The sequence below is a fragment of the Schistocerca americana genome, chromosome 3, assembly GCF_021461395.2.
Source record: "Schistocerca americana isolate TAMUIC-IGC-003095 chromosome 3, iqSchAmer2.1, whole genome shotgun sequence".
In the NCBI taxonomy this organism is placed as follows: domain Eukaryota; kingdom Metazoa; phylum Arthropoda; class Insecta; order Orthoptera; family Acrididae; genus Schistocerca; species Schistocerca americana.
This window is the reverse complement of record NC_060121.1, coordinates 761,300,348-761,372,436: the sequence shown is the minus strand read 5'-3', so window position 1 is coordinate 761,372,436 and position 72,089 is coordinate 761,300,348. Positions and strand designations below refer to the sequence as shown.

Genomic DNA, 72,089 nt, shown 5'->3' with positions numbered 1-72,089 from the left:
GTACGGGCAGAAGTAAAGCTGTAAGGACCGGGCGTGAGTCGTTCTTCGGTAGCTCAGATGGTAGAGCACTTGCTCGCGAAAGGCAAAGGTCCCGAGTTCGAGTCTCGGTCGGGCACACAGTTTTAATCTGCCAGGAAGTTTCAGCCTCACAGTACCTTTACTGAAATTTATTCTCAACAACAAGGTCCAGTTTAAAAACAGCAGTGACATTAATAATTCCAGTGCCAGAAGAAATGGCTCTGAGCCCTATGCTACTTAACTTCTGAGGTTATCAGTCGCCTAGAACTTAGAACTAATTAAACGTAACTAACCTAAGGGCATCACACACATCCATGCCCGAGGCAGGATTCGAACCTGCGACCGTAGCGGTCGCTCGGCTCGAGACTGTAGCGCCTAGAACCGCACGGCCACTGCGGCTGGCTGTGCCAGAAGAAAGAAAGACTTACATTATCCTCCACTTAACCTATCTTCGGCACAAAAGGGGTAAGATATGCTGCTGTAAAACTTTTCGATAAATTACAAGGTGATATAAAGTATCTGACAAACAGCAATAATAGTTTCCAAAATAAATTGAAGTCATATCTCCTTGACAACTCCTTCTATACCGTATATGAATTCTTGAATAGGAATAAATAAATCAATAGGTATAATACGTGCATTCTGTGCCATATGGGGGATGGGGTAGGTAATAAGAATTTTAAGCTTTAAAAAAAACTCTTGGTCCATGTATGCATGTCTTATACCCTTGACACACTCCACATCATAACGATTACCTAGAGATTGATCTGTGGAACACTTAACGAACTAATGAACTTTTGACTTTCTCATGACTTTTCTACACGATACACGTCAACGTAATGTATAAACGACCTAAGACGGCTGCTCAGATTTTCTCCTAAATCATTTATGTAGGTAAGTAACGACAGAGGGTCTACAACGCTACCTTATGGAATGTCAGAAATAGCTTCTGCTTTACTCGATGACTTTCCTTCGATTAGTATAAACTGTGATCTTCGTGACAGGGATCTGTGTGACACGTTGCATTGTTCTGCTGATAGATGTCATCTTACTGAGAAAAAACTGTATGAAGGAGTAGACACAGTCCCCAAGGGTAGATGCTGCTTGCGTTGATCAATTGTGTCTTCCAGAATGACAAGATCGCCCAGTGAATGCAATGAAAACATTCCACAGAACATGAAGTTATTTACTCTGGCCTGGACCCTATCGGTGGTTGTTTCAGGGTTTTTTCTTTTAGAAGTTCACGCCGCACACACCAATGGCCATCTGTCTGATGGAGTAGAAAACGTAATTTATCTGATATGGCCACCTGTCGCCACTCATTGGGCATACCATTCTGGTATTCACATGCAAATTCCAGCCTTCCTCGCCAATGAACAGCAGACAGCATGGGTGCATGGATGAGGTACCTGCTGCGGAGGCCCAATCGCAGCAAGTTCCACTGAACACCCATAAACATCTCCGCAGACGTCATCCACCCTATCGTCTATGGCCCCTGGTGCACCACAGTTGCCTTGGTTACGGTTCTGTGTAGCGCCATTTTTCGATGCAAGGCATACTTTAACCATGGAGGCACGCGAACGTCTTACACTATTAGTCGTTGCGCGTGTGTTTCCTCCCTAGGGCCGAAAGCCAATAATCATTCCCTTTTGGACGTCAGATAAATCACTCCGTTTCCACATAAAGACTACGACTGCACTGTATTCCGCGTCCCCCGGATTCTCTTTCTGTACCGTCCACTGCTAATGTTGTCACCGGCCGTCTGTGAGTCGTTACTGCACGTTGACGTCGAATATAGTTGGTCACATGAATGCGACTGGAGCACTTTCAAGCAAAAGCTTCCCAGTAAAGATGGATCCATAAATGAGTCGCTTGTGAAATAAATCTTATTATTAGCCAAGGCTGACTTCGGTATAAAACGGAAATTTTTGTAGAACTTACACATTTCTGTCAGATTCCCATCTAACTGGGCTCAAATTTCACCCCTGTCCAAACGTAACAAGATACACAATACCCATATCAGCTTGATATGTTTACAATGTACTGTACACTTTCAAGTTAAAGAAAGTGTTCAATCTGTCAGCCTCGCATATGAATCGAATACTGACCTCGTCTCTGCTGCGACTTAAGAATTACTTCAGACATCCTCTCCCAACCCATCCCCATCAGATCACTTCGTAAATCTTTACAAGACTTAAAATACGCTGTGCCAGTTCATCGATGGGAATGCTACACAGTTCGGATTTGACGTTCCAAACGCATGTACTCTAGAATTTATTCCACAAATTAAGCCGAGATTTGACACCAATAGATTTCCTTTGGCCACCAATTCCCTCTGTGCTACACTATTTTTTATGCCTTCCTTGCTTTATCATCAAGTGTTGTCCTGACTTGAAAGTCGAGGAATTCGTTCACTTTGTGCACTTCGTGATCTCCAAATCTGTTGTTAACTTTATCGCTAATTTCATTTCTTCTTCTAAGGATTACTTTGTCGTTACTTCAGTTTACTGTTAGTCCATAGTGTGTTCTGATTAGACTGTTCATTTCATTCAACAGCTCCTGCAATTCCTCCTCACTCCTCTCTTCCCTATGGCGTATGTCTGCATATGCATAAACTAGCTCGAATGTCGCTTGGTAGACATTTCATCCAATGGTTTTAGAAATTCAAGAGGTATGTTTGCCTTATTTCATCACAAATCATCGAAAGTTCGCTTAAATTGTAACTGTAACATTGAATCTCCAGTACCTTCCGTGTCAGTACCCATTTCTTCTTCCTCCAAATCGTATAGTATTTCAAACTACTCTCTCCTTCAATCTGCTCTCTCTTATGCGTTTAATATCGAATTTCTCCTACAATCTTAATGTTGAATCTATTTCTGTTAATTTAATCGGATACAGTTTTCACTTTCCTGCGTGCTGTATAAGTCATTCGACAGTCATTTAATTTTACAGTCTTTTCCAAATTCCTGCTGCCATTTTGTCTTGGATCCCTGGGCTTTCTAGTTATTGCATTCCTAAGAAAACTGCTAGATTCCTGTATTTTCCTGACCATTTGTTTACTTAATTCTATGTATTACTTTTGTGGCTGCCCCAATTTAGAGATTTCCATTCCTATTCAGCTGAACTGCCTCTTGTGGTACTCGTTATCGATGTATCTATATCCTCTTAGAACTTCATACCTCAGTACTTTAGTATTCCACTCTTTCCACAATGATTATTCTGAACGACTCTCTTAACTGCAGTTCACTCTTCATCAGTACTAAATTGTGATCTGCGTCTATGTCCTCTCCTGAGCACTTCTTACGATTCAGTACCTAATCTGAGAATCTCTGCCTGACCATGACCATATCAATTTACTTACTGAATTACACGTTCAGCATCCTCACATATTATCTCCATCTCCTCATCTTCTACTTACGACACCGCTTCTGTAACTAAACGATTGTTGTTGTTGGCGCTGATTTTTTGTTGATTCAGGTGATGATAATCCTATCACAGAACTGCACACAATAACTTACTCTCTGCCCTACGTTGTGTTCGTGACGAATCCTGCTCTCCTTACACCGTTTTCTGCTGCTTTTCAAGTTACCCTAAACTCATTTAATTAGAGATCTTTACTTGTTTCCTACTCACTTCAGTTATCCCTGTTGTATGTAGGTAGAGGATTCTGTAGAGGATTTTCTAGTTTCCGTACCACATTCAGACTTCTGACATTTGACTCTCCAACACGAAGAACGTTACTTTTCGTTGATCCATATTGGCGTGTTGAGATGTGTTCTTCTATCGGGGCTCCACTATGCATGTATCACATTCACCAGCCATTTGTCATTGGCGAAATATGAGACCAGCCATAATAGCTACTTAAGCAAGGAGCTTACATTTCATATTAATTTTTACTAACCTAAACAGTACTTTAGAGAGATGTAAATGGCAGCCTCTAACTATATATTCGAAATTATATCGGAAACAACATACACATTCTGTACGTGCCAAATCTTCTAAAATTGCAGTTCATAAAATCTCTGGCTGCAGCGAATTTTAAACTTCGTAAGCTTCGTCTTAAACACAGAGACCAATTGCACGACATAGGACGTAAGATATCAGAAATATGATTATAATGAAGAAACCCATGGCCCAAAAAATTCGAGGAGAGGGCGATAGGTATATTGCGTATTTCTATTGCGATATAGAATTTGAAAAAAATAATCTCTAGAGTCTGCCGCAAGGAAACAAGTTGTGACAGGTGAACGTTTTCAGTAATGAAATGTGCCGGCCGGAGTGGCCGAGCGGTTCTAGGCGCTTCAGTCTGGAACCGCGCCACAGCTACGGTCGCAGGTTCGAATCCTACCTCGGGCATGGATGTGTGTGATGTCCTTAGGTTAGTTAGTTTTAACTAGTTCTACGTTCTAGGGGACTAATGACCTCAGAAGTTGAGTCCCATAGTCCTCAGAGCCATTTGAACCATTTTTTCAACTTTCTGCAAGCGGCCCCAGATTCCATCGTCCAACCTCTCGTTCATTGACTTTTGATAAAATTTCCTCTATGCTGCGACTAAGACTAACACTAGCGCAGCAGCTAAACACCCCGATACAACCTGTAAAGTACAATTGAAACGATTACGGATCTTCCCCGATACAAATATTTATAAATATTGCAACCAGCTCAGCGGTATAGACGAGGTGTAGAAGTGTGAAATCGGAATTTCCCTATAGATGGTGCTAACGATCAGTGTAGGGACCATGCGGCCGCGTCTGCAGCGCCGTCTGCTCCCTGCCTCGGGCATGGATTGTGTGATGTCCTTAGGTTACTTACGTTTAATTAGTTCTAAGTTCTAGGCGACTGATGACATCAGAAGTTAAGTCGCATAGTGCTCAGAGCCATTTGAACCTTCAGTTGGGAAATACTAGGGTATGCGGCTTATTCTTCAGACTTGGCTCCGTCTGATGGAAATGGAAATGTCGTGTGGCTAGGGCCTCCCGTCGGGTAGACCGTTCGCCTGGTGCAGGTGTTTCGATTTGACGCCACTTCGGCGACCTGCGCGTCGATGGGGATGAAATGATGATGATTAGGACAACACAACACCCGTCTGATAATCATCTGTTTGCATTACTGGGATTCGCGCTCGCTGAATAACGCTTCAGTTCTTACGAAAATATACGAAAATGGGTCGCTTCAAAAGATGAGCTGTTTTTTGGCGTGGCATTTATTACCTGCCGGAGAGATGGGAGAAATGTATTAACAGCATTGGAGATTATTTTCTATAAAGTATTGTTTATCCGTTTCAAACAATAGATATGCAATTATTGCAACCAAATTCCGGTTTCATAAATATACACGGGGTATATCAACGTCTAGTCGTGAGGATCAACAGATCTAAAATTACCTTGACACACATTTATGCAAATGCGAAAAATACTGTTTCACTTGAAATTACTGACATTATTGTCACATTCGACGTTGTCTTCATTCCCTAGAGGGGGGCACTGATAGAGGCTCCAGAAAAATTTGAGATACATCAGATGATGTAACGATATACCTTCTAACGCATTTTACAGGTATTCCAAAAATGGATTGAAAACAGTTTTGACCAGAAAAACATTTATTTCCATAATAATAGGTTTCGGTTAGTACTTGACCATCCTCAGACAAACGTTTAATTGAAGGCTGTGGCTGTGAATGGAGCGGGTGCTATAACAACAGCCATTCCAATCACTGCCACCGCCTACCATTACCGTATGAGGGTCTGAGAATGGTCAAATACTGACCGAAACCGGTTACTAGCGACAAAAATGTTTTCACGATTGACACTGTTTGCAATTCATTTTTACTTTCAGACAGACTGCTGTTTCTGCGCGAGAAATATTCTCAAAAAATATATTTTTCACAGGAAAATATTCTATAATGGGAACTCGCACGACAGATGGTATAGAGATGGAAACCACCTTCTTCTCTGTCGTTGCCAACCAACACTTGAAACATTTTAGCAAGACAGCAGACATAAACTTTTTATCATATTAACAGAATCTTCCGTCGGTTCTTGGTAGAACAACATTATAATAATAAATGAAAAGCACCAGTTTGCTTTTTTTCTACAATATTGCAGAACAAAAGCAAACTGGTGCTTTTCATTTATTATAAACTTTTTAAATGTAATTTCGTTGGATTTTCAAAACACTTGACCTCTATGTGCGCCTGTCATGAATCTGGCGATTTGAACACAGGTGGGGCAAGATCGAGCATAATGGCCAGTGCGGGCATAACGGCCATTTGAATTTGTGAGTCAGTACCGTGCTGCAGTCGTACGGTGACTTAATAAAGGTGTCACTGTAAGTCCCTTCAGTTACGCATAGCCATTTGAAGGTGCCAATTTATCGCATTATCACGCGGCCATCGTTGTATCGTTTGAGACTTCTGAAGTTAAGTTCTCAGTTCACGTAAGAATTAGAAATTTGCAGAACAACTTAGGTTTTATTTTTATTTTTTTGTCATTATTGTGCCGAAAGAGTGGTTACTTAGCGGAATCCTCTCGTGTCGACGATTGCTCGGGAGACCACCGCCAATTGCCACCAATAAAACATTTACCTCTCATTGTTACTATATTCTTAGTTTCCTTGTGCCTTTACCGGCTTCGGGACAAGGTAGCCGTGATTATGAACAGATGTGGCATGGTTAGTTTAAAGGGGTGGACAGGTGCCTTTCCTTTCGCCAGCCCTGACCCCCAGAAGGGAATGTGTGTACCCAAACTGTCTGCATTTAGTGCTATTCATACGAAAGTGAGTCAGTTTTCTAATTGTTTGCAAATCGTGTTACTAAATTGGGAGTTCGGTACCAGTGCGTTACTAACGTGTTGTGGTGTTGGATACGCCTAAAAACCACATCCAGTCTTGCTGGCACACTGCTAGCTGTCTGTAGTCGGATGGCCGGATTGTTACCGGGACCGGAGCACCTCCCCGTCTCGGAAGGGTCGCTTTAACGCGCACGGCTCTCTGGGTGGGTACACAAATAGTGAATGTAACTCTTTCAAACCATAAATTATAATAAATAATAATAGTGTTAGTAATTAATACTAATATAACACGTACATGATAATAATAAATAGTGGTTATTAAATAAAAATAATTATTTTTTCCATACAGTGATGGGGTACATTAATAAGATGAAAGGATATAGGTAATTATAAGATTTATGTGACAAAGACAGTGTAATGCAGGCAGTGACGGACACCATCGATTTGGTCTTTAATGTTGTTGCAACCACTTATCGAGCTTCAAAGAATTTACTGAAGAAATTACTGAAAATAATTGTACGTGTTACTGAAAAACAGACGTTATGTGGAGGGCTTCAGTCTGTTTTTACCTCATATCGAAAAAAGGAAATTAACGACCATCTTCTATTACTGGAGCAAGGTTTTTCAGCTTTACGGTTATGGTTCTGCGATGTGCAGCGTTTGAACCGACCGAGAGGAACGATCTTCCTCTCAGTTTTAATAAGGAAACCAGAATGGCTTGAAAATAGTGGAGTGCTGGACTCCAGAAAAGGTTGCTGGCCGGTGTGGCCGCGTGGTTCTAGGCGCTTCAGTCTAGAACCGCGTGACCGCTACGGCCGCAGGTTCGAATCCTGCCTCGGGCATGGATGTGTGTGATGTCCTTATGTTAGTTAGGTTTAAGTAGTTCTAAGTTCTAGGGGACTGATGACCACAGATGTTAAGTCCCATAGTGCTCAGATCAATTTGAACCATTTTTGAACCAGAAAAGGTTTCCTTTATTGAGGATGAGGTCAAGTGCCGGCAATGTGGAACATTGAGCTACTAGTGGTGAGGACTGAAAATGATTCTTAGTGCGAAAACTGCGCACTTTAAATTACTTTCTCTCGGTACTAATACTGAATTCATTCTTGAAAATACGATTATTTTATTAAGTACATTCATTTACAGAAAAAAACGGAACACCTTGAACGACTAGAGGTAGGACGCTCACATTCACATGACATGTATGCTACATCAGTATGTTCTGCAGAAATTATTAGCATTTGACCCATGTTGGCCCGTGGGATCAAGGACAACATCGAAATCGCGACGCAACACCATCTACCTGTAACAAATGCCTGCGGCTGACGTAGTCGCTATAAACCGAAGGTAATGGATTAGTGTCGCTTGAGAAGACGTGCAGGATGCCTCGATGACGTATGAGTGAATAGGATCGCCAACCCATTGAGTTGGAAAGAGGGCTCGTTATTGGCGTGAGAGAGTGTGATGCACCCATCCGAAAAATTGCTGCTCGTGTAGGACGACGTGTTTCGGCAGTGCAACGGGTGGGTGGAGAATGGTTCACGCAAGGCCATAGAACAGGACGAGATAGGTCAGGTCGAACCACGCTGAACACACCCCAAGAAGATCAATACCTAATCCGAATGTCGTTGCAGGAAAGATCAATGTATGGTCGTATTACAAGACTGTACCAGAAGGCTATTTCACCGGTTTTTCGAGTTGAGGTACTGTGGCTAAGCAGTAGTCTTAACATATGTTTAAATCTGTAGCTCTTCGTGTGTAACATATAATGGCGTTGTATCTCCAGCCCTACAGCCCATACATCGTTCGGTTTGTGAGTTTTGTTATGTGCTCTTCAGAAGAAGTGAACAGTGGCTACTTCTCGCGTGTTGTCATAATTTTGTTGTAGGAATAGGATATATTTCAGGTATTTATTGTGGCTTGAGATAAACCTGGAAAAAAATTTTGTGCTAGTTTTCATTCTTCCACTGCCTTTGGTGCGCATCGCAGTTTCATTAGTGTTGATTTATTCCGCTTACAGTGCCACAATTTTTTAGTTTGACCGCTGGTTTTGGTCTGCTGCTTCTTCCTCAAATTGTCGCTTTTGCCTTTGACAGGTATATTTGTTTCGTGATTTTACATAGTAGGAAATGGATGGGAACAGTGCATATTGTGTGGAGACGTAAGGCGAAGTGATCGCTGGCTGGAAACTACAAGAGGCTGCATTGGCCTCTGTCGTCATGCTTCTGGCTCCTGCGTTAAACAGCAATGACGTTCGAGCAATTTAAGGCTAAAGCTATATTGGAACCAGTAGCTTTTCTACTATAAAACTTCTTTGTCACACAATCTACCTTCGGTGACAGCATTGATAACCAGGAATTGTTTTATACTTAACATATATTGGTTATCTTCCAGCCTTCATACCACATTCATCGAGTTTTTTTGTATTTGCGTCATACTGATTTAGGAAACTGATGCGCAGAAACCACCTTCTAATCCTTTTAGTACAGTATTAAAACACTGAAGGGGATCGAGCAGTCCGCATGATCTTTTTTATTATCATGTTCTTACTACGTCACTTTCATGTCTATATATACAGATGAAGATGGTATCTTCTTTCCGACATGTCCGAAAGAACAGAAGCCATCGGTGACCTTGCAGCTCATTAGAAAGAAATTATAAAGATATGAATACCCCTAGCTGCATACAGGCGTTGAAATAAGTCAACGTGGACAGTTGGAAATGTGTGCTCCGACCGGCACTCGAACCCGGGATCTCCTGCTCATAGGGTAAACGCTATATCCTTCTGAGCCACCGAGGACACAGAGGATACTTCGACTGCAGGGGCTTATCTCTGTCCCGCCTCCCGTAAGACCCACATTCGCAACTTACTGTCCCGCACTATATTCATAGTGCCCCCGCCCATTATACTCATTACTCGCGGCTTTAATGCCCATTGACTTTTATCAATGCCTGTATGCAGCTAGGGGTATTAATTTCATTGTAATTTCGTTTCACGAGCTGCGTGGTCACCGATGGATAATATATATATAATATATATATATATATATATGTGTGTGTGTGTTTTTGTGTGTGTGTGCGTGTGTGTGTGTGTGTGTGTGTGTAAGGCTCACCGGCCACTTGACCATCTTCTTCCTCTGTGCGGATGCACAAACAGTGCCCGAACTCTAACGGGAATCGGCAGTTAAGCCGCGAGTAATGAGTATGATGGGCAGGGGCACTATGAATATAGTGCGGGACAATAAGTTGTGAATGTTGGTCTCACTGGAGGCGGGTAAGAGATAAGTCCCTGCAGTCGCAGTATCCTCTGTGTCCTCGGCGGCTGAGATGGATAGCCGGCACGGTAGCTCAGCGTGTTCGGTCAGAGGGCTAGCTGCCCTCTATAATAAAAAAAACTAAGTTAATGGATCAACAACGAACTGAAACGGTGTCTTTCGACGTCCGCCCCGAGCAGATACAACGAACGAAAACGAACAAAAATGGAAAAAAAGAAGATGGATAGAGCGTCTGTCCTGTAAGCAGAAGATCCTGGGTTCGAGCCCCACTCGGGGCACACTTTTTCAACTCTCCCCGTTGAATTATATCAACGCCGTATGCATCTAGGGGTACTCATTTCATTGTACTTTCATGTCTATCTGTATGTCAATTCGGTAGGAAGTTTGCAGTTAATTTAGAACTAACTTCTCTATGAGTTAGAGGCATGAAACTTCAAACTTAGCCCGGAAGTGGACGACAATGCGATAGTAATTCACTTTATTGTCAGGTGTTCGGAAGAGGCTACTTCGCGTACTAGTGTCATTTCTCCCTTTTCCTGTTCCACTCGCGAATGGTTCGCGGGAAGAGCAACTGTTCTAACGGTCATTGGTGAGCTCGAGTCTCTCTGATTATTACCTTCAACATCTTTTCGCAAGATGTACGTAGGAGGAAGCGATATACTGTTTGACTCATATCAAGAGAATCTGAAATAAACGTGAAATTTACCATATGTCTATGTTACAACTTCTCGAAAAAAATTTATATCGGTTAAAAATTTCACGCACACAGGAATAAAAAGCAGAAAACAATTATTCAAATAAAAATCAATTTTGATATACCATGTTTATAAATTGGACTAAGAAGTATAAAGTATTTTTTCCTAGCCGCATGTAGATTTCGATCTTTATAAAGACAGTCCTTAAAACGTGTTATTGTGAATTTTTAAAAGCTATGGGAGTAATAGTAAAATTTACAACGAAATAAGAGGCGCGCATACAGTAGACAGGGCTATTGAGATGAACTATTCGTACATGCTCACGCCGTTTCTCGTTTTAAATCTTAAAAGTACATTCACAGCTACTAAAAATTCGTTGTCAAACATTTTAACGACTATCTATATGGGTTAGGAATCTTTATGGATCTAGGAGAATCATTTTAAAAGTGTGACATATCTGAAGTAGATTTTTATGTAAGTAATTTTAGGTAAATACTGTAAACACGTAAATCTCGAGTGGGCTCAGAAATTCTCAAAAATCGAATTAAGACAGTTGGAGACTTGAGGGAATGCCTCAGTTGCTGGATATACGAAGACATACAACGCGAGAAACCTCTCTACGTAGTAACACTAATCTACGGAAACATGTTACCATACTTACAACCATCTTTTCAGGTATCCTCACGTTGCATAAAGTTGCGAAGTTTGGAATTTATAAATATATTTTTTTCGTTTTTATCTCTTCAGCGATAACAAATAATACTGAAAGTGATTTTTATACACCGGTAAGTCGGACAAAACCGGAGAATCCTTACAAATTACATGAATATGAATGGGGAAAATCATACGAATCCATAAAAAATGGTCCTCAAGGTAAGTTCAAAGCGCTATGTAGTACCTGAAAGGATGTTTCATTTTCTGATATTATGTTAATCAAGGAAATCCAAAGAAAATTAACGAAAGATGACAAAATATATTTCGTGACAGGTGGTACTTGCTTAACAAGCAAGTGATTATATCCTCAAAAATTGGATAAAATGTATCCTATTCGCTTTCTGTTCAGGCCGCAGGGTTGCCGAAAGAGTATCAGTGAAAGGTGTGAACCGGTAGGGCGACAGAGACAGATCTAAAATAATTTTGAACTAAAAAAGGCATTCTTTATTTATTTAACCAAATTTACAATATAGATCCAGCTATAAAATTTTCAAAAGCAACCAGAAATTCATACTGATCGCCAGAAATTTATTTTTAGGTAAATAAATACATACATTTTGAAAACTTTTTAATTTGAGAAATATTCTTTTGTTAATTTCTCCTTGAAATAAGATACGGTAGTTATCTCTAAAAAAGCTGCCGACCCTAGTCTTGTTTCATGGATGACCGAAAACGCTGAACCAGTGTGTAAGTAAAATTACTCCCGTCCAGAGCTTGAGTGAAGGCATGCATGTAGCTGAGGTAACCGTAAGAGACTTGTGTCAGTCGGTTGTCCCACGTGAAACATATCAAACCAGGAGAGAGAGTGGAAATACATTGATGCAGCTTATATGACTGCAGAGACAAGTTTCGAGAAAGAAAACTAATAAACGAAAAACAAATTAATGGTCAATCTTTGATTGTTAAAAGCAGTCGTTTGTCCATCACTAGTCGCAGTGACGTTCTCGTAATCCAGGTACCATACCTATGCGTTCCTCCGATCTCCGAACTTTCTCACCTAGCAAATTATTAGGGGATGCACGCTTTAAGGAGACTGCAAACCACTGCATTATGCACGTCCACCTATCATTATTAAAAGGCGATGATCGACAGAAAAAATCTCAGGATGGCTGGAGAAGGAAACTTTGGGCCTTTATAGAGGAAGACTGCCCAGTTTGTGTTAGCTACCGAGACACACCACATTAACAAACCAAGTCAGTCATGTTCTTATCGTTCTCCTCAAGGCTTGAAAGCGCGTTTGGAGAAAAAAATTAATAACGTTCCCTAAAACTTATTTTAGTTCTTCGTACATGGTTCTCTCTTTTTTTGTCTGGCCAATAAGAGCTCTATCATCTGAAGAAAACTATGAGTTACGCCTCCTGGTTAAACAAAATGATACATGAATTACTCACTTAGAGCAAGAACTATATCGGGCCCTTGAACGTAGTCCGATGCAGAAGGTGACTTATGAAGCTTTAAATTAATGGAATAATCTGCTCGAACTTTGTACTCTCTGGTTCTTAAATACTAACTAATGTGACGAGATTTCGCTTAACCATGTGTTCGATGAAAATTTAATTTTTCTCATTGGTGCTATGCACCAAGAAACTACATCGTTAGGTCGCAGAAGATATCTGTTTGCGATTATTTGTATTATGAAATTTGTATACAGACAAGATACCAAAAGACATCTTCTGTTCGCGTGTAAGAGTCCGTGTATTGGGCGAAGGAAAGATTTAAGTGTTAGATTTTCAATGAGTGAGTTGCGAAAGCAAATGATACAGATATAAATTTCATGCAGCTGTATCTGTGTTACATTTTGCAATTAATACATAAGTTTGCGAATACAGGAAATATTTGTCTTTTAGTTCCCTCCGGAAACATACGTTGAATGGATTTGATGATCTAACATTGTAAACCGTCCATGGGAATGTACAAAAGGTAATAGTTATCTTCAGAATAGTCGGTAGCATTGGACAAGTACTTTGTAAACCGATTGCTTTGTATATATATTCGTTGAGAGCCACGATCGATCTTCAAGCTGCTTATATACTGTAAACGTTCGTCGTCTTGAGCGATCATACGGAAGTTCTTTGGGTCGTGCTCCTTGCTTGTGTTCCAGCAGTAGACAGCCAGGTCGTCTTCTATGGAGAAGAACACCAGCTGGCCAGTTGGGTCCACAGCCACCGGGCCGTTGGGGCCCGAGAGTCGTCCAGGTAATGCCAACTGAAACAGGCCGACCAAAAGTCACCCTAGAGCTATCAGACTAAGTGAAACTAATATAAGCAGCGGAAGTCGATAATGACCACAGCAAGCTGAAAACGAGTACTGAAATAGTGTAATTTTCCGGTTAAGGTTGACATAACAAATGAGATTCCATTACTAATCCCGTTACTGATGAATCTACGGAAGGAGGTGAATGGATACGAACACATTTAGGGTTTACAATCCACACGTTCGGCTGTTTCATTAATGAAGGTATAGAACAGCCGTATGTGCCAGGGTTCATTGTTAGCGATCTTACTGAGAGCAACACTGAACGCAATAATCGTTTTTGCCACCTCGAAACTTTTTCATACGGTGCACCGCACTGTGACGAATGAGCATCGAACAAAGAGGCGTGTGTATCGCGTACCAAGAAAATAGTATTTAATTTTGTATTTTGTGGCTAGTCTATATGCGACAGAGCTACTGTCATCGTCAGAAGAATGTCTTTTTCGTCTGGGACAAGACCCTGTCTTTGATATATCGCAAGCCAAACGACATATTTATTAAAGCATTTTACACAACAGCCATGTGACAATAGTTGCAAGAGTAGCTTTCTGTGTAAGAGTCTGACAGTGCGCCGGATCACTAAGCAATGCATTTATAGTGAATTTTTATGATTAGGCGTACTCTGCTCTAAGTAAGCTTCGAACTAAGTTGCGGTTACGAACAGAGCAATTTGTTCAGAAACGTTACAACATTTATTCACCTTCGTGTAGAAATAATATTCAGTCAATCAGTTCCAAATTGGAAGGTTTATTGAAATCCATTGACATGGTTTCAATGTTTATAAAAACGTTTTCTTCAGAAGGATGTTAGGGGCAACCTAATCAGGTCGGCACGTTACAAATAGCCGAAATGCGTCAGTAAAATATAAACTCTCCCCCCATAGTATTAAGACAATACCCAATACGGTGATCACCATTGAATAGAGCCTCATCATTGCACAGCTCAGACACCAGCGTCGCGAACGTAACGTTTGGGCTGAGAAAAGCTTCAACCGAGAAAAAGCACTTGTAGTTTGTGCGGAGATGGTGCGCGTTAGTGACTGAGTGTTTTTACTCTAAACTTGCTTAAAACGATGAAATTAAAATTATGATAGTAAAAACCAACTCATATTTAGCTATGTGCATACGTAAACTTAATAATAAGGCAATAACTAATGGGTTGCTATCAAGGAAGGCTTACTGCAGTAAAACCAAATTACGTAAACTGTCAACAAGTGATAGTAATTACGCGTATAACTAAAAATACAACCAATCTGAGAAATGGTGAACATCAAAACCTCAAAAAATAAATTATCATAAACAAAGAAGAGACAGAGTATTACCACTTTTAACAAACAAGGAAAATGACATATCCAATAGTCACATGGAAGATCAAGTACTTCTGTTACGTTAACGAAAGAAGGCGTCTGAAATTATATAGAAAATTCCCGTTTTTGAGTTGCACCTGTACATTTACGGTGGCTCCATCTTTGTGAGCAAAATTTTTAGAAATTTGTAAGTCTTCTAAGAGGTCAAGCTTGTAACATTTACTTTCTTCAGGGAAACATTAATCTCCGTGGTGCGTGTTGGAGAAGAAGCAGACGTTCTGCAAATGTGGAATTGTACTAATTTCCCCCAACTTTACTAGGGAGATGCTTTTATATCTTACTTTGAAAGGTCTGCCGGTCTATCTTGTGTAATAGCTAAAAGCGTCCTAGACATGAATATTGTTGCTAATAGATTCATTTAAACTTTAGAAATACATGATATAATTTGTAAACGATGGGGTAATGTTTCGGAAATAAACGTACTACTTGTTCTCTGTATTTTCTTATATGAAATGGCTGATAAATTTGAAGGAATCGGAATATTTGGATTCACTAACACCGTTAAAGACGATGTGAAGTAGAAATTGAAAGCGGTAATCATTAGCATGTTGTGTGAAAATACAGTGTCTTCGAAATAAATTGTATATAGAAAGAAATTCACAGATAGCGGTAAGTGCTGGAGCAACCTGTTTATTATTGTTACCGTATGTGACACTGTACAATTTTGTAGTTTTATATTAGCTGTGCAAATGGGATTGTATTATACTATTTTCCAAGTAACATAAGCGTCTTTAAAGGAAAAAAAACTGCGCAAATGACATCTTCCTTTGGAGAACATTCGTAGCATTGTGATCATGAAATTTTTGCAATCCACTGTGTTGCATTCCTAGGACTGAAATTAAATTACGAGAGATAAAACGCATGTGTCTTGTGATAGCCGTTCTGTGTCGTTAAGTTATTTACATATCTTACTATGATCTCTAGATATCGTTGTAGCATACTATTCAATGAAGTTAACATTAAAAGACGAAGAGCCAAAACTTTTATAAGTATGTCGATGACCTTTTCTAGAATAAGTGTAATGTGATTTACTGCCTGTAATGCAAAGCATATTACCAGCAGAGGAAATAATTACCTGCTTAGTTCCATAAACTACAGTTGTAGTACTTTTTTTATCGTCAATAGTGTCACTTTATCCACTGTTTCGGTATAGTACATGACGTATAAAACCTCGTTGTAGATTTAAAGTGTATGCCAGACCGTGACCAACTTGGAGATTAGGTTTCTCTTCTGATACACATATCCAATAATAACTCAGCGAGTAGGATCTTTGCCCATGGAAGAAAAGGGTCCTGGCTCAATTCCCGTCTAGTACGAAGTTCAAATATGTTAGGAAGCTTCATAATGTATCGCTACACGCAGTAGAATGGAAAACATATGCTGGGTAGTAAGTGAGTCACGTCAAAGCAGTTTTAGTGTTACGTTACCTGTGCTTTGGTGTCCAAGACGTCCCCGTCGCTCGAGTTGTGGATGAGCTCCTTGTCCAAGACGTCCTGGATGTCACTAGCGAAGGCCTGCAGGTAGAGTTTCCCATCGCAGTTGTTATCTGCTGACATGCCGCACAGTCCATACGGGAGGAAAACAGACGGTCCACCCGCCTTAGTGAAGAGGAATCCGGGCTTGGGGTAGAAGTACTGACTCTGGAGGTGTTTGGAGTCTCCGTTGACGAGGTCGGTAACTGTCAGCCGGAAGCCCAGCGAGTCGGCGCTGTAGGCCACCAGACTGCCGGCTGGACACTCCTCCACCTGAATCGGAGATCTCCGTGTTCTTACAGAGGACTTTGCTAGACCTTCATTTAAGCGCAGTGCATAATTTACTGAACAGAGTTACTACTTATTTATCCTCTTGTCTATTTCTTGAAAATAAACATATTTCCAAAATAAATGAAAATTGTAAAGTTAAGTTTAATTTTTATTCGAAAATTTTTGATTTGGAACATGAAAGACAGACATGCTGTAGTAAAAATAAAGAAAACTAACGCTTCAGTACTTCGTAAATCTTACATAAAACTCACTTCTGTTATTCATAAACCAGTTTCGCATTTATCAATAATAATGAGAAACTCTTGGTTTTGATCATGATGAAGAACGTTCTGTTGAGTACAAAAGTAGCTGCTTTGGTTAGATAACATCACGTAAGTTGCGCGATCAACTAAATTTTTATTACTTATAAAAATGAATTTATATTTGTAAGGACATAAAGTACACAATGGAATAACACCGTATGATGTACACTTCTAGTTATGTGCAAGACAAACAAACAACTAAACAATAAAACACCTAAGTCCTCGGCTCCCCGTTTCTGTCCTACACATTCATTTATCTTTCTTTCCCCATCACTGCTGCCAATACTGGAAGTACTACTACCTACTACGTCATTTATGTAATGTAGAGCGCAACTCTGTCGCCTAAGGAAACGCGCTTACACATTACACACTGCACTCTACCGGAGAAGATGTTCATTATTTTGTCACTGTCGAGGAGACGACGAATTACACGGGGCAAATTACGTACTACGGGACGCAAAATTCCTGCACCTAGGAAAACCCCGCTTAACAGCAGCCATTTGCCTACAGCAATGCTTCACTGCACTGCCGTCGGTCCGTTTATCGAAGTCCACCTTCCATCCATCGCCATATGAAGACTTGACCTTGTAATAAGGGATTCTGCTACCTATGAGCGATTCATCCCCATCCAGCATTCTCCACCTGAGCTCACCTGAATCCTCTATACGTTCTGTAAGACACTTCTTCCTCTGCTCGCCATGGATTAGGTTATGTTACCTCTTCCGCCTTCAAAGATATCTGACCTTCGTTTCCTTGGTCTTCCTGGATATTTTCTCCCCTTAGGCCTATAGGACAACACTCTTCTTGGGATCCTCTCCTTCGGTGTTCTGTCAACATGATGACTGGAATGATTTCTATAATCTTGTTTTTATCAGCTTTTGTCAACGTCCATGTATTATATCCATAGACATAACCAGGCATAGATATTATATCATGAACTTTTTTCCTGGTTTTAGTTCCTAGACTTTTATTTATTGTACCGCATGTTTACTGCAACATGAGTTCATTGTTTATAAAATAGTTTTCATATTTTTAACTGACGTATGTTCCCAAGGAATTATAGCCCGCAGTTTGTTCTAATATACTACCACTGACTGCAGTTTTGGTTCTCACTGTATATTAACCTGTGAATGCCACTGTTTTTGCTTTATTTATGGAGATTTTACATTGTAATTTTCATATGACTTCCGTAGCACACATACTGCACTGCTCTTCGCAGCTCGTCTTCAATTTCAATAATCCGATCATCCGCAAATGACGTCGTCTTATGTGTAAAATTTTGTGGAATACATATTCCTCCGTTAATTTTATTCATCCATTCTCTAATCAAAACATCTATACGAATTGCAAGAAAAATAGGAGACAAGCTGCAAACCCTGCCTTACATCTTCGTTTACATTTGGTAATCGTGATAGCGTTACGGAGATATTTAACAAACTCAAAGTGGCAGACTCTGCAAGAGAGGCGCTCTGCATCGCGGTGTAGCTTGCTCGCCAGGTTTCGACAGGGTGCGTTTCTGGATGAGGTATCGAATATATTGCTTCCCCCTACGTATACCTACCGAGGAGATCACGAATGTAAAATTAGAGAGATTAGAGCGCGCACGGAGGCTTTCAGACAGTCGTTCTTCCCGCGAACCATACGCGACTGGAACAGGAAAGGGAGGTAATGACAGTGGCACGTAAAGTGCCCTCCGCCACACACCGTTGGGTGGCTTGCGGAGTATAAATGTAGATGTAGATGTACATGTATCTTTTTCATTGCTGTGTCTGCCCATGAATAGAAGTTGTGCTCTCAAACTTACGTTGAAACTTTGAGTCGATCTGTGAAGCGTTCGTGGATACCTAAGCTCGTAGCGTTTTCTTAATGTAAAGCTCTGAGCTCGACTCGTGAACCCGGCACACAGATTTACCAAAACGATTCATCGGAAAATACATTCTAAATCACTGAAAATTGTCATCTCACAAGGAACCTCTTAAGTGCGAGGTCGCAAAAGACCAAAGAAGTTTACAGCATTCGACGCGCAATATATTATCGTTATAAAACCACAATATCAGCTGCTAATGGCAACAGGGGGCGGGACTGGAGTTATCCAATGGTGGGCATAGCATGAGGCTAAAGAGCGTAGTTGAACTGCTTAGTCGACGAGTAACTCTCAACAGTGTTACAGTGCTAGTGGTGTTGATACAAAGCAGAGCAATGGCAACGATAAACAAAGTCGACATTATTTTCTATATACAACGAGAGTCGCAGAAGATGACATTTCGTGAGATAGGAACCCAAGGAATTTAGCGGAATGAGAAACAAGTCGCAGATGAAGTATTAGCGTTTCTGCAAGGTGAGTTAGTGAAATGTGTGGTGTCGTACACGCTCGACTGTGCAGACAGTATACATGATGAGTACAACGATAACGATACGTGCTTAACAAGCGAAAGTGACACTGAAACAGGTGTCGAACCATATAGTTGATCATCCTTGTCGGATCGGGAGCCACAAATACCGTCTTCAGAGAAACGTAGTACAGAACAACTGTTGTCCAAGGATGTGTGCTAAACATAATTATATAAATAGATCACCCACAGTATAGAAAAAAATCAGTTTTGAACAGATTTCAAAATAAGTCCGCAGCAATACGACCGTGCAGTGCATAAGAAAAGCTAAGGATAATCAAGGGAGCACAAGGCACAATTGCTGCAAAAACTGGTGGTCGAGTGATTCGAGGATGCTCGATACAATCTTCAGGATGTGCATGATAATGACGTTATGAACATCAAATATCACGTGACATAGATTACAGTGATTCCAGTGGAAACAGTCTGCTAGTTGTATAATTTCAAACAGTGCTACAGAATTGGCAAACGTAACATAACGAAATTTCTTACAAAGCGTTGACTTGACGATGCACAGCAAACTGCGGAATCGGCCCAAAAAATTGTAGATAAGATAAACTTATCCCATCGTTTAGTAAGGACTTAGTTTCCAACTCCAATTAAGATTTGAAGAGGAAATGCATACCAAAGAGACAATGGAAATTAGAGGTACCATGAGAGTTGTATCAAGATCAACTACTAACATCAATATCTTAACGCTTTCGTATACAATTATGAAGACTGTTAATCAGGACGGTAAACTAGCTGGAAAGTTATTTATTGTGCTTCAAGAAGTTGAGGTGATTTGTTCCCTACGAGTCTTTCTCTTGTGCATGATCTTGCGAGGGCTGTAGTGAATTTTGAAATAACTGCAAGCGAGCCTGGAAAAACGGGTGTTAGAGAATTGCAATTAATGCATGCCCATAGATTTTGGCCAATACCTGGTCAAAATAGCTTGCCTTTCTTTGATTCGTAACCTACGTGAAAAAATCATACTGCTTTAGATCAAATTATCCTTAAACATATTATCGCACTATTTGCAGCTACACCTTGAAGGATAGCCAGTCTCACAATAAACACCACAATAGGATGTTCCGCCATCAGATATCACCAGTCCTTATCACCCCTTACATCCATATAATTTTATATGTGTTCTTGAAAAGTGGATACCTAGCCGAACTTCCTGCACAGCTTGTAGCTGTCAAGGAGTTCGCGTTGGAGCTTGATGCTGCGAACGCCTATGATCACTGTGGCGCGCAGTTTTTCATTCGGTGTTCATGGTGCAAGTTATTGGTTTCGTTTCGAACATTTCTTGCATGTCGACGATGTCTATTTTGTGAAGTGTAATAAACACATACCATGTCAGGTTGATATCTGCACCTCCCTGACATTCATTTTCTGTCGCCTTCATGATATACATGATGAGTCATTAGTAGTTAATGTTTTTCCTATCGTAATTGCTAACAGAACCCTTTCAAATGAACCTTGATAACAAAACCCATTCAAATGAACGCTACTAAGACGTGAGCTTGCGACCACGCACTGAAGGTTTCCTTGTCACATAACGTATTCTTTAGTAACTAGTTTATACATTTCAATCGTGTCCTGCATCGACAGAAGTGTAGTAAATCGCTGTTTTTAAAAGGCATCCCGAACGTCTATCTCATCAGCCACTATCTTCTCCTCATGTGGAGGATAGATCTGAGGAACCATTACCTAGGATAATGTAGTGGTAGTAACACCACTAAGCTGGACGTCGCGAGTTACCAGTCGTCTGCTTCGTCCAGTTAATTATGTTGTGACTTGGCAACACAGCCAAGTCACAATGAGAGGAAGCCGAAAGGCACGCGCTTAAGCTCACGCAGGCTGGCGCGAGGTCTGGAACAAGGTAAAGTAATTATCCTATAAAGGAAAGAATGTAGTTCTTGGAATACTTAACTTTAATCCACAATTGGTGTACATCTCTCGTTACTGTATAAGCTTCACAATATTAATTATCAAATGCTATGGCGCCTTGCTAGGTCGTAGCAAATGACGTAGCTGAAGGCTAAACTAACTATCGTCTCGGCAAATGAGAGCGTATTTGTCAGTGAACCTTTCCTAGCAAAGTCGGCTGTACAACTGGGGCGAGTGCCAGGACGTCTCTCTAGACCTGCCGTGTGGTGGCGCTCGGTCTGCAATCACTGACAGTGGCGACACGCGGGTCCGACGTATACTAACGGACCGCGGCCGATTTAAAGGCTACCACCTAGCAAGTGTGGTGTCTGGCGGTGACACCACAAATTACTATCGACTGAAGTGCAACAAAAGGGCTTCCAAGAAACAATTTCAGAGTGCACAGTAGTATCCTGTCCTTATTCTTAAAGTCAGTTGTTAACCAAGGACCATTTCAGATAATTTTGTCCGGTGAATACTTGGCACGTTAGTAGCAAAACGTAGCATACTTTTTATTTCAGGAAACGTCCAAGCAGGCTCAGGGAAAATGAAAAGCTGTGTAGGTGAAATATCAGACAAAACAAAGAGGTACAATCGATCATACTGTTTTCACGTATTCCCAATACTTACTGTGACTGTTGTTATGATTAGTACCACAATTATTCTGAGAAACAGTTTTCTTTATTCCCTTTAATACCTTCATTCTTATTTCAGTTTAATGTTGTATGAAGAATACGGACGGTTAGAATCTCATCAACTTGCCGAACGATACGTTAGCCCAAGTCGACCAGGAGACAAGACGGAATCGATCATGAGCATGTAGAAAGAACTTTCTCACCCTGAGTCATTTACAAACACCATACGGAAATTACCTTAAGAGGTCCAAACGAAAATTTGAAGCAAGGTTTTCATCTATGAGTCCACTTCGTTATTCTTCGGTTAACGTGATGTCCTGTTTTCAAAAATCTGGGTTTCAGTTGAAATTGAAGTCAAAATACATTTTTCTTTATGTAACGTCTTGAATCCACAGACAAATGCTTCATGGAAAATTAGTTTCATCACTGATGTCAACTTTTGCGATATGCTGTAGTGTTATCAACATAATAATTGGTTCAAAATTAGGCTCCTAGGCATCAAATAAATTAATTGAAGCCAAATTTACATCACACTGAGCACAAAGGACCTGTTAGCAGACGTATAACCTGTAAAGAAGAGCAGTTACAAGTTTGTATCCTAATTTCAGTTCATATCATCTGTCATCAAGGAACATTTCTTGTAAGTCTAGGATTATATTGTTAATGATTGAAATTTGTTGTGAATGAAGGAAGCCTCATAGGAGATATTTGGTGTTTCAACATCTTTTCAAATTTGTAGTGGAGAACTGAGGGACTGCTCTGGAAAAAAGGCATTTCTTAATTTTTTAACTGAATAACTGAAACTGGTAATATACATGTAGGTCTTCTTATTCTCATTTAATATTTTGCTTAATTACACAAGCTAATGATGAAAACAGTCGAATTGTGTCAACAATTTAATAAATAAATGATCCGGCAAACGACCTAGACAATACTACTTCGCAAAAGCTAACGGTAATAATCAATCGATATCAAATCATGCAGACATATCCTATGTGTATTTACGTTTACAGTTTAAACTTACCACAATTACTGTGTACAGTGAGTTACATGCAGAATTCTCGATAACTGTCGTACTTTTAACCTCATCGGTTAGCAGATTGAAAGCCACAATTTTGGGTGGACAGACATGATTAGGACTTGTAGTGATGTCCAGAACGCCACTGTCAAGGGCGTACAGCGTGTCGTCATCCATCCATGTTTTCTGAAACGAAAACAAGAAATATTTAGCAGTACAGGAAAACCTAGGAGTCCACTATTATGTGTACGCAAACAAAATCTCCCTCTCTAGTGAAATGTTCAGCACAGTGAACCACTGTAATTGACTACACTTATTTTTAGGTGGTGGTGGTCTCGCGGTAGCGTTCTCGCTTCCCGAGCACGGGGTCCCGGGTTCGATTCCCGGCGGGGTCAGGGATTTTTCCTGTCTCGAGATGACTGGGTGTTGTTGTGTCGTCTTCATCATCATCATTCATCCCCATTACGGTCGGAGGAAGGCAACGGCAAACCACCTCCATTAGGACCTTGCCTAGTAAGGCGGTGCGGGTGTCCCGCACCGTTCCCCTACGCTCTGTAAAGAAGCATGGGACTTCATTTCCATGTTTTCCATTTTTAGGTTACGCTATAACCTACATATACGCTATTCGTGATTATATTTCATTTACACTAACAGTAACACACTATTTGACAGGTGGTAGCACTTTCCCCATCTTTGAGCAGCGATGTGCAACAGACTGTTGGCAACACAAAAAATACACGTAGAAGATAAAATGTTTTGTTTCCTGCACTGCCACTCTTTACTTACTCTCTCTCTCTCTCTCTCTCTCTCTCAAAACACAAGTGTCTCCTTCAGTAGCATTACTGATGTGACCTTCAGGTTAAGATATATACTTGGTGACTAAACGGAACGGTGGTTCGATCTTCATACCAATTCCTTTCCAATTAAGTAACACAATATTATATCCACGTCTGAACTATCTGCAATATTTACTAAAATGTGTAAATTTTTTTCTATGCCGAAAGTTGCGTATGGTGCACCACTTATTAGAAAGCACAATAGACCCTCAATTTATCTGCCACAATGTTCCTACAGATCTAACACATGCACAAACAACCATCACTGACAATCAGAAAGAATCATTAATGCGTTATATTAATGAAATGTCATATTTTCGTAAAATTCAAGGATAAATGCGAGAAGTACCAACTAATTATTTTAGCTTCATAAAAATTTACATCAACATAAACGGCTGCTCGGTCTCATTCTGTCAACCAGTAACAGAACTGCATTTGTGACAACATGAAAACATTACTATCTCGTAGTTCAAACAAATATTGCGGGCTCTTCGCCATATTCTAATGGTACACAACTTTAGGCTTACCACTTGAGCAAACGAACGGCCATCAAACGTAGTTATTTCATCAATTTAAACTCTGCAAAAAGCTTTACGGTTGGTAGAAGCACAATGATGAGACCACCATTACATACAGTTAAACCATCCCTTCTGACAAGATCCAAATGGCACTGAATGCTTGTGAACTTATTTTTTGAATCTGCTATAGTGTAGTAAGCGTTATTGGATCCTTCATTTCTTGCGAGTACTGCAACATATGGCCACGTTCCTTGACCAGTAACTGCTATCATCACGCATTCCCCAGTCGTATCCATATTTTTCCATATACTGCGTTTATAGTAATTTGGGACCCTAGTCTGCACAGTTGCAACGGCTTCTTTCTATAACAGCAGATTAAATCCATCTTTCATAGTAACTGTTTTCACCACATTCTCCAGAACTTGCATCAGAGTTAGCGCTTCGTGTTATTTCGTAATCGCTTATGCATGGGAAATGAGACATAGTTGTAAACGTTTTAAAGAGCCTTGATATTATAGTTCCAGTTGGTAAACTTCACAGAGCTTCTCAGTATGGTAATTACTAACCATGTCTTATGAAACATAAAGCTACGTTGGGCAGTCACGAATTACAGCAAATATAAACACAGTCAATAGCGTCAATTGTATTTCACTATAACATAGAACGGTGTCTTGTTCCCCCTGATACAGTGCATGACGATCTGAAACATTAGAGAAAAACTTCTAAAAACGTCAGGCGATAAAAGCTCGTCTCTCTACCAGCTGTATCATAACCTCAAACAGGTGTAACTTGGAAACTGATCAATAGCTGTATTAGCCAGTCAACAATGACAATTATATTTTTCTGGTGTTAATTTGACGTATTTTCTTCTCACCCGGCCCCCTCTACCGCATATAAAACGATGCTTCGTGAGGTGAAGCATTACTGATTTCATGGCAACCCTCGCGTATTGTGAAAATATGCAGTTTAAGTGATAAACCACAAGAAAGAGCTCTCCAGCCGTGAAAATTATGAGTAACGGTATGTTTGTGTTGTTTGTGTGTGTGTGTGTGTGTTTGTGTCTGTGTGTGTGTGTGTGTGTGACAGAAAGAGAGAGAGAGAGAGAGAGAGAGAGAGAGAGACGTGAAAATAGCGTTGTAGGACTTAATTTGAAGGTTTATAACTTCCTTTCACCAAGTGGGTACAAAAATCAGTCAGGTTTTGGAGCCAAGTGGGGCACTGGCAGCAGTGTGTGCTTGTGTGTGTGTGTGTGTGTGTGTGTGTGTGTGTGTGTGCGTGTGTGTGTGTGTGTTTGAGCACGCGCGAATACACGAAATCCTACCCCTCCCACGCCACTCTTTCCGCCGCCCTGCATGTAGGTAACATAGGTGTGTGACGTCATGGGGTCAGCACTAGCGACAGATGGATACTAAGCTTATAAAATGCGGTACACTAACGCTACATAAAGGGTGAAGATTAATAAAACCCACAAACAGCAAGGACATATTCCTGACTGGAAATGATGGAGGAAGAAAGGTGTTTTGAACATGTGTCCGGAAATGCATCGTTGCCACGTTAGATGGTACAGACGAATGGAAGTTCCTCTGACCATGTTCCGTGTGTTCCTTGTGTGTTGCAGGGTGTGTAATGGATTAGCGTACTGTAAGCAGCAGAGTGATTCGGTATTCATGTCGGGAACGATCCGAGATGGTGTCTCTAGATGGCCAAGCAGATTGAAGTCTTCGAGAGGCAGCACAGCAACACCAAAACAAGTACCCTTAGAGAAAACAACTACATAACACAATATTTCAAGCTCTTTGATATTGTTTGTGTGGTCATGGATCCTTTCGGACAGGCGAACGTGCAGGGAGGCTCCGGGCTCTGCGTATACAAGATTCGGAGGACCGGATGCTACAGCATGTTGAGACGAACAGGAGTACTAGCTTCTGGCAAGTGGCCCACCAACATCTGTAAGCCTAAGTACGATTGTGTGTACCCTGCGTGATAACCGCAACTATCCCTATCACCTGCTACGAATGCAAGGATTTTCAGCAGCGGATTTCCCTCTACGGGAAGGGTTTCGTCGATGGTTTTTACACCAGACCATCGCAATTATGGGATTTCTGTCATCAGTCCTCTTTAATAACGAAGCAACCTTTATTAGAACTGGCGTCTTAAATCTGCATAGTTCTTATCAGTGGGCTGCAGACAATCCTTAGGGAATGGTTCAGGCACCTCATGAGCATCGGTTCAAGCATCAATGTGTGGGCAGGGATTTTTGGCGACCACATATTTAGACCTGGTATTATTCCTGCGGAATACTCTGCCTCCGCTGCTTAATAATGTGCCTTTGGCAATACGTCCGGTTATGTGGTTTCTGCATAACGGAACACCAACGTATTTCCGCATTACAGTTCGTCGGCACCTCAACATCATCTTGCCCGGACCTTGGATAGGACGCGGTGCCCTGTAGCAAGACTTTCTAGATCATCGGACTTAAACCCCATGATTGTTTACCTTCGGGGGGATCTGTGGAGTGTTGTGCCTGCTTATCCAGTTCCTGATTTGCAGTCGCTTCAACAGCGTGTTCACGACCCCCTGCGACGCTATTCGGAGAGGGGCCAAAACGTGCGAAAGAGTGCGGCAGTACATGAAGCGACATGTGAACGCGTGTGCGTTGCATCCCGTGAAGGCCAGAACATATATTGTGACGTGGATGCGATGCAGCTCTGTACTGTGTTCTGGGACGATTTGTTGTCATTGCACACATACCGTCTATTTACGGACACATGTTCTAAGGACCTTTTTCCTGCATTACCAGTCTGAAATACGTTTGCTACAGTTTGTCGATTTTATTACTGTTCATAGGGAAGACGGGGAGGGGAGGGGGGAGGGGGAGCAGAGGGAAGGGAAAGAAAGGGAGAGCACCGTTTACACAATGAAAGGGTTGCAAATATTAGGTGATTGTCCTCTTTTGTTTCGTAAACTGTTCGAGATAACGAAACATGATGTTCAACAAATGACAGGTGGCAAAATTGCACGTTATTGTGTTGTATAGTTAATAATTTAACTCTTGTATCACCCGAGATATCGAAACAAACAGGTTTTAGGAACAAACATAAATTAATATGTTATGAGCCCCCAATATACTAGCTATAGTAAAAGAGTGGTAAGTTTGCCGCTGGCCCTAAATTACTGATGGGCACTATTCGGAACGCTTCGTGTTTACTGTTGTTTGTTTCCAGCTTTAATTAATTTAATGCTCCTTGCTAAAAATAAGAAACACGTTTGTAGACTGCCGTCTCTGTAGAGCGTATTTGCGAACCTTTGTTCCTCCCCCTTTAAATATTTATACCATAGCAGCTAATCGCTACTAGCCGCGCGTGCCCGTGAGTTGTCAGTACTGGAAGACAGACGGTAAGACATTTCCCCTCTGACATCCTGTAATTCCGTAATGGCCGCGCTGCTTATCTGTCTGCCCCTGATGTAAGCGGCCAACTTTACTTAGTTCACGGCCGAATTTACAGACGTAAATTAAAATTAAGCACATCTTAAAATATTACTGTGTCTGTAATTAATTTTTGTTTGTTACCTCAGGTGGAAAATTACTCTGTTAAGAAGCTCTTAATGTCAGCTGACGTCTTCAGCTTCGGCTGTTATTTAATAGAGCCAAGCTAGCGTAAAACACGTCTGAGAACAATGGGCCACGCGAACACCTGATCCGTGCCGCATGCGGAGCGAGGGCCGCAGTTCGAAGATCACACACCTGTACGGAGGTGTAGATTAGGGTTCCAGTAATCACTACCTTAAATGAATTGAACATACCGTCACCTACGATTGTTGTAGACTGAACTATATGGTAACTTCCACTGTATCAGAAGGGGCTTAAAAGAAAGGTTTAAAATGTGTGCACGTACTTACGTTTAAGTGAACAACTTTTGTGAAACCAATTAATCAGACAAATGGCTAGACCGAGTCTAGCATGAGGGTCCCACATGGCAGAGTTTACAGCATAATAGTCGAGTCCAGTCGCCTTGCCTTTCAGTGTTAATACGTTTCTCGTATATTTTGAAGAAAGATTTCAATAAATACAGTATCACGTCCCATTTCAGGACATACCTTCGACTGATACCAAAATTTACGTGCCCGTCTGCCTACTACAATGTGATGGAAATCTCGTATCGTTATTACATTTCTCTGGCGTTACTCGTGTGACAGATTCATTCACTAGCCTCTCCGTTCCTCATAATGTAAATTCTTTATTTCACACCGTGACGCCTGCTTTAATTTGTGTTTAGTTGGGTTAAGTGGTAATGTGCAGTGCGCACAAATTTGTGGCGATGTTTTATTTTGATTTCGTTAGATGGAAAAGTTCCTACTACTAAGTATTCTGTTTAAATTCCATGTTATTTTTCACCAACCTCGTAGACGCATTTGACGCGTAACTGGTTCGGGGCATTGTACATTACGAAAACATTTTTCTAACTCGGTATGATTAGCAGCTGAGTAACACACCAGTTTCTAACCAAGGTGAAGTCTATTTATTGCTTGGTAATCTATATTTTATTACTCATAATGGACCATCAATCCAAAATGAACAACAATAAGTTACACACTCTTCGCTGATGGAATATTCACAGATATAAGTCGTCTAATCATGCGGCGCATCGTGTACGACCCACTGAGCGGTATTGTAATTTCCAGTTTCACTGCCGGACACTCACTGAAGTAATACCACTTTGGCTCTATAATTTCTCCGTGGAACGTTATTTTATTTCTCCACCTAAAGCAAATAATTCCTAAGAAAATCGAAAAGCTGTCGTGCTCCCTACTAAGAAGTCGCTTCCTACCTGTTGGGTACTTTACGCTCGTAATACTCATGCAAATTCTGGGAATTACATTTTCAATTAAGCTATTATTACCTGTCGCATGGCGCAGTGTCACACCTTGATTTTTCAGACGTCACACACACCGAGCTTCCAGTTGCATTTGTCGTCTATCTATCATATTGTAATTTTCTGACCGGCACAAAAGCACCGCCACTGTCCTTTTCTCTTTCAAAGTAAACACATTATTCACACATAAAAACGAGTATCTGTTTTTCAGCTGGAATTCTTTTCACACATCTTCTCTTGGTAACGTAAGTTCCCCACCATTAGTTACAGGTTTTAAAATGATGCGATGAATCTGTAACCTCAGGTCACCGTCAGCAACCTTTCCAAAGTCAGTAATACGTAGTGTACTAGAAGCTAAATTTTAAGATATCTGTTATGAGACAATATTTCAAAAATTTACATTTTTGTTTGCATATAGCACACATCAGCACAAGGCGAGTGAAAACGTTCTTCTTCTTCTTCCTCTTCTTCTTCTTATTCTTTGGTCTACAGCCCCTGACAGGCCTTGGCTTCGTCGACAACCATCATTCCTACGTCTCTGTTCTCTGCTTCTCTCTTCCATCCATGGATCTCTGACTTGTAAGGTCGGCCACCATAGTGTCCAGCCATCTAGCTCTTGGGTGGCCCTTCCTTCTGGTGCAATACTGCCAGCTTTTCATTACTCGTTTGGACATCCTGTAGTCTGTCACCCTTTTCGTATGCCCTAACTAGTGTATTCTTTGAGAACTAAAAAAATTACAGTATATCTTTCCCTCGTACTAGCTCTTGAATTTCACGGTTGTAACGAACTCACCGATCCTCTGCCTCTCTCACAGGCCCCTAAAGTTTTCGCATGATTTTCGTTTCAATTGCCCTTAGGTTATTCACATCTGGGTCAGTTGTCGTCCATATCTCTCTGGTCACGTCGCACAAGGTGATAATATACTCTTAACGTCGTTGTTCTTGTAATTACAGAATCATAAAATACATGTAAGTTGCACAATATTCAGCTTGAATCGTTTCTGTAATGTATTGATTCATATTATTTGCGCTGGTCAAGAGGACACTTGAATAATGCAAGCAGCTGATAGCTTTAAACAACGCCTTAAGTCATGTGGTATTCTTCTAAGCTCAGAACTGGACATCAATTTGTAGTTGGTCTGGTTTTATTTTGCAGTACGTCAAATTTTTACTCCTTCTGGTTCTACTATTTCATATTTGATCAAGGGTGTTGACCTCTCAGTCCAGAATTGCATTATCTTCTGCATACGCACATACGTGACTTGATTTTATCCTTGCTGTTCCTCTCTTGTCTATTTCTTTGTATCAAGAATATGCAGTGCTAAGTAAAACAGGACTGCAGAGAGATCACTCTGTTTCACTCCATCTGTAAAGTTAAAGGTCTTGGTCCTTTTGTTGTTCACTTTTACATTTGCCTTTGTGTTCTTCATTGCCTTCATTGTTAATTCAGTTAGCCTTCTTAGCTTGTCGCTGCGATGCCAATTCTTTTAGTGCTAATGCTGATCTGCTTAACACTACTAAAATCTTCTTTAAAATCCACAAACAGGAAGTGTACCCCTGCGTCATATTCATAAGATTTCCCCATTATTTATCTAATTACAAACGAATGGTCAGAATGCCTCTATTTGATCGGAAACAACATTGGTATTCTCCGATGATATTGTCGGCGTAATATTTATCTTTTCACTCAGCAGCCGGAGAATATAGTGTATGCTGTATTTAATAAGGTTATGCAACTGTAATTTGCACAAGCAGTGTTTTCTTCATTCTTATATGGAGGGCATATTATTCCAGTTCTCCCATCCTCAGGCATACTTCCATTTCCTCATGTGTTATTTATTACAGCATGAATTTCACTTATTAGAGGATGACCACCAGACCTTATTAGTTCCGACACTACCCCATCTTCAACAGCGGCATATTTATCTTTCAGGTTACGTATCACCGACTCCATATCTTGCGTTTCTGGTCTTTTTGCTTCTTCTCTTTTATCTTCTCTTGCCTCTACATTGTCCACCGGGCCTGTGTTGCTATTGAGCTATCTTCAAAATATTTTGCCCATCTCCGCAGTATTTTTTCTTCGTCTCGGATTATCTTTCCGTTTCTCTTTTTACAAGCATTTTGTATTGGTTGAAATTTTTCCCCCCATCTTCCCTATAGCATGATATAATTTTCTTATTTCATTCTGTTCCTATAGTTCCTCTGTCCCTTAAAATTTTGCTTACAGAAATTCCTTTTTGTTTATCTTACTTATCCTATGAGCATTACACCTTAATTCTTTATCCACCTCCACATTTCTTCTTGACCCTTTCTGCAGCATGCTCAGTCTTGCATTTTTATGTTGTATTTCAGGTTTACATTCATCAACAAACCACCCATTTCTTTCCTTTCTTCTTATCTCAGTTATTTCTTCTGCTGCTACTTTCACCACTCTCTACATCTTGTTCCAGTTCTCTTGATTCCCCTTTGTTTCCTCGTTGGTATGCTTTTACAGTTTAGGGGTTGTTCAGTTTTTCCTTATTCCAATTTGCATATTTTCCATTCTGTTTTTAAGTATTACAACTAACTTCCCTCTCCATATAACTTTTTGCAGGTAGTGTTCTGAATTATAGCTTGGACCCTGCAGCTCCGTACATCTGTGACTGATGTGTCATATTGTGCTTTTACCAACATGTGATCTGTCTGGTTAGCTATTCCACTTACACTTGCTTTCCATATATCAATATCCTTATGTGTAGCAAACAGGTACCCATGACGAGTAAATTATTTCTAGCAGCTAACTTTCTTAATTTATCTCTATCATTAATTTATCCATGTAATATATATCTCCCTGATTCTTTTCCGAATTCATTTCACCCATCCTTTTTAAAATCTAGCAGTGGCTGTAGTCGTGTTCTTGTCGTAGTTGTATACTCGTTACGTGCCTTACATTTATAGGTTCAATTCCAAAAGAATTTTCCTAATCTCTTTTGTTTTTATGAATACTGTTCCAGATTGCCTTCTTCTTCTTTCTGGTACACTATACAGTTAAGAATACTGAGGCATATATATCTGTCCTTCCACTTGCCAACTCACTTCTTGCAGTGCCACAATGTTGTACTTCCACCTAGGTTCCATAATCTCGTCAGTAATAAAATACAGTAAGTATGTCTGAGATGTAACTAAAATTAATTTCAAAGATTCTTAACAACTCCTTCGCTGACTGTTTCTATAAAGTCCAGCAGAACGCAAATTCATCAGCGACGACACTTTTCGTCACACATGCGGAACAGTTTCATACTTTTTACGGTATTTAATTTTTTTTATCTCGTAATACTTTCACATGTTCTATCTACAGTTAAACACGGTGGAGGTTCTGTTATGGTTTGGGGATGTTTTGCCGGAGATGGAGTTGGTGACATTGTGGAAATAGAAGCATGTATGGATTAGAAGCAGTACCACTGCATACTTCAGTATCACGCAATACGAAGTGGATTGCGCTTAATAGAGAACTGTATCTTTGACGTATGATCGCATTTTATTTACAAGCGATCCCTTGAGCGACAGCACATGAGTGTTTATAAGCCGTCCCCAGGATTTCAGTTCCGAAGGCTCGCCTTAATACGACCGAGAATATTCCATACATCCAGCAAATACTTTATTTGCATCTCTTACTGACACTTCCTCACTGCACCCATCACACAAATCGCCGATATACGCTATGTAACAGTAACTGTAGGTATTCCATGCCAAAATTTCCGTTAAGTCGAGCAAAACAATTAATTTGTTCTCGAAGTTAACTCAGTATTTTTTTTAGCCATTACATTCTCTCCTTTGTCGTAGTATCGATGTACAGTTCTACGCACTAACGTTTCGTCAAGATCGCCGAATCCCATAATTTCCGTTTTAATTTGAATTCCTGCCTTGTTGAGTCAATACAAGTGCCCATATGTATAACCTGGCCAGATGTCACGTTCATTGTGACACATATGGTAGTGTCTGGGTACGCCGTTATCCAGATAAACGGTTGCTTCAAACAAGAATCTCACCCAGGACGCAAGGCGATTAGGCATGTTCTTTGGGCTTCTTGTAACCTAAGGCAACATGACAGCAGTGGTCTGGGTGAACAAAACTGTTGATGTCTTTCTCAGTGGTGATGGCATCCTCTAGCAGGATAACTAGCCGTGTTACAATGCCACACCCGTATTACAATGGCTTGAGATGAGTTATAGTAAACTCACATTGATGTCCAGCACACTAAATGCGCCTGATTTGCACCCAAAGGGGCACATCTGGGATCTGCACCAACCCAAGGCCCATAATTTATGGGAAATGCGTGACCTGTGACACATACCTCAGGAAACCTACCAAGGACCTATAGAAACTTCGACACACAGTCGTTGCTGTATTGCGTTCCACATGTGTACCGGCACCCTATTAAGAAGAACGTCATAATGTTAATTTCAATACACCCTTGTATTTCAGATTTACAACACGAATCAAACGTTAATTCTCACAAAATATAATTATATAAACTTTCACATATATAATACGATCACAATCATTGTATTTTACTTTCACCGAAGTATCCTCCTTTGGATTTAATGACTGGCTTTCAAACTCGAAGCATGCAATCAATTAGTTTTTGTAGGTATCGTGAATCTATATGATTCCACACATCCGTAACTTCCAGAGATGTTCCTTGCTGGATATATTAACTACCCTGATACGTCTGTCCACTTCATCCCAGATCATTTCAATGGGATTACAATCGGGGCTTAGGGACGGCCATGCCATATCATTCAGTATTTTCTGTTTTTGCTTTGATGCAATGTGGGAGACAACTAACTAATCCTACTTAGCTGACTTTATGACTCTTGGTCTGGTAAGAATTCTGAAGTAACTGATCAGATGCAATGTACAAAGTATAAATAACTCGATACAGGTAATGTGTCTCAAGCTTATAAAGATGTTTTAATCAGTATTAATTAATCGAAACATCCGTACAAGATCAACGATAAATGACGTAACACTTTGCCCTGGGCAAAAATCAGCACAGATTTATAGCTATCAAATACTTTGATGTACACAAGGTGAATCATAATTGGTGTAAACGCGTACAGTTGAAAGCACACGCTAAAAGAAACAAAAAGGTCTCAGTAATCGTGGCCTCTAAAATACATACTTTAAGAGCTGTGAGCACTTGTTCACCTTCGTTACTGTGAAACAAATCTCTTCTACTGCAATATGTCTACTTTCCATATTTTAAGAGATGGTAGTACGGACCAAAACCAGAAAAAAGTGTCCAGTAAACGTGGACTCTAAAGAGCATACCTTAAGAGCACTTGCTCAGTAGACGAGATGTGTCGCACAGTAGCGAAAATGAACCAGTGCTCTTAGCTCTTAAAGTACGCTCTTTAGAGCCCATGTTTACCAGACTTTTTTCTCTTTTATCTCAAAATATGGAAAGCAGAGAGCTTACAGCAGATTTGCTTCACAATATCGAACATGAACAAGTGCTCGTATACGTTTCCTCTTGTATAAAAAAACTTGTGTTTACGGTTTATCTGAACTTTCGTAGTTATTTTTGTTTTAGTGTTCTTTTGAACTTACATTCCCACGTCAACCACGACAAATAAATCTTACATAAATATGATTAACATTCGAGCAGAATCGGTCATCTGTTAGTGCTCCTGATTTCTATTTTGAGTCACTGATTAGGCTGAAAACTGGCGTTCGTACCTTTGGAAATTGAGAAAATTGTTTGACTCATAAGACACTTAGTAACTCGTACATTGTGACTGGCGCCATAAGAGTGACGCATCAACCCACAAAAATAAAATATCCTCTTCAGCTGAAGACGGTATTTCTGGAGAGTTCTCAGAGGTACCAGCTACTACACTCCTGGAAATGGAAAAAAGAACACATTGACACCGGTGTGTCAGACCCACCATACTTGCTCCGGACACTGCGAGAGGGCTGTACAAGCAATGATCACACGCACGGCACAGCGGACACACCAGGAACCGCGGTGTTGGCCGTCGAATGGCGCTAGCTGCGCAGCATTTGTGCACCGCCGCCGTCAGTGTCAGCCAGTTTGCCGTGGCATACGGAGCTCCATCGCAGTCTTTAACACTGGTAGCATGCCGCGACAGCGTGGACGTGAACCGTATGTGCAGTTGGCGGACTTTGAGCGAGGGCGTATAGTGGGCATGCGGGAGGCCGGGTGGACGTACCACCGAATTGCTCAACACGTGGGGCGTGAGGTCTCCACAGTACATCGATGTTGTCGCCAGTGGTCAGCGGAAGGTGCACGTGCCCGTCGACCTGGGACCGGACCGCAGCGACGCACGGACGCACGCCAAGACCGTAGGATCCTACGCAGTGCCGTAGGGGACCGCACCGCCACTTCCCAGCAAATTAGGGACACTGTTGCTCCTGGGGTATCGGCGAGGACCATTCGCAACCGTCTCCATGAAGCTGGGCTACGGTCCCGCACACCGTTAGGCCGTCTTCCGCTCACGCCCCAACATCGTGCAGCCCGCCTCCAATGGTGTCGCGACAGGCGTGAATGGAGGGACGAATGGAGACGCGTCGTCTTCAGCGATGAGAGTCGCTTCTGCCTTGGTGCCAATGATGGTCGTATGCGTGTTTGGCACCGTGCAGGTGAGCGCCACAATCAGGACTGCATACGACCGGGGCACACAGGGCCAACACCCGGCATCATGGTGTGGGGAGCGATCTCCTACACTGGCCGTACACCACTGGTGATCGTCGAGGGGACACTGAATAGTGCACGGTACATCCAAACCGTCATCGAACCCATCGTTCTACCATTCCTAGACCGGCAAGGGAACTTGCTGTTCCAACAGGACAATGCACGTCCGCATGTATCCCGTGCCACCCAACGTGCTCTAGAAGGTGTAAGTCAACTACCCTGGCCAGCAAGATCTCCGGATCTGTCCCCCATTGAGCATGTTTGGGACTGGATGAAGCGTCGTCTCACGCGGTCTGCACGTCCAGCACGAACGCTGGTCCAACTGAGGCGCCACGTGGAAATGGCATGGCAAGCCGTTCCACAGGACTACATCCAGCATCTCTACGATCGTCTCCATGGGCGAATAGCAGCCTGCATTGTTGCGAAAGGTGGATATACACTGTACTAGTGCCGACAGTGTGCATGCTCTGTTGCCTGTGTCTATGTGCCTGTGGTTCTGTCAGTGTGATCATGTGATGTATCTGACCCCAGCAATGTGTCAATAAAGTTTCCCCTTCCTGGGACAATGAATTCACGGTGTTCTTATTTCAATTTCCAGGAGTGTAGAAGAGTGTTGCGAGCGGCTATTCCAGATGATTCCATTCTAGTAAATAGTATGATGGCAGCACTGACGAAACCATGGTGAAGCCGAGCAGTATGTTCTCATTTTACGCTAAATAATAATCAACAAAAATCTATATGAATTTTTTTTGTCGTCTATAATTTTAAAATCACGTCAAGCATTGTACGACACTGACGCATCAGTGTTGGACAAAGCGACAAACACATATTAGATATATTATCGGCAGTTACTGGTTTGAGAATCTGCTGATGATGGAACGTCTAATATGCCAAAATAAAACACACTGTTTCAAATACAGCTGGAGAGCCTTTGCAGTGCTGTTCGAGTTTACGGGGTATACTTGGTGGGCCGAGGCGTGGGTGGGAATTTGGTTTGAGGAGGGAGTCACACTATAGTAGTCCGTGCAGCTGAGCAAACTCAATGCGCCAGGGTGGCGTACTGGTCAGCGCATCTGCCTAGCGAGCGGGAGACCCGGTTTAGAATCCAGACCTTGGTACATCGTATACTACTGTTCATTAAAATTGCTACACCAAGAAGAAATGCAGATGATAAACGGATATTCATTGGACAAATATATTACACTAGAACTGACATGTGAATACATTTTTAAGCAATTTGGGTGCATAGATCCTGAGAAATCAGTACCCAAAACAACCACCTCTAGCCGTAATAACAGCCTTGATACGCCTAGGAATTGAGTCAAACAGAGCTTGGATGGCGTGTACAGGTACAGCTGCCCATGCAGCGATACCACAGTTCATCAAGAGTAGTGACTGGCGTATTGTGACGAGCCAGTTGCTCGGTCACCATTGACCAGACGTTTTCAGTTGGTGAGAGATCTGGAGAATGTGCTGGTCAGGGCAGCAGTCGAACATTTTCCAGAACGGCCCGTACAGGACCTGCAACATGCAGTCGTACATTATCCTGCTGAACTGTTGGCTTTCGCAGGGATCGAATGAAGGGTAGAGCCACAGGACGTAACACATCTGAAATGTAACGTCCACTGTTCATACTGCCGTCAATGCGAACAAGAGGTGACCGAGACGTGTAACCAATGGCACCGCATACCATCAAGCCGGGTGATACGCCAGTATGGCGATGACGAATATACGCTTCCAAAGTGCGTTCACCGCGATGTCGCCAAAAACTGATGCGACCATATGATGCTGTAAACAGAACCTGGATTCATCCGCAAAAATGACGTTTTTCCATTCGTGCACCCAGGTTAGTCGTTGAGTACACCATCGCAGGCGCTCCTGTCTGTGATGCAGCGTCAAGGGTAACTGCATCCATGGTCTCCGTGCTGATAGTCCATGCTGCTGCAAACGTCGTCGAACTGTTCGTGCATATGGTTGTTGGCTTGCAAACGTCCCCATCTGTTGACTCAGGAACCGAGACGTGGCTGCATGATCCGTTACAATGATGAGGGAAAGATGCCTGTCATCTCTACTGCTAGTGATACGAAGCGTTTGGGATCCAGCACGGCGTTCCGTATTACCCTCCTGAACCCACCGATTCCATATTCTGCTAACAGTCATTGGATCTCGACCAACGCGAGCAGCAATGTCGCGATACGATAACCGCAATCGCGTTAGGCTACAATCCTTACACGAGGCATCAATACTCGGTTTCAAATAGTGCAGTACGTGACCTCAGATCATGACTTGTAGAAAATAAACTAACGTTAAATCACAATAAGACTCAGTCTTTGCAGTTTCTAACACACAATTCAACAAAACCAGGCGTTTTAATCTCACAGAACGAACATATGATTAGTGAAACTGAACAGTTCAAATTTCTAGGTGTTGAGATAGATAGTAAGCTGTCGTGGGAAGCCCACGTTCAGGATCTTGTTCAAAGGCTTAATACTGCCATTGTTACTATTCGAACGGTATCAAAAGTAAGTGATACTTCGACACGTAAATTAGTCGACTTTGCTTATTTTCATTCACTTATGTCGTATGGTATTATGTTTTGGGGTTACTCTTCCCATTCTAGAAGGATATTTTTGGCCCAGAAACGGGCGGTTCGGGCAATAAGTGGTGTGAGTTAACGAACCTCTTGTCGACCTCTGTTCACGAGTCTGGGTATTTTTACATTGGCCTCTCAATATGTATATTCCTTGTTGTCGTTTCTTGTTACCAATATTAGTTTATTCCCAAGAATAAGCAGCTTTCACTCGGTTAAAACTCAGCAGAAATCAAACCTCTATTTGGATTGGACTTCCTTAACTCTTGTGCAAAAAGGTGTGCAGTATACTGCTGCATCCATTTTCAATAAGCTGCCACTCGAATTCAAAAATCTTACCAGTAATCTACGCGCTTTCGAATCGAAACTCAAGAGTTTCCTCATGGGTGACTCCTTCTATTCTGTCGAGGAGTACGTTGAAAAATTGAGCTGATTCTAATTGTATTGCTGATTGCGTGTACTTAAACTTATGTTGTGTGTTCATGTACTGACACGATCCATGACATTGCAGATTTGCTCCTCAATTTGGTCCTACGGAACTTGACGTGTAACTAAAACTAACTAACGTTTCACCAGGCAACGCCGGTCAATTGCTGTTTGTGTATGAGAAATTGGTTGGAAACTTTCCTCATGTCAGCACGTTGTAGGTGTCGCCACCGGCGCCAATCTGGTGTGAATGATCTGAAAAGCTAATCATTTACATATCACAGCATCTTCTTCCTGTCGGTTAAATTTTGCGTCTGTAGCACGTCATCTTCGTGGTGTAGCAATTTTAATGGCCAGTAGTGTAGATGTTTGAAACTTGAAAAGGCATCTGGAACTACACAGTTTCATTTGATTAAAATAACAAACGTTGGTAGATATCATTGGTGGCACCTAAAACGGATAGTTCTCTGTTTAGTATCATTTCTGCAGACCACCATAAAATTCTTACATAAAAAGAAACGTGATAGCCACGAATGGTGCACTGTAGGAATCTCACCGTGGTGGAGATGACGGACACCAGTTGCGAGTGGCAGTCGGTGATGGAGTCCTCCGTGGTGCGGTGAAGCTCCAGACTGGGGTAGGGTGTCAGGGGGGCGTCAACAGCCTCGTCGTACGGCACAGTGCTCAGGGAGGCCGGTATTCCGCGCCTCACCAGCGGTGTCGTTACGAACAGTCGGCTGCGGCTCTCCGCGTCCGCTGCAACAAGGTGCCGGGTGTGATGTTCCTAAAACCAGCCTGTGTGGTAAGCCACTGACGTCAAGAACATGCTGCCATCGACTTTCCTAGGGCAGGTCGGGGTGTACAAATAGTACAGTAAAATCCCTGTGTTTTTATATCACATGTTACGGAGTAGGGCAAGTACCAGCACGCCAGTCGGGAACGACAGAGAAGAGATGGCTGTGAGAAGACGTCAGCCAATCCTACACTGGCCGAACCCTCTCCAGGACGACAATGCGACAGCAGCGGTCCATACGTGAAGAGGACGTAAGCGCCGTGGCTTACTGGCGACGCCGCAGCTGAATAGCCGCTTCAAGACTAGCGACTTGTACAGAAGTGTCAACGCTCGTTACTTCGCTTGTAGACTCTATGTAACACAGACTTGGGAATTGTTATACTGAAGAGATTAATTATTTTTTATGTCGCCCTTCGCTTGCGACACATCTGTATAATTGTCAGTGTTAATTATTGTCATTTACTTTTTCGTAATAAAACTCATTAATACCATTTGCTTGATTTTATTGTCTATCGAACCGAGTAGGAAGGATTCCTAGAAGCCCCATATTTGACGACAAGGCTGGATGTAATATTACATATAAATCACATTGGCTTTATATTATATAGGATCATTACAAACCGCTCCTCAAGCGTACACTCAGACACCAGGGTAAGAATACTTGTAGTTATCTTCTGTGTTCATCTTACAATGTAACAAGCATTTTCCCGCCTATTTCTATGCGGTATTTGTTTACGGTGAAAGTGAACTGTCAGTTCTTGTGCTAATACCACACTGCAATAGCACTTTGGTACCTTTTCTTTTTTTTTACTTTTATGGTACGTGATATTCTGCATTCAAATATCTGTCGCCCAAAGCAGCCCCTTTCAAAGAAAAACAACTGAAATGCAAAGCATAAAGAACACGAAAACCGCAGCATTTGGTAACAAGAAAGAAAATAAAAACCCACTGATGATGCTGTAACTTCAGCGTAACGTTTCTGGGTGATGGGGAAAAAAGGTTTTTTGCTGAAGATGGATCAAAAAAATAGTTCAAATGGCTCTGAGCACTATGGCACTTAACTTCTGAGGTCATCAGTCCCCTAGAACTTAGAATTACTTAAATCTAACTAACCTAAGGACACCACACACAGCCATGCCCGAGGCAGGATTCGAACCTGCGACCGTAGCAGCAGCGCGGTTCCGAACTGACGCGCCTAGAACCGCTCGGCCGCAACGGCCGGCGAAGGTGGATCACTTCAAAAATAGATTTGTTTATTACCAAACACACACAAATATACTGGGTGGTTATAATTATACTTGCTTCTAAGGTAGTAAAATTCCTTAACGTAGTCTGCTTCACGACCATCAAATTCGATGTTAAGTTTCTCTGTATGCACATTTTTGCTACTTCTCATTACCTTTTTCTTTTTCCTATTTACTCTCAGTCCATATTCTGTACTCAATAGACCGTTTATTCCATTCAACACATCCTTTATTTCTTCTTCAGTTTCCCTGGGGGTAGGAATGTCATCAGCGACACCTTTCATCCTGACTTGCAATCCCTTTCTTGAACCTGTCTCTTTAGTTCCGTCATGCTTTTTCGATGTATAGACTGAATAGAAGGAGCGAAAGACCGCATCCCTCTCTTACACCCTTTTTAATCTGGTCACTTCCTACTTTGTCTTTCAGGCTTATTGTTCCCTCATGCTTCTTGAACACATTGAATGTCACCCGTCTTTCCCTGCAGTGTACTATTTTTCTCAAGATACTGCACGTTTTGTACCATTTCAAACTGTCGAACGCTTTTTCTAGGTCGACAGATCCTATAAGCGTATCTTGGTTTTCCTTCACTCTAACTTCCATTACCAAGCGCGACTTCAGAACAACCTGTGTGGTGCCTTTATTTTCTCTAAAGGCAAACTGATCGTCGTATAACACATTCTCCATTCTCTAGTAAAGCATTTTTGGCAGCAGCTGGAATACATGAGATTTTAAGCCGTTTGTGTGATAGTCTTCTCACGTGCCGACGCGTAACATCAATACTGTTTGTCGGCGTCACTTGATAAAAGACCCAACCACGATAGTCAGGTGGAATAACTTCGCAGTTGTGGACGTGGTTTCAAACGGGCTCGGAAACACTGCTACTCCTTTGGAATTGATTTAGTATTCATAACATAAATTCTAGTCATTTAATAATGAAAATCGATATGTAATACAGTCCGTCAGAAATATTCTAATGGCTTGCTTTCATTTTCATGAGTGTGCAGGGTGCTTAAAAACGATTATTCCTATTTTACAAGACTGTACTCTATATTGCAAAGCAACGAGAGGAATTTTCCGTTCTCCGTTTGAACGGGTGAAATTTCATTATAATACTGCGGCGTCAACAGTACGGCTCTTTTGTTATTATTATTTCTATTGTTATTATTAGTGCAGCAGCTGCAGCAGTAACTTTATTAGTTTGTAGCCAATACTGTTTACTCACACTGACTCTACGGCACTCGGATCATTTTAATACTGTTTGTGCTATTAAGTATTAAGTAAATATAATGTAAAACATGAACTGAATGTGTGACTCTCTGATCCGGTGTAAAAAAGGTCCTGTTGGCCTTATATAACAATGGTTTATACCATTTATTAAATTTACTTCAGCCCGAGTTTCTATCTTCGTTCGTCTTCAAAATGTATTGAAATCGGATGAATCCTTTTGTAACGCTCTCTACATATTTTCTGGTGTGGATTCAGTATCATGATGATCTCCCCATTGGCATAAGATTCCGAATTAGTCCCTCATTCGGTCCATGAGAAAAAGAATGAATAACCAACGAAAGAATAACGTTCTGCGGGTCGGGGTGTGGAACGTCAGAAGTTTGGAAATGATCGAGGAGGTAGAATATTTGAAAAAAGAAAACGCTAAGGCTCCATCTAGACTAAGTGAAGAGAAATGGGAAGAACACAAGGATTCCCGTTCGGATGAGTATTGGGTAATATCAACAGCAGCAGAAAATGGTATAATGGGAGAAGGACTTATTATGAATAGAAAGGTAGGGCAGAGAGTGAGTTACTATGAAAAGTTCAATGATAGGGTTGCTCTCATCAGAAGCGACAGCAAACAAACACGCCAAAGATAGTTCAGGTACACTATGTGATCAAAAGTATCCGGACACCACCAAAAATATACGTTTTCCAGTGTAGGTGCATTTTCCTGCCACCTACTGCCAGGTATTCCATATCAGCGACCTCAGTAGTCAGGCACCGTGAGAGAGCAGAATGGGGCGCTCCGCGGAACTCACGGACTGGGAACGTGGCCAGGTGATTTGGTGTCACTTGTGTCATACGTCTGTACGCGAGACTTCCACAGTCCTAAACGCCCCTAGATCCACTGTTTCCGATATGACACTGAAGTGGAAACGTGAAGGTACACGTACAGCACAAAGCCGTACAGGCCGACCTCATCTGTTGACTGACAGAGACCGCCAACAGTTGAAGAGGATCGTAATGTGTAATAGGCAGACATCTATGCAGACCATCACACAGGAACTCCAAACTGCATCAGGATCCACTGCAAGAAGTATGACAGGTAGCCCGGAGGTTACAAAACTTGGATTTCATGGTCGAGCGGCTGCTCATGAGCCACACATCACGCCGATAAATGCCAAACGTCGCCTCTCTTGGTGTAAGGAGAGTAAACATTGGACAATTCGACAGTAGAAAAACGTTTTGTGGAGTATCGAATCACGGTAGACAATGTGGCGATCCCATGGTAGGGTGTGGGTATGGCGAATACTTAGTGAACGTCATTTGCCAGCGTGTGTAATGACAGCAGTAAAATTCGGTGTCGGTGGTATTATGGTGTGATCCTGTTTTTCATGGAGGGGGCCTGCACCCCTTGTTGTTTTGCGTGGCACTACCACAGCACAGTCCTACATTGAAGTTTAAGCAGCTTCTTGCTTCCCACTGTTGAAGAGCAATTCGGGGATGGCGATTGCATCTTTCAACATAATCGAGCACCTTTTCATAATGCACGGCCTATGGAGGAGTGGCTACACGACAATAACATCCCTGTAGTGGACTGGCCTGCACAGATTCCTGACCTGAATCCTATAGAACACCTTTTTCTTGTTTTGCAACGCCGACTTCTTGCCAGGTCTCACCGACCGACATCGATACTTCCCCTCAGTGCAGCACCCCGTGAAGAATGGGCTGCCATTCCCCAAGAAACCCTCCAGCATCTGATAAAACGTATGCCTGCGAGAGTGGAAGCTGTCATCAAGGCTAAGGGTGGGCCAACACCATATTGAATTACAGCACTACCGATGGAGGGCGCCACGAACTTCTGAGCGAATACTCTTGATCATATAGTGTGTATACGCCGAAGTCATAAGATGAAGATGAAGAGATAGAGAAAGTATATGAGAATACGAAATACATACTTCAACACGTAAAGGAAGATGAAATCTAACAGTCATGGGGGACTGGAATGCATAGGTAGGGGAAAGAATACAAGAATGGGTTACGGGGGAATATGGACTTGGTATTATGAATGAGAGAGGAGAAAGACTAATTGAGTTTTTCAATAAATTTCAGATAGTAATAGCGAATACTCTGTTCAAGACTGACAGGAGTGGGAGGAATACTTTGAAAAGACGTTTTCAGTTGGACTACGTCATTCAGGTGGAGATTTTGAGATCAGATACTGGATTGCAAGGTGTACCAATTAGCAGATACACACTCAAATAACCATTTAATAGTGACGAAGAGTGGGCTGTAGAGACTAGTCAAGAAGTATCAGTGTGCAAAGAAATGGGATACGGTAGGACTAAGTAGTGAAGAGATACGCTTGAAATGATGAAAGGCTGTAGATACTACAACAACGAATAACTTACTTGGCAATTCAGTTGAAGAGAAATGAACATCCGTAAAAAGGGCAATCACTGAAGTTGAAAAGAAAAACGTAGGTACGATGAAGGTTACTGCGAAGGTATCTTGAGTAACAGACGAAATACATCAGTTTATCGATGAAAGATGGAAATACAAAAATGTTCAGGGAAATTGAGGAATACATAGATACAAGTCACTTAGGACTGAAATAAATAGGATGTGCAGGGAAGCTTAGACGAAATGGCTGCATGAAAAATGTGAAGAAATCGAAAAAGAAATGATCGTTGGAAAAACTGTATCAGCATATATACACTGAAGAGACAAAGATCTGGTATAGGCATACTTATTCAAACACAGAGATATGGAAACAGGCAGAATACGGCGCTGCAGACGGCAACGCCCATATAAGACAAGTGTCTGGCGCAGTTGTTAGATCGGTTACTGCTGCCACGGGCACAAAGGCTGTTTTTCAAGATTTAAATGAGTTTGAACGTGATGTTATAGTAAGGCACGAGCGATGGGACACAGCATCTCCAAGGTAGCGATGAAGTGGGGATTTTCCCATACGATCATTTCACCAGTGTACCGTGAATATCAGGAATCCGGTAAAACATCACATCTCCGACATTGCTGCAGCCGGAAAAAGCTCCTGCAAGAAAGGGACCAACGACGACTGAAGAGAACTGCTCAATGCGACAGAAGTGCAACACTTCCGCAGATTGCTGCAAATTTCAATGCTGGGCCATCAACAAGTGTCAGCGATCAACGAAACAGCACCGATATGGCCTTTGGAAGACGAAGGCCCACTCGTGTTCCCTTGATAACTGCGCCACACCCAGCTGTACGCCTCGCCTGGGCCATTCAAAATCGTTATTGGACTGTCCATGATTGGAAACGTGTTGCCTAGTCTCGTTTGAAATTGTATCGATCAGGTGGACGTGTACGGGTATGGAGAGTAACTCATCAACCAATGGACCCTGCATGTCCGTAGGGGACTATTCAAGCTGGTGGAGGCTCTGTAATGGTGTGAGGCCTAAGTGGTTGGAGTGATATGGATCCCTGATAGTGCAGATACAACTCTGCCTCGTGATTGATCACCTTCATCCATTCATGTCCACTGTGCACTCCGACGGACTTGTGCAATTCTAGCAGGACAATGCGACTCCCCCACACGTCCAGGATTGCTACAGAGTGGCTCCAGGAACACTCTTCTGAGTTTAAACACTTTCGTTGGCCTCCAGTGTTCACAGACGTGAACATTATTGAGCATACTTAGGATGCCTCGCAGCTTGCTGTTCAGAAGAGATCTCCACCCCCTCCTACTCTGACTGACTTACGTACGGCCTTGTAGGATTCATGGTGTCATTTCCCCTCCATCATTATTTCAGAAATTAGTCGAATTCATGCCACGTCGCTTTGCGGCACTTCTGCATGGCTCTCGGGGGCCATACACGGTATTAGGCAGGTGTACCAGTTTCTTTGGCTCTTCAGTGTATAAAAGGCCAAACAATCTTCGGTTGTAACATTAAGCGTACAATGGTAATTTCAAGGCTAAATGCGTAGACGAGAGCTGCTAGGTGAAAAGTATGCACTGAGGGCCTCTGTGAATGGGAAGGCCTGTCTGATGACATGGCAGCAGAAGATACAGTGGTCAGTATAGAAGAGGGAAAGGACCCAGTATTAGAATCAGAATTTAAATGAGCTTTGGAAGCCGTAAGATAAAATAATGCTGAGTGGATAGATAAAATTTCACCAGAACTTCTAAAATTATTGGGGGAAGTGGCAAGAAAACGACCATTCTCGTTGGTGTGTAGAATATGAGTCTGGCGTTATTTCAACTGACTTTCGGAAAAACATCAGACACACAATTCCGAATACTGCAAGAGCAGCCACGCGGAGAGGCAGCGTGGTTTGAGGCGCCATGACACGGACGGCGCGGCCCCTCCAGCCGGAGGTTTGAGTCCCCCCACGGGTATGGGTGTATGTGTTGTTATTAGGGTAAGTTAAAGTAGTGTGTAAGTCTAGGAACCGATGACCTCAGCAGTTTGGTCCCTTAGGAATTCACACACATTTGAACTTTGCAAGAGCTTCCAAGTGCGATAATTATCGCATTGTCAGGTCAACAGCTCATGCATCCAAGTTGCTGTCAAGAATAACACGCAGAAGAATGGAAAATAAATCTGTGGATATGTTAGACGATGATCAGTTTGGCCTTAGGGAAACTAAGAGCACCAATGAGGCAGTTCTGACTTTGCGCTTGATGGTGGAAGCAAGACTAAAGGAAAACCAAGACACGCTTATAGGATTTGTCCATCTAGAAAAAGTTTTCGACAATGTGAAGTGGTACAAGATGTGCGATATTCTGAGAAAAATAGGAGTACACTAGAGGTACAGACGGGCGACATACAATGTGTTCCACAACTAAAAGGGAACAGTAAAACTGGAAGACCAAGAATGAAGTCCTCGGATTGATAAGGTATAAAACAGGTATGCTGTCTTTCGGCTCTTCTATTCAGTCTACACATCGAAAAACTAATGAGGTAATTAAAATGACAGTTTCTAGAGTGGAATTGCAATTCAGGGTGAAAGGATTCGATGATGACATTACCACCCCCAGTGAAACTGAAGAAGAAACACAGGATGTGTTGAATGGAATGAAGAGTATAATAAGAATAGATGATTGAGTGAGAGAAAATCGAAGAAAGACGAAACTAGTGAGAAGTAGCCGAAATGAAGCAATGAGGAACTTAACATCAGGACTGGTGATCACAAAGTAGATGAGGTTAAGGAGTTTTGCTACCTAGGCTGCAAAATAAGCGATGACGGAGCAAGGAGGACATCAAAAGCAGACTAGTACTGGCTCAAAGGGAATTCCTGGCCAAGAGAAGTCTACTATTATAAAAAAGGCTTTAATTCGACGTAGAAATTTCTGGGAATGTACGTTTGGAGCACCATATTGTACAGTAGTGGAACACGGACTTTGAGAAAACCGGAACAGAAGCATCTGAGATGGGGTGCTACAGAAGAATGTCGAAAATTTGGTGGGCTGATAAGGTAAGGAATGAGGAGATTCTCAGCAGGAGAGGGAAAGAATATATGGAAAACACGGACATTAAGAATGGACAAGCTGACAGGAAATATGTTAAGACATTACGGAATAACTTTCATGGTACTAGAGGAGGCTGTAGAGGGTAAAAGCTGTAGAGGAAGACAGACTGGCGGACACTCATTAAATAATTGAGGACGTAGTTCGTAAGTGCAACTCTTAGAAAAAGAGATTATCACAGGAGAGGAATTCGTAGCGGGCTGCATCAAACCCAGTCAGAAGACTGATGACTCTCTCTCTCTCTCTCTCTCTCTCTCTCTCTCTCTCTCTCTCACACACACACACACACAAAATCATGGATTAAAGATAGTAGTGTGTCACCTGCAGCACTGACCTGTTACGTCATACGGCAACACCGATTTGCTGTCGTAGGCGCCGCTGTCCTTCAGCTGTTGCTCCTCCGTGTCGTTAGCGAAGTAGAATGTGGCCACTTTGATCGCCTTGAGGGTCACTAGTTCTGGACTGCTTGATGCTCCGCTCTTTGTCCTCCTGCTGCCTACCAGAGCTGCTCTGCCCAAGTTGACGTGTTTCGCTGTCTTGCTGGTTAACAGTGTCGGGTGTTTCTTGAGATTACCCTGCCTCCTGATGTTTGACCTCTTTTGGTGGGCATTGCAAGCTGCCAACAGCATGAGCATCAAGAAAGCAGCGGTACACAGGCGGCGTGTCATTCTCTTGCGTCCTCAGCTGAAAAGTATGTAAGCTCCAGATCACGACCATTAGCTTCAAACACGAATGCTGCCCAAAGCCTTTAATGTAATAATCAAAGAGTGCACTGTATCATTTACATTCCTTTAAAATTTTCAGTACTAAATATTTTATTATCTGGATCTACATCATGCTCCAAACTGCCTAATGGTGTGTGGCGGAGCGTATTTCTGGTACCACCAAACGATCCACACCCCCCCCCCCAACCACCACCACCCTCCCCCTGCCCCCCTAACCTGTTCCATTAGCGAATGGCGCGTGGGAAGACTGACTATCAGTAAGCCTCTGTATTAGCTCTAATTCCTCGAATTTTCTCGTCATGGTCATTTTGCGAGATGGAGGAAGTAACAAGCTGTCCAAATTATCCACCAAAGGAGTCTCTCTGATGTGTATAATAAATAATCCTGTGTGGATACGAAGTATGACACCAGTATATAAAAATTGCGGTTTTGTATGTGGACTCAAAGGTGTAGATTACTTAGAGACATGTTTTTTCTTCGCATTCATTGTGTATGCACAAACAACAACCTGCCTACTTGGAGTATTTTTCTTAAAGCAGTTCATTCCAGGCGATGAAAGGCAGATGGTATGGTTCTAGAGTTCACCTTTTCTATTTTGTTTCGTATTTCTTTAATCATCTACTGAAACAGATTTTAACAACAGTGTTTTTGTCCAAAGATCGACATAAGTTTCTCGTGAAAGTATTTAATTAGGAGTAATTCATACATCATTCATCTCATATGCGTAATATTATTCATTTAACTACATTTTATTAACGTAAATTCAGTATCTTGCTCCTCAAACCACTTTAGCACCTATCAGGCCTTTTGACACCGACAGTGTTTTCCTAGTGGAAGATGTCACCGCCATCAGGGAAGACATCAAGCATCAAGCGATGCAAGTGATCTGTAATAATGTTCCCGTAGATCTCTTACTTTGCTAAGTAGTCAGAAAGCAGCTTGATTTTCTATTAAACCGATACGAATTCCACAGGAAAATACATGCTATTCTAGTATTTCTTTTCTGAGCTATAGTGATGCCAAGAAACTTAATGGCGTTTCACCTCATCTGAACCCAGTGGAACATATCTAGTGTAGTTGCTGTATTCATTGATTGGATAAAAATGATATGTGCTACCTGCCACTATTTCCCTATCGGTAGATAAAAATACTCTCCTGTGGCGATCTATTGTCACCTGACCGTGGAAATATCAGCCCTTTTCTCATACAGCAGGTGCTTCTATTGCTTGGATTAATAACTTAATTAATGAAGTGGATAGGAGTAACAGACCAAAAGCAGACAGTGAATTGAAATGAAATCAAATATATCGATAATAAAACACGGTAAGTGCAAAGTAGACTTGGAACTTAGTCAACCCACGATTCTGGATTAGTTGGCAATCTGTCGCCCTGGTGTACGACAAGAAAAGTACACGGAAGAACATTGAGACACATATGAAAACTCGTCTAGTCCCTAGAGAGAGCAATAATCGTAACACTGGGAATTCTGGGAAACGAAAGTCACGAAATTTTGGGAAACGAAAGTCACGGAATAAAGTTATCAGATATGAGGAGCCACGTAAAATCAACACATAGCCGGGGTGGCACGACCAATACTACCGCATTAGTATGCAGGACATCGCAGCACTGGTTGCTCGTCGTGCAAACACTGTAACTGCACAATAACCACGCTCGAAGAAGCCATGAGCTTGCTACAGCGAAACATCTTAAAACAGGAACTGACGGTGTCTACACACGGCTGCTTCAAGTGTGACGGAACCCATCAAATGTCGAATTCAAATGCCGGTAACTCCTTCACTGCTACTAATAACGGTGTCCGATTGAAAATATGATTTTAATTTAATACGTCTCTCTTTCTTTGTAAGGGGATGGGGCTGGATGGTAGCTGAAGCTCCTCCAAGTGTTGTATACGCCTCAGAAACTTCTCCAGGTTACATTAGAACGCAATAGGGCTGAAGGTCTGCGCTCGCTAACCATTGATTCGAAACGTATGGAATTTGTGTGATCTGTACCACACATCAGTTGCAACATATTTCCGGAAAATCATCGAGAACTGGTCGAATCCACACCACGGGAAATAGCTGCTGTACTGTGAGCAACATGCTGTTAAGCGAGTGATCATAATGTTTTGGCTCATTGTTTGATAAACGAATTAGATGACTAACATCTAACAGTTCATAAGATGTGATGAGAACGTGTAATATGACTTCATTTGACTTCGCAATGTTGCGGCGAAACTACGTGGAAAATTATATAAATTCCATTTCAGTAATTACCACACGAAGTTTCGAGCTAAGGAACATATCGAATTAATGCTGTATTAAAATAACATGTCCTCTGGAGGCTAGCAGGAGGCCTACATCAAGAGCTACGACTTAGGTATCATGTTAAAGTTCTTTAATATCCACGAGTGTGGATGTGGATAACGAACTCGCTAACATGGATGTGGATGCGGATAAGGGACTCGTGGATGATGTGCTTTTCCAGACACGACCTCTAACTGTATGTAGTAAATGATGATAAACTTCTTTTTACATTGATATTGCCGTCTCCTGTAGACGGAACTACTACGATGCGGCATAAGTTCGTAGCGTTTTCGTTTTGAATGCTGGTATTCGGATTGCTATGGGTCTATTATCGATTGTCATTTTTTATGTGTAGTTTAACGTTGCTGTTTCAGTTTGCATATTGTCATTTTGTCATTTGGAGATAGTGAGTGGAGTATGGACGCTAGAAAATGGAGTGGAAAGTGGAGTAATGGGAACGTCTCCGACATATTCTTCTGTCTGAGTTCAGCAGAGGATTGATAATCGTGGAGGACAGAAACACTTGCGCCGTGATGAGGATAATGTTATTAGACTGAGCATGGCAGGAAAATAGTTTTCTCGTTTTAAGCAAAATCGTTCTCACATCAGTGACTTTCCGCATTCGGGGTTTGATGAAGATGGTTTAAACGCATTAATCCACGATGATCTGCGACAGTGTACTCGTGAACTGACAAATGCGATGGACGGTAATCATTCCACTATGATACGACATTTGCATGCAAATGGGAAGTTTCAAAATTGGGTATGTGGGACCACATTGCGGCAGCGCGGTTCTTTCTGTCCCTTTACGACTAACCTGCACCTATCTGTGAACATTGTCTCAGCATATCATCAGTAGGGAAGCCGAGCGAAACCTACTGTACTTCGACGTGAACTAGGCTGCAATGAGAGTTACTAATCTACGTTTCGGGAGAAAGTTTTCACACGAAATGAAAGGTTGGAAATATTGTCCTCAATTAATATTTTCTGAAACTTAGGGGAACAAGTATCACTGCCAAGCCCGTGCTAGTCTTAACACAGTCACTCACAATCTCTTTCACTCACGTTAGCAAGTTTATGATGTTGCATTTCCCGAAAACGTAATAGCTTCAAAAATACTGATTGTTTTTTATTGATACTGCTCGCCAAAAGTTGAGTCTGTCGGTAACAAATGCAGTTACAGTTTTTAACCACCGACGTCCTCAATATGCCACGCCGAATATATGTCTTATCTCGTCACAAAATTCACTTAAAAATTCCGAAATTTCTACACGCCTATCGGAATAATTATGCCGTCATTTTTCCACTCTTTTGATGTATGAAACACTGCTAGTTCCGGCAACTTGTCGTTTCCATCGGAACTACTACTACATACGTTCGAACTGTTTCATGGCTAGGCTGCCACTCTTCTCTATCAGCAAAGAAAGGCGCGCGAAGAATATTGCTTTACCATTGGTCAGTTTACTCAACAGCCAATAGCAAAACAACATTCTCCCGCGTCAGTCCGCCCTTTTCATCCATAACCATTCGCAAAATAGTAAACCTAACGACTTTACTTTTTACCGACGTAATTATCCAATATGCTGAAGTTTTGCTTATGCATAAAGTCATTTACTATTGTTATTTATACCTAAATTAATTTTCCTTTTACCATAAACTTACTTTACAGATCTATTCTACAAAAATCCCCTTTGTCCATATCCATACTTCTTCGAAATGTTCCCACACTAAATCCTACTACATAACTCGTTAAACAATTATCTTCATATTAACCTTAAACCACACTCACGCATCATTCATACTGCTAAAACACATTTATAACATTGTACATACACAAAAAGAGATAATAACGCTTTATGAAAATACTAGAACAGTTTATGAAAAACATTCTATTACTTTAGCGCACTCAAGAGGGCACAATCGAAACTAAAATCACAGTCCCCCTATCCAATATTGTCCTCTATCGGCTGATAGATAAACTACGTGCGCGTCCAGTCTCGCGTTACCATCTGTCACTATCCAGCTCAGAGACACATCTCCCACTTAACCGCCTTCAAGGCAGGATCGTTATACGGTGCTACGCCTCAACATGCTCTAAGCCAAAATCACAAAAGTCAAACAGTGGCCTTATGTGCATTTCCGCTTGCTCGTCATCAGTTGGCTCGTGAACAAAACGGACCATTACTGGTGATGGTGTCTTTATGATAATATAAAGGAATGGTTTAGCCCAAACAAAGTAGCAACTCCCAGTACAAAGACCTTCACACTTTCACACAAGATAGTTATGCATCTGGTGGAACAGCGAAGGTTGAGTGTAATACGAACTGCTTTCTGGAGGTGTAATCATTGCTGTTGACGCAGTGCAAGAACAACGGCCAGGAAGGTCACGTGAAGTATTGCTACTCTCCGATAACGCCCACCTGCTTTCTGCTAAACTGTTAGTTTGCATTAACCTTCTTTCAGTAAAAAAGACACGTGGCAATTATACGAAGTCGTTGATCATAACAACCGTTCCCGTGAGTCTCAAAGGCATCAGTCATTACTCGGTTTTCCCGTTACATATCAGCGAGGACTAAAGTATGCAGAGTACATCGTAAACCACCGACAATGCCTCTGTTGTTGTGCGGCCAGAGAAACTGGTCTGTTGTCCAGAGCGAGAACCTATTCGGAGAACTATAGCTTCCGCACCATGGGGCCTCGAAATTTCGGAACGGTGGTGTCAGAACTTCCTCAGAATGTGTTTGCTATGTTGAATAGTTAGACAACCGTTTAGCTATAAGTGTTAAGTGGATGCTTGGACTCTGCCTAATGAGTAGCATTCCTGGGCCTGCGTTGTGCTCATACACTGATTATAGCCACCGACCTACTATCGATGTAAACCCGTCCAGCGTCACCTACCCACGTATGACTGCTAGTCAGACACATGCACGGTACATGTAGTACCGTCGAGCGTGCTATCCGTGTGCAGAATGGGGAAGAAGCGCGACCTATTTGAGTTTGACCTGGAGCTGAACGTGACAGCCCGGAGGCTAAGCACTCCAGGCAAATGCCGGGATGGTTTCTCTGAAAGGGCACGGCCGACTTCCTTCCCCATCCTTCCCTAATCCGATGAGACCGATGACCACGCTGTCTGGTCTTCCCCAAACCAACCAACCAACCGGAGGCTAAGCACAAGAATTTCAAAAACAGCACGACTTGTCGGCTGTTCGAAGAGCTTTGTGGTGAATGTCTTCAATACGTGACGAAACCAAGGCGAAAGCACGCTCAGACGTGGCCTAACTCCCATCGTTACAGATGTCGGACGTCGTAGGCTGGGCAGACTGGTAAATGTGGACAGGCGGAGAACTGATGCGGAACTGTGATCAGACTCTTATACTAGGCAGGGTACAAGTGTTTTTGTACATGTAGTGCACTGAACACTCCTAACGAAGGGCCTCCGCAGCCGACGACCGATGCATGTGCCAATTTTAACTCCACGACACCGGCAACTATGACTGAAATGGGCACATTACCATCGGCACCGGATGTTGGCGCAATGCCAGAGCGTTGCATGGTCTGATGACATCCGATATTTTCTTACTCATGTCGATGGGAGGGTGCGAATCCGACATCTTCCAGGGGAACAGCTTCATGACACTTGCACTGCGGGATTGAGACAAGCTCCATTATGCTCAGGGGAATATTCAAGTGGGCATTCATAGGTCGAGTGGAACTCGTGCAAGGCACCATGACGGCCAAGGATTATTGTACACCGGTTGCAGACCACGTACGCCCCGTCCAGACTATTATATTTCCCAACGGCTGTGGCATTTTTCAACAAGATAATAAGCCGTCTCACAAGTCCAGGAGCGTGATGGAGTGGTTCGAGGAAAAGAGTGGGGAGTTCCAGTAGATACGGAGCCCCCAACAACTCGCAAGATCTGAACCCGACGGAACGCATGTGGGATGTGATTGCACGTTGCACAAGAGCTCATCGGCCCCATCCCCAGAATTTAAGGAAATTAAGTGACTTTTGTGTGCATTCGTGGTGCAACCTACCAGGGCCTTATTGCTTCCACGCCATGGTGCATCGCCTCTGTTCTCCGTGCCGAAGTTGGACATAACGACTTTTAGCTAAATCGTCATAATGTTGTGGCTGATCGGTGTCCACTGTTCTCACCATAATAAAGTAGATGTACCATTGCTGTAACACTGGGGACAGCTTTGTGACATGTACAAGCACACAAGTGACCAAATGAGCGATATGTTGCTTCTGTACGGCAAAACTGAAGGAAACGACTGAAATGCTATACGATTGTTTGTAGAAAGATTTCCCAAGACAAATTATCTGCATCTTTCGACGCTGGTAGCAATTAAGAAAAGACATGAAATGCAGCACTTCGCAGTAAACTGGCCAGTTTGCCTTGCCGCAAATTATACTGAGCGTTGTCAGTGTTGGCTATTTTCATCCCACATGTACACATGTATAGTCACATTCTGACGCGAGAAACACACGAAAGTTAGTCTACCCAACAAATTTCCACAGCAGGTACAGATTTATCGAGATACTGTAGGTCGTCTGCTGACGCTCTTGCAGCTTAAATGGATTCATCCATGAAGACAAAGGTCCCACATTGACCCATTGTCCAAAACGTTCGCTGGCGCGCTCATTGTCTTGAATAGTGAGCAGTACATACGTGGCTTTTTGTTTCACAAATGACACTCTCTCTTTCTTTATGTTAATTATGATGCTTCGCCAAAGGCTTTGTTTTATAAATCGGTATTTTTATAAAAATACACCAAGTGAACAATAGACCTTGCCATCGATGGGGAGGATTGCGTACCTCAGCGATACAGATAGCCGTACCGTAGGTGCAACCACAATGGAGGGGTGTCTGCTGAGAAGCCAGACAAACGTGTGGTTCCTGAAGAAGGGCAGCAGCCTGTTTAGTAGTTGCAGGGACAACAGTCTGCGTGATTGAATGATCTGGTCTTGTAACACTAACCAAAATGGCTTTGCTGTGCTGGTAATTTTTCCCGAGGGCATGCAGCTTTACTGTATGGTTAAATAAAGATGTCGTCCTCTTGGGTAAAATATTCCGGAGGTAAAATAGTCCCCCATTCGGATCACCCGGCGGAGACTACTCAGGAGGACGTCGTTATCAGGAGAAATAAAACCTGTGTTCTACGGAACGGAGCGTGGAATGTCAGACCCCTTAATCGGGCAGTTAGGTTACAAAATTAAAAAGGGAAATGGATAGGTTAAAATTAGATATAGTCGGAATTAGTGAAGTTCGCTGGCACGAGCAACAAGACTTCAGGTCAGGTGAATACAGGGTTACAAATACAAAATCAAATAGGGGTATGCAGGAGTAGGATTAATAATCAATAAAAAATAGGAATGCGGGTAAGCGCATACAAACAGCATAGGGAACGCATTATTGTGGCCAAGACAGATACGAAGCCCACGGCTATCACAGTACACAGTAGCACAAGGCTATATGCCAACTAGCTCCGAAGAAGACGAAGAGATTGATGAAATGTATGATGACATAGAAGAAATTATTCAGATTGTGAACGGAGACGAAAATTTAATAGTCATGGGTAACTGGAATTCGATAGTAGGAAAAGGAAGAAAAGGTAACGTAGTAGGTGAATATGGAATGGGGGTAAGGAATGAAAGAGGAAGCTGCCTGGTAGAATTTTACACAGCGCATAACTTAATCATAGCTAACACTTGGTTCGAGACCAATGAAAGAAGGTTGTATACGTGTAAGACGCCTGGAGATACTGTAAGATTTCGATAGGTTATTTAATGGTAACACAGAGATTTAGGAACCAGGCTTTAAATTGTAAGACATTTCCATGGGCAGATGTGGACTCTGACCATAATCTATTGGTTATGAACTGTAGATAAAAACTGAAGAAACTGAAAAAAGGTGGGAATTTAAGGAGATGCGACCTGGGTAGACTGACAGAACCAGAGACTGCAGAGAGTTTCACGCAGAGCATTAGGGAACGATTGACAAGAACGGGGCAAAGAAATACAGTAGAAGAAGAATGGGTAGCTTTGAAAGATGAAATAGTGAAGGCAGCAGAGGATCAAGTAGGTAAAAAGATGAGGGCTGGTAGATATCCTTGGGTAACAGAAGAAATATTGAATTTAACTGATGTAAGGAGAAAATATAAAAATGCATTAAATGAAGCAGGCAAAAAGGAATACAAATGTCTCAAAAATGATATCGACAGGAAGTGCAAAATGGCTAGAGGATAAATGTAAGGATGTAGAGGCATGTATCGTTAGGGGTAAAATAGATACTGCCTAAGGGATATTAAAGAGACCTTTGGCGGAAAAAGAACCTCTCGTATCAATATCAAGAGCTCAGATGGAAATCCAGTTCTAAGCAAAGAAGGGAAAGCAGAAAGGTGGAAGGAGTATATAGAGGGTCTATACAAGGGTGATGTACTTGAGGACAATATTATGGAATCGAAGAGGATGTAGATGAAGATGAAATGGGAGATATGATACTGCGTGAAGAGTTTCACAGAGCACTGAAAGACCTAAGTCAAAACAGGGCCCCGGGAGTAGACAACATTCCATAAGAACTACTGATAGCCTTGGGAGAGCCAGCCTTGACAAAACACTAACATCTGGTGAGAAAGTTGTATGATACAGGTGAAATATCCTCTGACTTCAAGAAGAATGCAATAATTCCAATCCCAAAGAAAGCAGGTGATGACAGATGTGGAAATTACCGAACTATCAGTTTAATAAGTCACGGCTGCAAAAGACTAGCACCGATTCTTTACAGACGCATGGAAAAACTGGTAGAAACCGACCTCGGGGAATATCAGTTCTGATTCAGTAGAAATATTGGAACACGTAAGGAAATACTGACCCTACGACTTATCTTAGAAGCTAGATTAAGGAAGGGCAACCCTACTTTTCTCGCATTTGTAGACTTAGAAAAAGCGTTTGACAATGTTGACTGGAATACTCTCTTTCAAATTCTGAAGGTGGCAGGGGTAAAACACAGGGAGCGAAAGGCTACTTACAATTTGTACAGAAACCAGATGGCTGTTATACGAGTCAAGGTGCATGAAAGGGAAGCAGTGGTTGGGAAGGGAGTGAGACAGAGTTGTAGCCTATCCCCGATGTTATTCAATCTATATATTGAGCTAGCAATATAGTAAACAAAAGAAAAGTGCGGAGTAGGAATTAAAATCCATGGAGAAGAAATAAAAACGTTGAGGTTTGCCGATGACATTGTAATTCTGTCAGAGACAGAAAGGACCTGGAAGAGCAGTTGAACAGAATGGACAGTGTCTTGAAAGAAGGATATAAGATGAACATCAACAAAAGTAAAACGAGGACAATGGAATATTGTCGAATAAGATCTGGTGATTATGAGGGAATTACATTAGGAAACGAGGCACTTAAAGTAGTAAATGAGTTTTGCTATTTCGTTAGCAAAATAACTGATGATGCTCGAAGCAGCGAGGATATAAAATGTAGACTGGCAGTGGCAACGAAAGCGTTTTTGAAGAAGAGAAATTTGTTAACATCGAGTATAGATTTAAGTGTTAGGAAGTCGTTTCTGGAAGTATTTTTATGGAGTGTAGCCATGTATGGAAGTGAAACGTGGACGATAAATAGTTCAGACAAGAAGAGAATAGAAGGTTTCGAAACGTGGTGCTACAGGAGAATGCTGAAGATTAGATGGGTAGATCACATAACGAGGAGGTATTGAATAGAATTGGGGAGAAGAGATATTTGTGTCACAACTTGACTAGACGAAGGGATCGGTTGGTAGGACATGTTCTGAGGCATCAAGAAATCACCTGTTTTGTGTTGGAGGGCAGCATGGAGGGTAAAAATCGCAGAGGGAGAGCAAGAGATGAATACACTAAGCCGATTGAGAAGGATTATATTGCAGTAGGTACTGGGAGATAAAGAAGCTTGCACAGGCTAAAGTAGCATGGAGAGCTGCATCAAACCAGTCTCTGGGCTGAAGACCACAACAAAAACAACAATTTGTTATCTTACACATGGGAACTCCGTGAAAGCGCTTAAGTATAGATTTAAACACAATAGCAGCTGTCAGGCATTAGTATTGGAGTAATTGTATTATTTTAAACCATGGGGGCCAGAGAGCACTCCTTAATGAAAATTTCTGTGGGAAAAGCTCGATTTTAGCACTTCTGAAGATTCCAACAGGCATAAATTGTTGTTGAGATTAGATCCAGTTTTTGAATACGTAATAGAAAAATTAGATCGTCAGTCGTTGTATAATTACTTACATTGAGATTTTTTCTGCAGCCTATGTCCCTTGAACGTATGCACTTACCAAGCGAGGTGGCACAGTGGACAGAACACATCATTGTCATTACAGAGGATCTTCGATGAAATCCTCGTATAAACGTGTTGATTTAGGTTATCTCTGCTTTTGAAACAAGAAAAGATGTTCTTCTCCAACCTTACGACGTCATCGACCACGTAACGTTAAACTCTAATTTTTCCACAAGGTGTACATATTGCTGGGCGCGATCTGATACATGATAAACAAGAATTTTTGCGGACAAGATCGCGTGTTATAATATTTTTATTTAATTGTATTTCGTTAATGACCGGTTCCGACATGGTCCAGTTTTCATTATAGGATCTATAATGTACTTGGGCAAAAACATTACTAAGACAATCAACATAGCTTTGCAACCAGTATACAAATGTTGTTTATCCTCTTGTATACTGGTTGCACAGTTTAGCATGTTATCTTAGTAGTCTTTTTTTTCTCCTGGTACATTATAAATCCGAAAATGACAACTAGACCCTGTCGAAACCTGTCAGTGATGAAATACAATAAAATTAAAATATTAGAACACGCCTTCTTGGCTGCCAAATATTCTTATTTACGTAATTGTTTCGTTTTAATATCTAGTGTACTTCAGCTGGTATGGCATTCCTCGATTTTATTCAACTACGTTGCGTGTCTTTAACTCTGTCTACTCAGATTATGGTCCTAATGTTTTCTGAGGAGTATAGATATTTTAATCAGACTGCAACAGTCATGGCTAACTTTTAAATGGCAGTAATTATGACGTACAGCCATGGTTAACTTCAAAATGATACTAAAATGTCCCACTGGGATTACTAATAAAGTGAGCTCCGCACTGGATCTAAGAGTCGAATCCCCAGTTTCGTTGCACAAGGTGTATTAAAATACACGGCAACGCTTAGAATGACGTGCAGTACCGCAAATGTGTAATTTTTCAAGAGAGAAGCCTTTTCGTAAATGCATAGTGTTGGAGCTGTGGGAGTTTGAGGTATGAGAATGGTGGCATAGAAAATATTTCGATTTGTTTTTGGTATCCTACTTTGTTATGCAACCCATTGGTCACAATTGTGAAACGGATACTCGGACTGCGTCTGCGGAACGCTAATAATGTTGAGCAGAACGGCAAACTGCTCTTTTTCTAAGAGCGAAATGAACTTGTTTCTGGCCACGTGTTGTTTCTTGACAAACTGGACAGGTGCCAGTGGGACTTGCGCTCTGAGGGTTCAATCCCAAAGTAATTGCATACGTAGACAGTTCCTCCTTGCTGGGAGTCGAGACGCTACGATTTTTGCCTATTATCGACATTGATACTGGTAAGATATCGGTCACGGGAATGTTATACTTTTAAGTTTGTAGTCGAATAACAAATGACAAAATAAGAATTGTTTTACGTGATATAATTGAAAATGAACGGTTTTCTACTTTTTTCCTGTTCTTTCATTATTGGACATTGCTACTTGCAAAATTTCATGGTTCTAGGCCAGTGGGAAGTACAATGTAGGTTTTAATAAGTCTGCGAGTGTCAAAATATGGGACATGTGAGAAACGTTCGCGATAGAGCACACCCTGGTGCCGAGCAGGAGATTCATTCTAGCTGCCGAATGCTCTCACTAAGCTTGTTGCACTTGCTCTCTCTTTCGTCAGAGCCTATCGGTGCTCCCATCAGATTTGCAAGACAAACGGCATTCACTTCGCGTAAATCTCACTGTGATGGTAACTAACACCACCACAAACGTGGTTGCAGGAATTCAGTACTGCTCAGGACGGCCACACTACTCTATAACAATCCTCCCCCACCCCCTCCAAGAAGTAAACTTAGTCCTGCTGGTATATGTCCTCGACCTTCTCGAACCTGTGCAGCAGCTCACGTACTTGGATGATGTAGGGTTCAATGTAGAGTTCACTATCCATAAGGCGTATACATAAAAGTCTACCGAAACTGTCGATTTACCGTCACTCATTTAATCAGCTCTCACCCAAAGTCACAGGAAACAAGAAGCTATAAAATGTAATACTCCAAGGAGTTCAAATCCTCATCCTCCATCGAACATTCTGCTTGATAACAGTAACTAACAATCAATCTGAGCCGGCTGCGGTGGTCTCGCGGTTCTAGGCGCGCAGTCCGGAACCGCGCGACTGCTACGGTCGCAGGTTCGAATCCTGCCTCGAGCATGGATGTGTGTGATGTCCTTAGGTTAGTTAGGTTTAAGTAGTTCTAAGTTCTAGGGGACTGATGACCACAGCTGTTAAGTCCCATAGCGCTCAGAGCCTTTTGAACCAATCAATCTGAATTTCATCAGGTAACTAGCTATCCACGGAAATGGAGACTTCACATACTCGTACTGGTTTAACTTCTTTCAGTATAACTTAAATACTAGGTTCTCAAAATGTGTAACAAATAAACTCCCGTAACATAGAATAGAAGTGTAAAAACAAAAGCAAGAGGGTATACTGGCACTAATTTCAAATTTCCTTTTGACCTGTCGGCTTCCTTTGCACATCCTGGGTATACAAATATGAATGGGGTATAAACAACAAACATGTATGGTTTTTAATTACATAATGCAATTTCAGGAAAAAAAGCATCGTATTTCTTACCGATTTGGTATCATCCAACAACACAAAAGTTTTCTATATCAGCTGCAGCTTCGTGAACAGTGACTGATTCCCTAATCACAGCCCTTGGTATTTTACTCACTGCTGTGACATACCGTACAAGGCTTTACAGAGTATTGGCGAGTGCGTTTCCAACTGAAAATATATACGTACTTTACTTACTGCGGGCCGCCTTAGAGGTAGCAATAGCAGGGTGACATTGCCAACGTAATCTTATCACAAGCTTATTTGTGTAACATTCCAAAGTAACTAAGCCGGTATCTAAGGTCACCTTGTCTGTTCATAAATTTGCGGCGGGGACTTACCACCGTTCAGCACAAACAAAACGATATAATGCAGTAGTTTTCCTCAGTTCTTTACAGTAACGATATGTTAGAAGGAAAGTTGCGACATTACGATACATATCGTACGGTAAAAGAGGAAGATTTTCACTTCGGAAAAGGTGTTACTCAACACTTTTTTCACTTAAAAATAACACTCAAATAAAACTAACCACGTAACGTATTAATTTAGTTGAACATTTCTGACGGCTGCCAGTCCAATTGATCGCTCGCACTCCAGCTATTTTACGGCACCACTATATGTCGTCCAAGCCATTTTTTGAGAGTTAAGCTCCGGTAAATCGTATGGTGTGCTTATCCCCACGTTTCCCAAGCAGCTGTTTTACAAATATGATGTGAAATTAGAAAATTGAATAATGGTTTTCCGCTCGTAGACACTTTTCAACCTACGCCACGACAGTGTTCCAGTTATTTAAATTTATTTAGTGTCCTCGATTGTTAATGTTATGTTTTTTGTACTTACTTCACCCCTAGGTGCCAGCTATGTAGCTGGAGGTGCTGCGAGATTCAGGAGATAGAAGTGCATCTGCCTCAAAAAACAGACGTATTTACAGCGTCACAAGGCGCAATTGTTTCACTAAAATCTGGCCCCTAGTCAGGTCACTCATAATTAAGACTTGCCCTGAAGCGCTGACATCGACCCAACTGGTATGACATTACCGCCCCTTCGCTCGGTTTCCCACTGACGGCAGCTACGCTCATCTCGCAATCTCTTACATTCACGTTATCTGAACTACATGTCGCCGCACTTGCAGCTACCCGTCTGCGGCTACTAATACAATACCTGAGGTGCGTTTCCACTACCTATTGCTAGTTCAGTAAAAGAATTATTACTTTTGATAAAAGACTAGTCGCACATAAGACCGCAAATGTACAAAGATATGGCACTGCAGAGCATGCCGTAAAGTGGGCATTAGGAGGTGATTGGATGTGGTAGTTGATGTGAAAATAATCTTTTCAGGAAATGTTGCCGTGCTTGCTGTATCAAATCACACCACTCACAAGGAGGATGATTATTTCATTTACATCTTCCACAAGCTAATTGCACGAGAGGTCTGTGTCCTTTCATTGTATTGATTTTTGTCCTGATCTGTTGACAGTAGATTTCCTGTTACTGTGCCTAGCGGAGATTATGTACTTCCTTCCTGCTGCCGTTAATCAACACAAGAATTTACATTTATCAGATAAAAGGAAGTAAAGTAAGTTAATACCGCTTGCAATGTGAACATGGTTGATATTGGCCTGCCAGGACCGTGTTCATTATACCAAAGTTGACACATAACTATGTGCAAGAGGTACATGGAAATAAATGGGACTTTACATTGGATCACTCACAGATTTTACAGAGAACCTAGGAACAGAACATTACTGCAGGTAGTCAATTTATCAAGTGCGTATCCAGAGTGGAGAAAATGGAGGATGCAGAAAAGGCAGGTAATGACAAAGTGGGCTCACCACATAGAAAACTGTTCACATTCCTGGATCGTTTGCATCGGTGGAATGGACCGAGAAAGACTGACTAATTACACGTTTGATAACTAGACACTGGCGGCTGCATAGATTCGTCATTCAAATTACTGCGTGACGCACCCGCTATCGCCGGATATTAACGCAAGAGGGGATGAGAAGAAGCAGCCACTCCTGACTCTCGCCTAAGGCCTGGGCTAGCATCTCTCGCAGCTGGAAAGACGTGGGCACAGCAGTGGACGCGCTCTATATACTGTACTCTCGGGTCAGTCTGCCTGGAATCGTCGTATCCCTCCATCTAACTCCTAAAATTGATGTCCTGTTTACGGCATCAATATTTTCGAAGCAGTTTTCCTTCCTTTTCTGCAACATTTTCTGTTAATTTAAACATGAATGCCTTCAATGTCACACTTAATGGGAAGAAAGTATAAGTAGTGGGATGATTTAATGAGAGGACTATCTGCTCTGGACATACCAGTTATAAGTTTAATTCATCAATTAAGGATTGGTTTTTCAAGAATAAGCCATTTATTAAATTAAAGGGCTAGTAAAATAAAGTAAATAAAACGTTTCGTATACAAAAATAGTGAAACATTAAAATTTAATTTTGTGTACTGTATGTTGACAATACAAATAATCCTAACAGTCATTGTGGAAACTACGAGTGGAGCTGCGTCTTTGACTTTGTAAGTAGGCTGTTTAGGTTTTTATATTGGTAACACCACGTAGAGCTCTGTATGAAATTCACTGGCTGTGCTGTGTGCAGTCTGCGGCTGGTTGGCATTGTTGTTGGAATATTCGCCATTGTAGTGGGCAGTTGGCTGTTAACAGTGCGTAGCGTTACGCAGTTGGAGGTGAGCCGCCAGCAGTGGTGGATGTCGGGAAGTGAGATGGCTGATTTTTGAGAGCGGATGATCTCGACGTGTGTCCATCAGAAACAGTACATTTGTAAGAATGGATGTCATGAACTGCTATGTATATTATGACTTTTGAACACTGTTAAGGTAAATAAATAGTTTTTTTCTCTATCAAAATCTTTCATTTGCTAACTATGCCTATCAGTAGTTAGTGCCTTCAGTAGATTGAATCGTTTATTTAGCTGGCAGTAGTGGCGCTCGCTGTATTGCAGTAGTTCGAGTAACGAAGATTTTTGTGAGGTAAGTGATTTGTGAAAGGTATATGTTAACGTTAGTCAGGGCCATTCTTTTGTAGGAATTTTTTAAAGTCAGTTTGCGTTGCGCTAAAAATAATGTGTGTCAGTTTAGTGTTGATCAGAATAGGTAAAGAGCGAAACGTCTGAGTACGTTCAGTTTTGCTCAGCTGTTTGAAAATCAAATAATGTAAGAGATTTATCAGCACAGAAATTCAATAATTTTTCAAAGGGGCGTTACATATGTCGACACTTAGCTGAGGATACCTCACTGGAATCTTCTGATTTTTTCTTGCAGTTTGTGTAAATAGTGTAGCTATTGTTTATTGCTAGCCCGTAATCATAGAGAGAATTTCCTTTGTAGTTCCAGTTTTACATTGTTGTACAGTAAAACAGTTGTGGCATGCATGTAGATTTGCACCAAGTATTTCGCAGCTGCGCTTACAACTAACTAGATATTATTTTCAGAGCTATGTTAATATGTTTTCTTATTTTGCTCTTCAAATTGTGCTTTTCTGTGTTATCGTGTGAAATATTGTGACAATAATGGCGTGTGAAAAACGTAACACTAGGCTCCAAAGTAAACTGAGAATTAATAGTGACGACGAGCGTACCTTATCAGCACCACTGTGTAATGAATTAACAGACATTCAGTGTGGTAATTTGGTAATTGTGCATAGGGAAATGGAGCGGGCGGCAAATAATGGCGTAGACAGTGATACAATTAGTGAACAGGGAAGAATTATCGATCGATCGGTCGGCAACAGCTCGTCTCAGGAATCCGAAATGACAGGACACAATCTCGCAAATACTGTAGATTCAGGTTTTGGGTCCTCACTGTTTTCTCAAATAAGTCAAGATACATTTTCTGCTTGTCAAAATGTGAATGTTGCGGGTGCAAATTCACTGCCGAAAAGCACTGAGGAACATGTTTCAGACACCAGTGCATTGCTATTACAATTAATACAACAAATGGGACAAACAAAGCAAAAGCTTCAAAAGTTAGACACAATGGAACAAAATCTTCGAAAGTTAGACACAATGGAACAAAGTCTTCAAAAGTTAGACACAATGGAACAAAATCTTCAAATGTTAGACACAATGGAACAAAATCCTCAAGTGTTAGACACCACACTTGAACAAACACGTGAAGATTTAACTACTGAGTTACATAAAATCGAATTGAAATGTCAAAAAGTCTGTAATGAAGTAAAAACACAAATTTGTGAGTATTTCCAAGCTATTTTTTCCCGGCATGAAAATACATTACAGAATCACGAAGCAGCCATAAATTAACTGCAAACTATTGTTCATGAAAGTAATGAGACCTTGCAAGCTAAGATTGACTCAGTTGCATCTACCAATTCGGTTACGCAACTTGCAAAAACTCAGGAAAACTTAAAGGACACGGTAGATACGATTTCAACACAAATGGACACTGTGAAACTTGGTTCAGAAAAACACACAGAGGAAATAAGTTCACTATCGGATAAAGTAGCCGAACTTTCGTATCAGTTCACTAACCTATCTACAAAGGTGGATGATGATCTGAATGACACAAGACCTGTAGCCTTCACTTACACAGAAGAATACGAACAAATTAGGAAATTCAAACAAAATCAGAATCAAATTAATACGCAACACCAAAGAGAAACCGGGGGAGTACAATATCAGTTGACACAGGTAATACAATAATGACATATTTCAGAGGACACTCGCGTTCCAATACGGGAAGAGGGACATAGAAATTCGGAACAGCCACTAAATAATAACGCAGGGCACTTCGGAAATTGGCAAGGTACACCGAATTTTGAGATGGAACCGCCGAAACGACGTAACAATGACCGACATGCGACTCGCCGACATGATGATTTTGACTATAAGCTGTTTATTACTACACGTAAATTCAAAACATTTAAGATGGTTGGTTGGTTGGTTGGTTTTGGGGAAGGAGACCAGACAGCGTGGTCATCGGTCTCATCGGATTAGGGAAGGATGGGGAAGGAAGTCGGCCGTGCCCTTTCAGAGGAACCATCCTGGCATTTGCCTAGAGTGATTTAGGGAAATCACGGAAAACCTAAATCAGGATGGCCGGACACGGGATTGAACTGTCGTCCTCCCGAATGCGAGTCCAGTGTCGAACCACTGCGCCACCTCGCACGGTAACATTTAAGAATTCCGGCAACGACATTCATCCACAAGCATGACTTCATCAGTTCTCACATTGTTTTCCTCCCAACTTGTCATTAGAGCACAGATTAGAATTTATGTTTGGCTACTTATAGAATGAACCAGCTGTAAGAATGCGATCGGTCATTCATGATTGTCACAGTGAAGGAGAATTTTATCATGCCTTTCTCTCAGCATATTTGTCTCAAGCCACACAAGACCGAGTAAAACATAACTTCATAATGATGAAACATTTCGAACAATCTGTATTTTTCAGTCTTGTGAAATATTTTAAAGACATGTTGCACAAGAATCAGTACCTGTCAGACCCTTACAGCCCCTCAGAACTCATCCGTATTTGCTTAATCAAATTGCCTGAACATATACGACATATTATTTTGGCAGGACGCTGCAAAGACGACATTGACGCTTTTCAGGGACTGTTACAAGAATTGGAAATTGACACTGACATTCGCCGAACGTGAAAGCAGGAGCACAACAATTACAGGTCACATTCGTCACAATTCCGCGATGACAGAAATAATTATAGGACACGACAAGGCTATTCTTACAACGCAAATCGTGACCAAAGCAGACACCACCCATATGACAACCGTTGGCAGAGTAGCAATAATTACAGAGAAAGATCACATTTACGTAGTAATGAATGTGACAGAGACAACCTTAGAAACAGACAATATGGGAACCAAAACAATTATTATCAAGGGAGACAGAATAACTTCAGTCACAACGGTCCTGCGCGCAGTTACGACTCAGGGAGAAGTTCTCCACCACGTGACTGACAAGAAATTAATTACAGAAATTACCGACACGACGACAGACGATATAATCATTACGACAGACCTGAATTTCATGAGAACAAACAGGGTTGGGCCCTCTCAACGAGGTGAATTTGAAGAAGCTAAGTCTCCTAATCCAAATAACGACGCACGCCAACAAAGAGATAGTAGACAATGACTCACACCGCAGGCAGCCACGTGCGCTGGCTGGCTCAGAGAAAAATAACATAGACGCTAACCTTGAGAAAAATTCCAGTATTCTTTACCGACGTATACTGCATAGTAATTGCGTTCAAGCTGAAACTCTGCGTACTGGGTAGAGTAAAGGATTGCACCACATTTCACATGTAAAACCGTTTATTGAAAGACAATCTGCTTTTTAACTTAGTCTTTGGCATAAAATTTTCACTTCACGCTACTAGTATAATTTGTCAGACTTAGAATCTGTTAACATGCAACAATGTTTGAAGTTAAATATCCAGTCAAGAACCAAGAGAACTTACTTAAACAAAAATTACGAATGCATTGTTATAGTGAACACACGACACTGTGTTGTTATGTGTACATTCTTGCTTGTTAGTTGCACGATTACGTAACGACTATCAGGCTTACATACTTAGAACTTATAACAGTACTGCTAATGAGATTTTACTGCAACTTGAGTGCTTTCTGAGAGATACCAGATGACACAGTGGTTAGTTTATTTGACAGCTACACTACTATATCACGACGCTACTAATATGTGACACAATTTACACTGTTGCTTTTGCGGTGTATCTGTTTTATATCTGCATTGTTTTTATGTATATTCTGGATAGTAAAACAAGTTTTAGTAGTAACTTTTGTGGTATAGCTAAATGAGACAGCCTCTTCTGCAGCGCAACAATACATTACAGTACAGTACTTTCTTCATCACGGCAATAAGCATAATAACTACGATATCTATACGCAAAGCATTTCACTTTTGTATATGATGAGGTGAGTACACTGACTTCAGCAGAACCTGGTTACAGAGGACGATAACTACGACACTTCCACAGAATTATCTTACAGCAAGACGCGCATTTAGCGCTACAGAGACGCATTTGAGTGATTAATTTTGTACTTAAAAAATTTATTTTTAAAGATTTTTGAATTACAAGGAAACTTTTCCGTGATACATTTCATTCCATTGCTGTAATTTGTAACACCTGAGGGTATAATTACATTAATCCTCAGGGGGTACACGCTTACTTTATGTACCATGTGTTTGGCAAGCACAAGGAGCCCTAGCTAATATGGTGTTTGCTTATACAACTTTACACATCTGTACCATATTTCTCTAACACATAAATTACACAGCTATCTGATCATTTAACTGAGAGAGAAAAACATTTATTTTACTACATCAGTGACAGATGTTTACGTAATTACACCATTGGATAACTTCACACTTATGAAATTGTATTTAGTCTGTACTTTGTGAACTGTTCATATTTATTCGGACCCACTGTGATGGTATAAGAGCTTTGAATGATGTATTTGGTATGGGATCATGATTTTTAAAGTACGTTTGAGGTAGATGACACTATTGAAATGAGCAGAGAATTTTCTTCAGGTTTTGAAATTATTGCAGAAAGAAACGACGTTTTTGAGATCTGACTGAGATGTTATGATGTTGTCATTACGATGACGATGTGTATTATGCTGTTCAGGTATATTTATGATCAATAAGCTGATGCTGTATGAGGAATTTGATTATGTACGTATTTATTATGATGAAATATTGAAGAATTGTCGACGAATATGTATATGTGTAATAAGGTAAGGAATAATGAGTAGTGGCTAGGAACTCTGATTTGTGGAAAAAGCATGTTGGAAACCAAGAATCGTACTTTAAGAGTTATGAAATGTGTGAATATGCGTGAATGTATCACAATGCCGACGAAAATTTTTTGGACACAGTTATATTAATAGATTTTGTTTCTACTGATTTGTAACGCAAATATTTCAACCTGTGAAATTTTAATTGTATCAAACTGTCACTGTAGCAGAAACTGATGTCGTAAATATTTCGGTAAGGAAGGTAGGTCACTGTAAGCTCCCAGCTGCGCGACAATCGCCTGGAAGGAAAGCCATTAGTGTGTGCCTTTCAGAGGCACAGGTGGAGAAACAATGAGGCCATTATCCTCGCTATTGACATTTATTTGTAGAAAGCATTGCAAATACGACACGCCCAAACTTGAAATCATATGATTACACTGTGGAGCTCTTAATTTATGGTGTTTACTAAATTGTCAAATGAAATGATGAGAAACATTTTTACATCTATTGTCTTTCTAGTTGAGAGATTTTTTACTGCCTTTGGAGACGCCATTTACCTGGTGAATGACGTTTCACACATTGCTTCGTATATATTTGCTCATTTCGTTTAATATCTAGTTTCTAGCTGCACAGCAGCATTGTTTAAAATAAAATTTTATAGACATACTAATATAAATATTTTATGCCTGCAGATCCAGTAATTAATAATTTTATGATCTAGTTCCAAAAAAACGTGGGAGCACAAAACGACATTTCCACTTCTCAGGAATTGCATACATAATGTTTATCAGTGACTTGGTAACTTCTCTGCTAGAGTAAGTTACAGTGATGCATCACTCTAGTGTTAAGATGTGACATAGGTATTAGACATGGCCATCTTAAGTGTAATATTTTTTCTGCTTGAGCTTTGTCATGTTTAGATATAAGTTATTACATTTGCTGCTGCTGTTTGCCAGGAATAGTGCTACTAAATTTCACTATGTATTACTCTGTTAAGCCAGTTTTACTACTGATTTATTTTTCTTGTTGCTGCACATTGCCTTATATAAGTTGTGATATTGCATTTGCCTTGCTAATTTAAATATACTGCTGCTTGCTTTGCCAATTTTCATTTTTTTGTCATTGCTGTTTGTGTTAATTTGTTATGTGCTGCTGCATTGCCTCGTCCCTTGGTATATATATCTGAGCTCAGTAGATTTAAGTTAGCTTAAGAGGGGGTAGACTATATAAGAAACAAACTATTATGAATTGGAAGAAATGCATTGAGAAGCTATAAGAAAATGGTTTGGCCAAAAAAGTGGTGTTCAGTGGAGAAAAACTATTTTTGAAAGAGGATGTGAACAGAATACAGAAAGCATGCTTGGATAGGATTTTTTTTGGTGGAAACAAATGTTGAAATAAGAGGAAAGATCTACAGAATGAAGTTTTGGGTTGGACTGCAGTACCAAATGTCACACTGAAAACAAACCCTGTCATGTACTTTTGTGTTTTCCTGTCTTTATGTGTTTACCTAATAAGATTTACGTTGTAGAATTTTTCTGATATTATGTTATTTACTTTCTTAAAGATGTTTAAACATTATTTATTCTGTTTTGTTTTAATGCTCATGTGTGAAGTTGATGTTTCGAAAGTTATTCTGACCTTTTATGTATTTACTTATGTAATAATTCCTGTAACACTGATGTATATGTTATTTCGATTCTTTTGTAGGGCCTGTATTACTTCAAATGTTATCTGAATTTTATGTTTTTTAATGATGTATTTTGTACGTTTGTTATTGTATTCTTATGTTATAAAATTGTAATTGACACCAGTTCATCAAATTAAGTAACTTGTAAGTTACATTTCACTGCACACGTTTCTGTTGGTCACAGTATATGGACAACATGTGAGAAGTAGGGACTGTTAGTGTATGCACATGTGTTAATAATTCAGAAAGCATTGCTGGTTCTAAAGACACACCAAAAATTTGTGAGTGCTCAAGTGGTGCTTTATGGACTTGCTATATTGTCCGCAAGACTCTTCGATGGTGATAGTGCACCTGCACAGTCGCAACAGATGGCTGCTGGCCGTCTCAACAAGGACTACAGTGGGTCTACACTTTTGATGACTCACCAATACCATTATTTCTAAAAGGACAGCAGGGGGTCTGCACCTCTGGTGCCCTACCAATACCATAATTTCTACCAGGGCTACAATGGGTCTGCTCTGTGATGACCTACTTACCGATATTCTTCAAAACTTCGACTGACTCTGCTGTGGCTTTGCTCTGTTGTGGCCCATTACCTGTGTGCATGTCAAGAGTCAGCACTGTCTTTCCACTGGAAGGACAACACTACTTCTTCAAGAATGGATGGAAATCCACTACTTCCGTGTGCATTTTCTTTTAATGCTCAGACTTTGAGAAAAAAAACACTGCAATTTTACTGTGATGAATGATCAGGACCATCTTTATGGACTGTGAGAAAATTTTAGCTTTTGATCAACATTGTATCAATAAGTGTGTGCATTTGATATCTTTGTTATTGTAATTATGAAAATTTTTTCAAATCTGTATTGGCCACT

The 72,089-nt window shown here is 41.3% G+C and overlaps 1 protein-coding gene across 1 annotated transcript; it reads right to left on the bottom strand.

Annotated features, from left to right (window-relative positions):
• Nucleotides 1-13,255: 13,255 nt before the first annotated feature.
• LOC124607245 (major royal jelly protein 1-like) lies at nt 13,256-61,935 on the bottom strand. The gene is made up of 6 exons (XM_047139520.1): nt 61,777-61,935; nt 48,167-48,516; nt 39,628-39,827; nt 23,137-23,316; nt 16,536-16,853; nt 13,256-13,694 (listed from the first exon to the last, which is right to left on the bottom strand). Exons 2-6 carry the CDS (start codon nt 48,498-48,500, stop codon nt 13,374-13,376), a joined length of 1,353 nt encoding a protein of 450 aa, XP_046995476.1. The 5' UTR covers nt 48,501-48,516; nt 61,777-61,935; the 3' UTR covers nt 13,256-13,373.
• Between the last annotated feature and the right edge of the window lie 10,154 nt (nt 61,936-72,089).

Bases quoted from the DNA above. Each gene is read 5' to 3' on its own strand.
- LOC124607245 (XM_047139520.1), bottom strand. From the start codon at position 48,500: ATGACACGCCGCCTGTGTACCGCTGCTTTCTTGATGCTCATGCTGTTG. The intron at 23,317-39,627 runs GTGAGATTCCTA...TTTTCGTTTCAG, and splicing joins TGTCCGTCATCTCCACCACG to AAAACATGGATGGATGACGA. The intron at 16,854-23,136 runs GTAAGTTTAAAC...TCTCCGATTCAG, and splicing joins CACTGTACACAGTAATTGTG to GTGGAGGAGTGTCCAGCCGG.